Genomic DNA, 72,089 nt, shown 5'->3' with positions numbered 1-72,089 from the left:
GTTTCCGACATAGAACATTAATTTAGCACCTACACTCAGGAAAAGTTCTAAGAAAAGTCTTTAGTACTGCAAAGTATGTTTCTCTTTTACTACTATTTCCTAAATTTATGAATTCTCTTTCTCTGGGATGCTTTTATTTCTGGATAGCTTCAGACTAGAACAATTGAAAGTTTTGTCATATTATTTTTCGTTTAAGGAAGCAGCAAGAACTCCCATTTTATGTTAATAATTTTTCATGAATAGGAATACATAATTAATATATATTCATGTTCATTGATTATAAAATGGCTTGGCTGGTCCTTGATGACAGTAAATGATAGAAGGATAACATCAGTAACTTTCAGCTTTTAACTGTTGTAATGCCCAGGTGGAGCATCATATTAAAAATACCCTAGTTAACTTTTATTTTCCTTTGTGCCTTTTATTTTCCTTTGTGCCTTTTAACATGCTGTAATACATTGAGCACCCATTCCCATATGCTGATTTCTAACCAAACCATTGCCATATGCTGATTTCTAACCAAACCATGTTTTTCCATGAGGGGAAAAAACCAGGAAAAATAATATAGACAAAGGGGGAATATTTTAGCTGTCCTCTATCTATTTCCTCTATCTATTTCTTGAAGAACCATCTAGAGAATCATTGCAAATAAATGATGCTTTGGGAAAAAACTTTCTTAGCTACCCTGAAATCCCCTATGCTTCTTAGCACTTCTAATACTGAAGTATAATGAGGATCTACAGAGGTGATTTAGCACTGAGCCTAACTGCTGGACTATGTTCTTTGTTGAAATGGGAGCCAGAAAGATTTTTTGCAAAAGATCAGCAAGCCAAATGAATAGCAGTGAGAAAATAAAGGCAAACAGTACTGTCATTATTCAATTTATCATTTGTAGAAGCATTAGTGGTTATGAACATCATGCTGGATACTGCACAAGCAAAATATAAAGATGACTTGCCACAGAAGGCTCCCCATCCCAGAAAATATGCAAAGAGATTTAGTCAAAAGCACAAGGAGAGTGAGGAAGGCAGCATCCCTTCCTGCACAGCAGCTGTTGTACAACTGTCACAGCTCCTGGCACTTTGGTTTCACAGGCCACCAGCTACTGTCCTTGCTTGCTATCTTGCCTTCAGCAGGAAAGCCAATGTGCTGATTTTCCCTTGACTCTGCTGCTGACTATGTGGTGAAGCAGCCTCTCTCTGGCTACCTTTCTTCTCATGTACCAAGTTTCCTGTCTTTCCTGCTTAAGAGTTCAAATAATTCTGTCCATTCTTGCTGTTATACAGCATCTCCAAAAGAGATCAATCTGCTCAAAGGATGAATCTGCCATCAGTATTGCTGTACAATTTAAAGAATTATTATAGCATTAAACCCTAACATCAGCTTGATTCTTATTTTCCCTTAAACAGATGGTAGTGCATCGAGCTGTTAAATTTCACTGCAACTAAATTGACATTCTGTCTAAAGTTTCTATTCCTCATGTGAATCAATAAAATGTAGGAATGCTGCATTGGAGGAAAATTCTTTGCAAATGGCTATGCATTTGAAACCTATCCAAAGCAAGGGCTCTTGATAATGACCCCCGATTTTCAAGGGTTTGGATCATGAAGTATCACTAGAAAGAGAGGTTATGTGCAAATAAGTCAGGACAATTACAAGAGGAAACAAACAAGATTAATTAACAGCAAGTGCACATTAAGTGTTTCACAAAGACTTTCTGCTGATTTGCAACTTAAATATCCTTTACACTTTCCTCTTTGTGATTCACTTTCGCAATTTCTCACACAGATATTTTTTAAATAATCCTGTGCAGCATTTAGAGCACTCATAAGAGAAAGAGTGGAGAGAATTATATAAAATTCTTGCCGCCAGTCAGAGGTACATGTAGAAGTACAATTATGAAATGGGAATGGATGCAAAACATAAGTTGCTTAATAAAATCGAACTAGCAAGACTGTACCACTCAAAAGTACTGCCACGAAGGAAGGAAGTGCAGTCTGCTAGCCTGCAGTCCAGTCTCAGAGCCCCTGCACTGGATGCCACTGGGCCTGGTTCCCAGCTGCCCCTTTCTGCACATCTTTGCCATCAGGTTTGTGCCAAAAACCCATCAGGTTTGTGGGGCTCTGCCACAGGGCTGCAATGACATCCCAGGCTCTTGCACTATCTCACCACTGATGGCTAAAACAGAGCAAGGACAAGACTTGATAGTGGGGTTTTGTACAGATTTCAGTCTTTCAGAGAGGCTGAATGTCCCTGTTCTGACCTGACAATGTTTGGGAAGATGCCCTGAACAAGCTTCTGCCCACACATGCCAGAGCAGGATTTACTATGAGTAGAATGTATTATAGTCATAGCTGGCAAGTCTTTGTTTTCATCAGTTTAAATATATAATTCCTTTAAAAAATGAATAAGCTGTTACCACAATAAAATACTCAATGGGCAATAAGTGAGTCTTACTCATCTTTAGCAAATTTGGCAGCTAAGAATAAGCACACACATATTTGTGGCTTTTCTATGAGGCCTAGATTGCACTGGAATAGAGAGAAGAATATTTAAGGGGAAAAGCAAGGGTTGCTGTTTTAACCTCACATAAAATCTTAGTAGCTGAAGGACAGATCTATTTTGCCACATGAATACTGAACTCTAGCTCTGTACAAGAAAGTAAGATTTTCAGGGGCTAAGCATCTGAACTTCCCAGAGATTTTGCTTGTGTTCAGGTCCAGCCATACCTGGAATAAATTAGAGCACACAGCTAGTGTGGCAGGGTTATCATTAAAGAGACGCTCCCAATGTCTCATGAGAAGAGGTAAGACTTGTGCTAGACAAATGTGGCTTGTCAACCATGAGTCACAACCAAATCAGGGGTCAGAGCACACACTTCCTTAACTCCCAGATCTGTATTGTTCCCTGGAGATGTTGCTGCTTTTCCTACAAAGTTTTAGCTGTGCAAAGGTCCTCGCAAAGGCTTCAGCTTCTGCCACATTAAACTGTCCCCTTCTTCTCCATCCATCACACATACTCTTTGGTTGTTGAGGAGAATTGAGACTTATATTTTAGATAATTATAGTGCAATACATTGAAGAGCTACATATAGTCATTGAACAAAGCTCAGCAACCATCCCAATGTGCCTTGGAAGATGCCCCAAGCCCCAAATTCTGGTAGTGTTGCCAGTAGCCTCTATCACCCATGTTTAGGAGAAAATTCAGTGCCTGAACATTAGCACTCAGTGTGTTGCAGATCCACCAGGCAAGCTGAAGGTGACACAGTGTCATGCTCTGCTACAGCTCACAACACCAGCTCATGGGAATTTTCATGGAACAGACGTGTGGAGACAAACCTCAAGCATTTCAAGTACAGAAATCCCAAAAGTGTTAATTCCAATGGACTGTTGCTAGTGTGACTGACTAGACAGACCTACACTGAGATTTGAGGGAAAAGCTGAGAAATAGAAAGTACCTGGACATGAGTAGAGGAGACTGTTGAAGCACCATGAATACATTCTGTGTTGAAGTATGTATTAAAGTGGTTGAGGGGAAAAGGCAACAAGCTGTAGCCATGAAGTCATAGCCTGAAGTTCCCCTCCACCTACTCACATGAGAGCACACAGCCTTTTACAGACAGTGCTTCATGAAGCCAGCAAGTACAATCCCTTACCACAGTTGTAGGATGGACACCAGGGTGCCTCCTGTCATCAGCACCTGACCTGCCCCTTATGCTGCATGTGGGCAAAAGCTTTAGCAAAAAACCTTACATCTTCACCTTTTCTGTAGCCTTTAAGCTCCAGGTGGAGTAGGAACTTTTGTCTGCTGCTTTTGGAGTTCAGGCTGCTGGATGCCCTGCCACAGCTGTGCCACCTGCTGTGTTCCTGCCTGGCCCTGCTCCTACATCTCCCCACTGCCACTCTCCATAGCCCTTTTGTCTCTCCCACAGCCTAGCAGCCACCTAAGATCACAGCATGGACTCACAAGCTGCACACCTGCTGGGGAGCCTTAAAAGCATTCATTACACATTTATAACTCTGCCCTGCTGCAGCTGCTGGTGTGGCTGTACCTCTGGGATGGATGGGGATAGAGCAAACAATACTGCAGCAGGGAGAGGTGGCACGGGGCTTCGTGGAGCCTGCTGCCAACAGAGAGGCTTTTGCTGATAAGCATTACTTCTGCTCAGTTATTTTTTTTTATGACTCTCATCAGACATTTTCGAGTATTTCTTGTGGCCACTGACCCCAGCAAACCAGGCTTTTTGTCTGACTCCAAACTTTTTGAATGCAATTGATAAACAGAAGCCCTAACAAACAGCACTACATGTTATTTCACTTCTGCTGTGGTATTCAGGCCTTCAGTCCCTCCTGGGAGCCAAGCCTCTTGTAAATATGATTATGATAAATATTTCAGCTGTATGGCATGCAGTCCATTACACAGAACCTTGCGTGACCAGGGACCAGGGCTGCCAGGGCAGATAGGGCCAGCAGCTCTCCCAGGCGGCGGCTCAGACGGGGCTGAGTGCTGCTGCCGGCTGCTGCTCACACAGCGAGCAACAAAGCACTTTGGGCAGCTCAGCAAACCCAAATCCCATGTTCAATTATGGGTAGAGAATGTCTGTTTTGACTGAAACTCTCAAAATAGCTTAGTTTACTTTTCTAAGTGAGAAAGCTTTGGAAATGTGTTATTTTTGTTGCCTTACAACCTGGGATAAATGCTGCTCTCCTCCCTTCACTGCCCTTGGGAAGCTGATTTTCAGCTGAGATTCACTTTGCCAGCTAATGAAGGAGGCTGCATTAAATGGCAGTAGCAACAACAGGACACAGATGATGCATTACCACACCCCTGGAGAGCAGCCAGGAGGGATCCCACTCAGCCTCATCTGCACCCAGCGAGCAGAGAGTCCCTCTTTGCCCTGAGGGTCTTCTTTTACCAGCCTGATCCCACAGGGACACCCTGCTCACTTATATTCAGCTCTCTTCTTGACAGCAGTAACACACAGAGAAGTTGGCATGAATGTTTTACCAAAGGAGCTTTGGCATGGGTAGCCCTTGGAAATCTGATGTCCCTTGAGCACAAGTGCACACATGTATTTGTCACTGAGTTTGTGTAGAGCATCAGGAACTCCTTATTTTTCTTCATTCCTGCTTTATATTGATTTGTTGAAAATATAGGTGTTGCTGTAGTCTTACAGCAAAGAAATTTGCTGAAAACAGTAGGGAAACTAGAGACAGATCTTTTGTTACTGCACTGAAAATATTCTAGACATGTGTCCAAAATGCTGACTCCTGCACCTAACTGGCTTGCGGTGTAGTAGGTGTACTATAACTCATCTCTTGTATTCATGTGCCCTGTGTCCTTGCTAAAATGCTAGCGAGCACCAAGCCTGCTGAAAGTGCTTATCTGAGAGGGAGGGAGGGGTTGTCAGGCAGGCCCATGTGTGATTACAGCAGCAGCACTTGGGAGGTCTGGAGCTGCCTTCAGGGTGCTGCTGACAGGGCCTGGTGAAGCAGTGGGCACGCTGATGCTCAGCATCACCCCGTGAATCCCTCACACCAAGCCCCCCGTGCTCTGCCAGCTGCCTCTCCCGTGGGACCCTCACAGCCTGGCAGCAGCACAGGTAGGGGAGCTCACCCAGATGTGCCTTATGGGGCCATGGCCCTCAAATTTGGCTGGAGGACTCACATATGTAAAGGAGGAGCAGGAACTTGGGAAGGAGGGTGTCGCTAGAAAGGAAATTCAGAAAATGGGGAACCTGTGGCAGCTTCCTGACCAATATTTCAGCTGTGGGAACTGTGGAATAACAGGACCTTTTCAAGTGTATTTCCAGGTGCACTCTAACCCTGAGTTCCACTCCTCATGCTTGGGGTTTTGTGGTGCAGATCCTGATCACTCCTGACTTGCCTCTGGGATGTTGCCTGATATGGGAGAGGAGGAAATCAGAATGGACAAAACCCAGGGAGTGTGGGTGATGCCATGCTGCACACAGGGAATGACAAATGGAGGCCAACAGGAGAGGCTGCTAAGGAGTGGGATAGGCAGCATCAGTGGAAAGAGTGGAATGGCAGTCACAAGTCCTTTCTATCCACTCCCATCTGTTTTCTTTTCTCCTGGACACTTTTGCCAGCATTAGGGCTGTGTATTCGGCCGTTGTGATTAGCAACAGCCTTGTATTTCTACATAGCTTTCCCTGATGGGAAGTGATTTTTTATACATTATTACAGAAAGGCAGTGAGACTCAGATTCCCCCTGAATAAATATAATCATTATTATTACTGTTGTTATTATTATTTATTATCTATTCAGTGCACTTTCATTGTAATCCCTATATTTCAAAAAGGAATCACACAGATGGGAAAGGGACAAACAATCCATGGTAAATACCTGGCAAGTGCTGGGAAAGAAATATGGTGCAGTAACTCTTGCAGTAAGCCTTGCCAGAGGGAGTACTTGCCATGAAAATACAAAAGTTAGAAACAAATATGTAGCAACAAAGGAAGATTTAATTAAATGAAAATACAGAGCAAGTGAGAGAAAAGCTGAATTCTGGCACCTAAACAAAAGCATGAAGAAAAATTTAAGATAAAAACATTACTGTAATTAAAAGGGGACAGAAAAGGGACTAAACACTGCTAAGAAAAGGTTGGTTGGAGTTATCCACTCAAGAACAAAAAGTCTTGGGGAAAATTTGGCTTGCTTATTCTTTCTGGAGGAGCTGAAGATAATGACTCTGAATGTTTATGTCTGCTTTCCAGAAACAGTATTATTGTAAGATTATTTTGCTAATTGTATGACATTCCATAATCTGTTTTTGTTAGACATGGTACAGCAACTGTGATGCTATCAGGCAGCCATGATTTGATTGTGATGTTTAAATGTTCTCAAAAGCATGGCTCTTCAACTGTGTAACAGCAAACTCAGAGCATCTGTGCTGAAAGAGTTTTGTGGAAAATGCAGTTCAAACTGCTAAAAGCATGCTTTAAAATTCAAGCTAGTACTTGGCACTGTTAAATTAAAACATGACACCCTGGAAACTGGCACTGTCCCTTGAAAATAGATTCTCACTCACTGAAGTGTTGTTTAATAGAAATCTTTAATATCAGAAAGGTTAAAGAATTTTCAGTCAGTGGAAGTTATGCGCATCTGTGTGAAGTATTTTGTAAAACATGGCCCAAGAGACATTTTCCTGCTTTGAATTGTTTTTTTTTACTCCAGGGGATACCTTAACAAACAGGGATATCCTGTGAAGAAATGGTAAGCTTCAAGATCTTCGCTGGAGATGTGCCCTAGACCGCAGTTCTAAAATGAACTTTCATATTGAAGGGTAAGTTCTGGCTGCTTCAGTGAAGAGGCCTGAGCAGAGCCCTGTGGAAGCAAGCATCTCTGCTCTCCTTTTTCCTTCAGCTCTTCAAAGCACCTTGGAAGCTGCACACTGATCTTTTAATGTGTAATCACATCAGTCATAATTGCATCTCCTGCTGTGTGACTCCTGTGTGTATGCACACTTTGGTATGGAAGCAGGATTAGGAATGGTGCTGTGTAGGCACGGGGATGCAAACTGAGAATCTGCCCTTTTCAAGGTGCTCCTCTCCCTCCTGCCCTGTATCTTCTTGGAGATACTCAGCACAGGATGGGCAGGATGGTTTTCAGGTGGGAATTGCTAAGGCTCAGTGCACATAAGCACATTCCTTCCTGATGTTGAAGGTGTTGATTTGAGTCACGCTTTTCATTTAGAGCAGTTCAAGTAAATTTTCTGCCAGTCTCTGCCAGCATCTTCAGTCAGCTATATTAGTGTTGTTCTTGACTTTGTTATCCTCTTCCCTGCCCATCACCCTCCTGCTGAGCACAGGTACAGGCTGGTAAGGTCACTGGTCCTGATGCTTAGCATGAAATAACGGGTACCTCTTTGAATATTGCTGCACAACAACTTCTTGGTGCTTGCATTTTCTGTGTTAAAGCAGCAGGAAGTGAAATTAATGCAAGTGTCAGTTCTCAGTTCAGCACAGGTGGGTGTGATGTCACCCTGCAAGGGCACCAAGGCATGTTCCTCACACCTTCCTACTTGTTACACTGCTTGTTTGATATTAAAGGCACCAGGAGCGTGCAAGTAAAATACTAAAAGAATTTTCAATCTAGGTGAACTGGAAGTAATGCCAAGGGATGCCCCATCCCTAGAAATGTTCAAGATCAGGTTGGATGGGGCCCTGAGCAACCTGATCTAGTGGTTGGTGTACCAGGTAAGGGTCTGGGGGGTGGAACTAGATGATCTTCTTTAAGGTCCCTTCCAATGCAATTGCAAGCAGTTTTGTGATTCTGTGATTTAAAAAATGCAAGAGGGGTAATTTTGTCCATTTTCCTGATACAAAAGATATTGCTCAAGTATTTCTATACAGTGTAGCCAAATAATTGTATTCCTGCCTCAATTTAATGATTAAATGGTCCAGAACAGGAACTTTGTCCAAACATGTTTCTTCCCCTCAGTTCTCTTTTAGGGAGGCTTAGATGTAGCTGACTGACTGTCTGGAAGTTATTTATAAACCAGTAGGTTCATATTTGGGAGTTTGAGAGTAACTTGCCTTCTGTCAGCCGAAGAAGAAAAGTACTTCCTTTGTAACTCATGCTCTATTTGTTTCTAATCAGTCAGAAAAAGACAAGATTAAAGGCTGGGAGTACAGTCATTAATTTTATGGAAAGCTGTTCAAACTGCTTAGTGGAAATTATAAAGAATGTGAGTCTAGAGAAAGGAGTCAGTATATGAAAAAATTGGGAAGCTCTTTCTACAGGGCAACTTTAAATTTTTTTACCTCTGAAAATAGTATCTGTATTATTAGGATGATTTGAAGAGGAGAAGTATAAATCAGAAGCTCAGATGCTTAAAAGTATGTTTTGTTCAAATGCAAATGCCATTGTACCACAAAGCTGTCTATTTCTGCAGGGTGTTTAAGGCTACCCAGGATCTTCAGACTGATAGAAGGTTACAGTGAGCTTGTGCTTACTGCAAGGAATATTCCCTAACTCCTCTGCCTTGATGTGTCTTACTAGCGAATGTCTGAAGCTTGAGAGATTCTTGAATTCCCTTTTAAGTCAGCAGGGAATTGGGGTCTTTAAATTTATCTGCAGATTAGAGCCCATTGCTCTTAGGTTCAGGTCATTTGATATCCCTGGCACCTGCAGATAAGCACTCAGCAGTGCTGATCAGCACTGACAAGCAATCCATAGAGCAGGCAGCTTCCCAGAGCTTCCACAGGCTTTGCACATGGCACAGAATTATGGAGCTATGCAGATATTCAGGCTGCCCTCACAGTTGTTGGTGCTGTGGTTGGGAAGAGCCACAATGGCTTCTGACCTGGTTTTGGTGCTCCCATTTCAATTTTTATTCATCTTCATTGTCTCTTTTCCAAATACTTTTTTATTGTCAGGAGTTCGTATTTCACCAGTTTTGGGTTTGTTTTGTTGTTTTTTTTTTTCAGTTATCAGCCACTGAAATTCCAGGAATCTGAATGGTTAAAGCTTACATTCATGTTTATCTTAGGCTTCAGAATATATTTTTTTTTTAGCTAAGCAAGGAAAGTCTTAACTGCAGTCATTTTTCAATCTATTTGTAGGAAAGTAGAGATATAGTAAGTTATACCCTATCTACATCTATAATTCTGACTTTAGAAAGACTTGCATTTACACTGGTGTGTGTTAAGCAGGTCATAAATGTTTCCTGGGAGATGGGAAGATTTAAAACATGTTCCAAGCCAAAGAATCTTTGTCTGTGACAGCCTTTTAGAACACCACAGCTCTGAATTTGGCTGCTGAATGGACTGAAATCATTATTATTGCATCTTTTAGTTATAGAGAGAGACACGATAAGTGAGTCATGGCATTAAAATCAATGCCTACCAGTTATACAAAGGAGGCCTTTGGGCAGGCCTTGCCCTCTGTAAGGTGTCAGCTGTAGCAGAGTGTGATTTTCTCCTGCAGCCCATGCTGGGCCATGCCACCTCTCCCCCTCTGCCTTCTCTGCCTGGCAGGGAGCTTCATGTGTTCCTGGGGCTTTGCAGAGCTGTAGCAGGGAAGTGAGAGGAGAAGGAGGAGGTGGGACAGGATCTCAGGGGTTTCCCTGTGGCTCTGGTGCTGCTCCCTGGCTGTGCTGCCCTCACTGGAGCGACTGGGTGCTCTGTGCTGATGGGCCCTGACCCAGCACGGTGAGAACACAGCTCTCCTTCCTGCATGGCACACCTGCATGGAGGGGCAAGGCAAAGAGCTCCACCTCACTTCTCTCCTTCACCGGGAAACACCTCTGCCCTTGTAAATAGAACCATTCTAAATTGGCTGGAGTAAAATGCTGAAAATGAGATTCTCTTTATGTACAGGGTAATTGCGTGAATCTTCCTGAATGTCCAAAATTTAATGTGGCTTGTTTTCATTTCTCATGTTTAGGGGGAGGCACATTATGTACATTTCAATAAAATGTAGCCATACAAAAGTAATCAAATTCTGAGTGTCAGGATAGGTAAAAAATATTCACAGTCCTAGGATAATTGCACAAAATGATGTTTGGTACTAGATTAAATATGAAAGAAAATACTAGATCACAAACCCTTTAAATGAGAATTTATTCTTTCTGTGGAAAAAAAACCAGCCCATTATCAGAAAAGTAATAAAACCTGGTGCAAGTCTGAAAATTACTATGTACTGCTTTACTGTATGTAAAACTGACAGAGGAGCAATTTCTAAGCCTCTGATGAATAATCCTTTCTGACCTTCTGAAATGTTTCTCTTCTGAATAAACATTAGAAACTGTAGATAATTCATGAGAATTAGGATATATTGCCCAAGGTGCACTCATGAGTGATTAAATGATCTCGGTAAACTGATTTGCCATGCATCTGACTTGTGTGTGGGAGTAAGTAAATGGCTTGGTGCACTGATAATGGGACTACATTTTTATTACAAATTCTGCTGAAATTGAAACAGGCTGCATTCAGCCAGATACCAAAGGACTTTAAACAAATTCCAGACAGAAACCAGGTCTTACCCTAGTACGTGTCCCAACTACTAAGCATCAACATTTTTCTGTTATGCTGCCTAAAACTTTCTTTCTAGTTAATGAGTGTTTTGGCTCCTTTGGGTAGTTAAATTCTGTTCTAAAGGCAGGCAGCTCCAGAAGAACCTCACAGGTCTAAGTGAGGGAATTAAAAAAAAAGGCACACAGTCATCAATATAGATTACTCTGTTAAAGTGAAGTGCCTCTAGAGAAAAATATCTGTGCCTGTGTGTGAGAACTCAGCACATCACTCCGGATGTCCAGAGTTGCCGAGAACCCTCTTGGGGGGCTTGGAAGACCTGGAATGTTGCCAGAAGCGCCTGGTGGCTTGACTTTGATCCATCTAGAGATGTGCCACCTGTGTATGAGGACATGAGAGGCACTCGGGTTTGAATGGTGCAGGAATGATATATTTACAGAGTGAAATATGGATTTTAGGGTGTTGGTACAGGGGGGTCATGGAGACAAGATGGAGGAATCAGGGCATGTCTCGTCCTTCTTCTTTCTTCTTCATGCCATCCATTTTCTGTGATGATGTTGGCACCTGGGGATTGGTTTAAAGTAAAAGTGCACTTTCTAATATGGGTGATAGGTATTGCGACATAAAAGTAAATATGTTTTACGTAGTTTGTAGTATATAAAGATGCCACCGCCTCTGGCGCGGTCAGAGTGCCCTTGGCTGCCTTGCTGGTCAGACCTTGGCTGGGCAGAAGTAAAAGCTTTGTAGATAAGAAATAATAAACCACTTGAAGATTGAAAACTGAAGAGCCCAGTCTCATCCTTCAAAGCTCGGCTTGCTCAGAACCATCCCACACACCTCGGGGCAGAGACGGAGAACGGCCTCCTGACACCTGTGGGATGCTGAGCTCCAAACTGGCACTTGCAGCTCCAGGAGGTGATGCTGAAGTTGCTGGTTCTGTGAAGCCATGGGCAGTGAAGTGCCATCAGAGTGCTGAGTGTTGGGAATATGGTGGGAGTAGGTTAAATACTGGCCAGGTTTTCTCTCTCAGCATCCCATACTTCAGCTGTGTTTCCTTACTGTCAAACAAGCAGATACAACCTTCCAGCACTGTTGTTGAACATTAGGATACACTAGAGTGGTTGCAAGATCTGTATTTCCTATAACCTGTAGATTTCCCTGTATCCAGATGACAATTTGTTCAGCATGATGTCTGTATAAAATTCCTGGGTGAGACACCAGCTTGCCATCATGTGTTGACCTAGGCTTCCAGTACAGCTTGCAAACCCCACAGTATTAATTGTGATCCCAAACATTAGATGTTATAGTGACTGACTCCTAGGTGTCCCTATTCTTTCTTGCTATATTTCTTAATGTTGGCAACATTCACTGGTGTATACATATGCAAGATCAGTTTTGTTTTCCTCAGTCTCATGTCTTGCAGAAAGGTTTCCAGATGGAAACTTTATTGGGGTGTTTATTGTGATGGCTGGATGGTTTTACTGAGTTTTGGTAAAGGGCTGAAGTCCTGACTGTGCATGGAGACTGAACTTTTCCCATCCAGACAAATTCTCTTCTGTACTACCATAGCTGGACATGAGTTTCTAAAATTCCATGTTCACATAAAATGTAATGCTTCTGGGGTATAGATTAGAGTGAACAGGAGAAGTGGTTTAAAATATATACTCCTCTGTGTTTTCTGTAGCAATGTGAACAATCAGTTTGTCATATGCCATGTTTGGCATATTTCACAGTCACAAATATAAAAATATTGAACTATACATTAATAAAAAATCAAATTCTTTGAAGTTTTAAGATAGAAATCTGGAAAGATAACATTTATTCTCAAGAAATTAGGATTGAAAACATATGCATCATTTAAAGCTACTGTCAAGTGATTTCTTGCTTAATTGGCTGTAAAACATTAACTGAGTGTTCCACATTCAGCCTTCAGTAACAAAGCAGAACATACATGGTCTGTATTATGCATAATATGTCATAAATAGTTATTTATGATCTATATTATGCATAATTGATTATGCATAACATGCATAATCTATATTGAGGCAATCCATTATAACTGCATATCCAGATTATAGATACATCTTCTTTCATTCAATAGAAAACAGTTTTGTATACTTAACCACATCTTCTTATTTCAGCAGCATAGCAACACATTCCCTAGGTTTACAGAAGGATAGAAAAATATCAGCATGTCTAATCTGTGTATATTTCATATCAGTTCCAAGAAACATCTATCCTCATTTATTCAGATACATAGAGATCTGCAGAACATTAGGTACTTAGGCAACACTCCCATTCTGGTTAGAGCTTTATCTGATGAATCATAAAATTATGGAATATCCTGAGTCAGAAAGGGACCCACAAGGATCATCAGGTCCACCTTTTGGCCTCGCACAGGACAGCCTCAATAATCACCCTGTGTGCTGAATTTGACCAATGGCTGTGCTGTCTTCCAGGTGTTTTTCAATACCTCCCAATCTTCTCCCTGGTTTTACAAGACACTGAAATGAGACTGACAGGCTGCAGTTAGCAGGCTCAACTTTCTCGCCATTCTTGAAAATTGTGACAATATTTACCAGCTTCCAGTCAACAGGGACCTTTCCAGATTCCCAAAACTGTTAAAAAATCATTGAGAGAGGACTTGCAATGACTCAGCCAGGACTTTGAGTAACCTGGGATGAAACCAGTCAGGCCCCATAAACCCACAGAGATCCAGCTGGAGCAGCAAATCCCACAAGTTCAGGGCTGACTGTGTGTTTATCATTCTTGCAGTCGTAGTCCTGCTGCTGAGGTCCCCCTGAGCCTATCATCAATGTCGACAGCTGAGGCAGAGAAAGAATTTGATATCTCTGCTCTGTGTCCCTGTTTGTGAGATGCCCATCTTCATCCAGTAAAAGGCCAATGGTTTTTCTGGTCTTCCCTTTGCCATTAAAATATTTTGAAAACACTAAGTTAGATTCTGACCTCTCAAACTCTTCTTTTTCCTTGCCTTCTTTTTGTTCACCACCTAGCCTGAATTCTCATAATTTAAGCACCTGTGATTTTAATTCCTAAATCAGAAACAGTGATTTAAAAGGCCTTAGGAAATACACTATTTGACATATGTAAACATAACCCCGTTCTTTTGAGATGGAAAACAGAACTTTCTTATGCCTTGATATCTAATAGTTTATAAACACATTATTACCTTAATGTAAGGAAAATAATCTCCTTCAGATGGTTCAGCTGGCACTCAACCATCAATCCATTTTTTGCTTACACTAATTCTTTATACTTGCCTGACACCTTTGTTTCATTTAAATACAAATCTAGCACCACACTTCCTAAATGCAGAAAGGATGATGCAGGGGAGGCATCACTAGCTGTTGGTAAGCATATGTTCTGTGACAAGAATGCAGTTGTATTATGTGGTTGCTCGGATCTGTTCTGAGGGATAATCCTAAACAAAGGATCTTTCATGGTACATTGAGTCTAAGGACCTGTACTGCACTTGCCCTGGTGGCTAGTACCTGGTGTGACACAGAAAGATGAAAGGGGACAGATTATGGCAGCTAAATGAAGTGTACCTTCCAAATTATTTGCTTGATTTGTAATAGCAATCAGGTTTATTGCAGCCTGAAGCATGATCTGAAAAAAGTTCTAGAGGGGTCTTACTAGAGAGGAATTTTAGGATTAAATAGAACACAAATCTATTGTCAGATGTAGCTTTTTCACCTTTTAAAAAAAAGTTAATCAGAACTGTTTAGAAGACTGCAAATTTCATTTTTGTCATGTGTGCTCTTTCTCTGACACTACGCAGAGCTGCGCTCTGTGTTGCTGTAACATCCAACATATGTAGGAAGTTGAATCATTAACATTTATTACTGCTGAGTTCTAACATGGTGGAGTGTTTTCATTGCTTGAGAAGTTATTTTAGTGGTATCATATCACACAGCTGTGTGATCATAGGAGGTATTAAATTAAATAGGATGTATTCCTTAATTTATCCAACAGAGCTTTTAAAGCTTTGATGGAGCAGATGACATAATGTTATCTTTTGATGTCTGGAATAACATTTAAAATTCCAATTTTACATTAATTTCTAGAGACATACATTGACTGTTGCTCCATCAAATGGATATTCAGCATAACTGTCAGATGTTTGGAACAGTCCAGATTTGTTTTTTGACACTCAACCACAGTTAGGAAAGTAAGTCAGAGATTATATATATTTCTGCCTCATTCCTATATTACACAACACACTAATAAAAATGCAAATAGCATGACAAGATCTCTGCAGCCTATAAGTAAGGTTGAACTTGGTGTGAAGTAAGGTATTTTGTTGGTTTTGAGACCAGTTGCTTCAAGCAGGAGGGTAACAAGAAGATTTTTTTAGTAAATAATAAAGTGAAGTTGATTCCATCTTTGCAGACTTGGAAAGACTGCAGGGTGTTATGCAATTTGATTTGGAGTTTCAAAAGACTTGCTAAAGAAATAAAAAATTTGGAAGAGTCAGTGAAAGATGAAGTTTGTTATCTGTCAAGTTTGTCTGTGCATCTGTGATAGAATCTTCTGCTGCAGCATCTTTCTAAGCTAAATTCTTACGTTTTTCATTTGCAGGCAAAATGTAGTTAAATCAGTTGTTGGCAACATTAATAAATATGAATCGGGTAAATGTGGCTTCTAGGAAAGCAATAGTAAATCTGTCTGTCTAAGAGGATGTTTGTGGTTACCTGCATACTAATTACTTTCTTACCACAGAAGTTTATGTGCCTCAGAGAAAGGTGAAATAGAGAATTGATTATTTTCTTCAGATCTACTCCTTAATCACTCCTTAATTGTTGTATTCTATAAGTCTTATAGAATTGCTGAATTCTATAAGTCTGAGAACCTTTCTGCTGGCTTTCACAAAGGGGGATGAAATGTGACAAGCTCTGCCCTCAAGACCAGGATCAGCATCCATCAGGATCGCTGGTTTGGAGGTGAGCTTTGCCAGAGCTGGGCTGTGCCTCGCCGTGTCCAGTCCCTGGTTCCTTCCCCTCCCCTCTGCCAAGAGGCTCTCTCCTCAGCCCCGTTTTGGAGGCAGAATTCCCTCACACGCCAGCCTGCCCTGTGACAATCCTCACTGCCACGTGGGTCTGTGGTGACTCAGGGAGTCCAGGGCAGTCGTGGCCAGCACTGCTGTGGTGGCACCTCTGCTGCGACAGCAAAAAATATCAGCCACAGAATTCAGCAGATGTCATTGCAACTTAGAGCCTGAAAAAGGGACCAGAATATACTCAAAAAAAGCAATTTATAGGCACCTAGAAAATGATAAGGAGATGAGTAAGAACCAGCATGGATGTACAAGGAACAAGTCATGTCAAACTGATTTAATTTTTTTCTCTGACAGAGTGAATGAGGGAGAAGCAATAGAAGTCAAATAATTTGACTTTTACAGATTTTTATGCTCCTTGACTGTATCTAAGAACTAGGAAAATATGTAGTGGGTGAGACTATCAGGAAGTGCAGAACTGGTAAGAAAAATCTACTCTAGAATAGAAAATTAGTGCTTTAATATCAAATCAAAAGGCAAAAAAATATATATCAAACATTATTCAAAGACCTTTCTTGAGTCTAGCACTATTCATTACTTTCATCATTGATTTCAATGCAGGAATAATGTTCTACCTACACAGAACATATTTATTCAAAAGGCTGTAAACATGATCAGACATGATCAGGTTATCAGACTCTTGAGGAATTATATAACAGTTCATTTGAAATGAATGCCAACTTTAGAGGGGCAAGACTGCCTGAACAGCAGAATTGCAGGAAAGGATTTAAGCATTATAGAGGATTGCAAGCTAAATATGACTCAATATGTCATGCTGCTGGAGTGACACACACCAGAGTGGATGCATCATCAAAAACAGAGTCTTGAAATAGGAGTATCCAACCCTATTTAGCACAGAATTCTGCAGACCAGGAGGGATGTACATCAAATGTCAGGACCAGAATGGTGAGTAGCAACTTCAAATTTAGTGATGAGAATACTGAGGAGGTCAAAGTCTTTACTTACATCAAACAGTGTCATAAACAGAATTAAATTCCCTGCCACGTGCTGCAGTTAGGGCAAGTAGTAATGGACTTAAATGATAGCAAGCAGACTTCACTAGGAAAAATAAGAAAAGCACTCTAACCCTGATATTGGATGGGTAATGGTGAGATTAGAGCATTTCAGTCTGGGAAGTTTGTTTAAAAACAGACTCAAGGAATAGGCACAGAGTGTGATTCTTGGGGCTCCCCTGTGCAGGGCCAAGAGCTGGGCTTTGATGATGCTAATGGATCCCTTCCAACTCAGAATATTTTGTGAGTCTATGAGTAATTTTAGGGATGACAATTCTCCCTCTGGGCCAGAAGATAGGTTAACTAATATTGTGGTGTCCATTTCTGCCATTACAATTTCTGTGAAGCCTTTTCCATAGTAAAAGATGCAAAAATGCTATTGAATTATGCGGGCAAGTTGTGTGCTAGGTCCACTAATTTTTTCCCTAGGGAAATGGAACAAACCTGAAGCAAATTGAAAACAATGGACCTAAATATAGGTAAAACACTTTAAGAACCAGTACAAAAAGGGAGTTAGTGCTGGAAAGGGATATAATTGTGGCACAATATTTCTGACAGTGTCTGATTGAAAGCTTAAATTCCAACAGTTATACATGAATCACTTTAAATATTTAAGCAAATTTTTTCTCCTTTCAAAATATACATGTATTGTATCAAGATCAAACACTTTGCTTAAGGTGATTGTGTTGCTCAGTCCTCACTAATACTAAATCTGTATGCTCTACTTTTGTGGAAAAACTGGGTCATTATAAAAACTTGAAGAAATCTCTGTAGATGTCTAAATACTTTCTCATCCAGAGGTGCCACATTCCTGCATCCTAACCTGTGTCCAATGACTAATGCAGTGAAATAATAACTCACTCTTTAGGTAATAAATACTTTTTCAAAGCATAGAATCTGCTGTTTTGGAGATAGAGGGTCAGGGAGCTGGTGACTTACTAACATTTTTTCTGCAGTTATCATTGTCTGTATCTAATACTGATCCTTTTATTTTGGGAGAACTGAAAAAAATTTCCAAGGGATGAAGGAAGGCCTGAAAAAGGCAGCCCAAAGTGGTAGGAAGACTTCTACTTAGTGAGGAGTGGCACCAGTTATATAATGTCATACATTCAAGTTCTATAGCATCAATAACTACTCAGGTCAAAGAGGGTTAATAAAGTAGCTTATTCAGTAGGAAATTAGGAATATTATCTCTAAACCATATCAATATCACAAGCTGCTTAAATTGCTCTTTCCCTTAACATAATGTGAGGAATGGAAAGAAACGTACTCTTGCTCAGATTTATCTGATAAAGTCTTTTGGAGGTATATATTTGTTAAGTGTACTATTTTTTACTTATGAACACAGACAAGCAGTAGCCATAAAGACCAAGACAAAGCAATCATCCTAGCCTGAGATTTCCATAGGTGAGTGAATAGAACAAAATTGTGAGGAATGTCTTTTGCAGCAATCTGCAGTGTACTTGTTCTCAGGTAGTCTGAGAGTAACCACCAGTTTAAGGGGCATGCACAGAAAAGTATGTGCAGCTATTTTAGCCTTTTGGCTTGTTGATCACTCTCTTTGTATTCTCACTGTGTTTATGTGGGTGCTAAGAATCAGTGGTCTGTCTGATCCTGCTCTTTGAATGCTGGGCTTTGGCTACCCAGTGCCATTTGTCATCCTTTGCCATCTATTTGCACTCAATTCCTCCTGTGGAAGAGCAGAAAGCAAACCTTCGTTTTGTCATAAACAAGTTTAGCTAGAAATGAGGCTTCCATAGACAATGCTGATGAAAATATTTTCAGCAATGTACCACAATGGTAGACAGACTGGGAAAACTATTTCTGAGGAATTTGTTTTCTTGATGAAATCATCAGCAGTGAGTGATAGCAGAACTCTTATTGCAAAGCCAGCACTGGCTCATCAGATTCCTTTCCTTTTTAAGACTAGCACACACCAAATCTTGACCTTTAACGAAGGCCCAATCACTATGGCATAACAATTCTAACTAGAAGTGTAGGTATTGACTAAAGCTGGTTAGATTCCCAGCTCATGTAACCAAGTGCAACACTTTGCTGGACTTCATCTGAACAGGTGATTCAAACATTTTTAATGCTACCACAGCTGGAAAATTTGGCCACAGACTGCTTTTAGGAAACGTTATAGAATTACAGAATAAAAATGCACAGGCATTGAGCTATTGGCGATGTGGCAGGTGAGCAGTTGTTTAAATAACTGTGGGATCACTGTGCTATCTTCCAGAGCCACTAAGGGTGTGTAAGTAGCTGCTCTGAATTTAAATATCTTCATGGATTGCATTACAGTTGACAGGTTCATTGACTGTGCTTTGAAAATTAACAGAAGAATTTTTTTGCTTTCCAGTAGAGGTGCCTCTATAAAAACACCTAGATATCTGGTGGTACTAATGAGTTACCCTAATATTAGGGTAATATTTCTAATATTAGTAAAATACATAATCACAAACACTATTGTAACCTCTGAAGCTTTCAAAGGGGAAAGTTACATGGCTATCTCCTGTCCTCTTCTACAATGTTTAACAAGAACAATTAGAAGTTCCAAAAGTGAACTATTTTTTTTCTAGCGGGATAATGAATATTTCTAGTTGTTTTTTGGGGGCTTTATTAACAATGTTTTTCTTAAATGTTCTCTGGGAAATGTCTAAGTGATTATGAAGCAACTGAGTAAGTGTTCTATCATAATCACATTATTTCTCCATGATTCATTTCTAAGTTCCTGTGGGGTAAAGTATTTCACTGAGAGAAGTTTCTTGCTTGCAAGTAGCGACTTCTGTGATTTTCATTATTCCTTCTATAGTCAGGATTTATGTTTGAGAAGAGAAACCAGGGTCACCTGCTATTAGGTATTGCAGTAATTAATTACTTGAAGCTAATATAAATCTTGTCTTTTTGAAGAGAGTAACTGGTCAAAACTTGGGATTAATGACTCAAGAAAGTGAACTGTGCTTTTTCTCTCTTGAGAGAATATAATGTTTAATGTTGCAAGTATGGACATAAATTGGTGGATAAGGTGCATGAATACAACAGTAGCAGAGTAGTAAAATATGTTTCTTAAAATGGATGTAAGACAGCCCTTTTTACCATTGGAACACATTTTCATAAAAGAGTAGTGACATTAGTGAATTCACATATAATAATTTAATTTTATTTTTCTTAAAAAACAGGCTGAAGGCTGGGAGGTTCAAAACAGCAAATTCTCGTGGGTCTTATCCTCCAAGATGTCATGCTATAGAAATACCTCTAGTATTTTTTAGGTTTTAGTTAAAAACTCAAGAACTGGTTCTCCTTGCCCCTTCATTTTAAAAGTAATTATTTGAATTCTGTATTTTTCCTTCCTTTTGTTCTAAGTATTAATATTTTGATTTAAATGGAAAATATTAAAACCCTTTATTGCAGATAAATCTGCACAGACCTATCGATAATTTATCTGTCAGAGCTGACAGTTAGTGAGATTTTTATTAGATGAGCAAGTGTGGGTTGCTGTGTTACTGAGGAAAAGCTTGTGGTTTCCAACAACAGCTACTTGGCTGCCTTTACTCCCACAGGTACTGGGCATCTTTCCTGGTATATTGCCAAGGAACAAAGTGGCATAATACAGATTTCAAGGGAAATTAATATGAAATGGGAACAAGTTTTCGCCTAAATTATTTGTGAGCTGAATTTAGGCTGGATTGGTGCACCAACAGTTCATTGCTACCAGAAAGCTACTTTTTAAACCCATGAGCAAGTCAAAGTGGGTCAGCAAGGTGTGAGTGGAGCAAGAGAGCTCTGGGTCTGAAGCCAGAGCAAGCTGCTTTGTGACATGCAGGGAGGGGAGCTAGAAATGCAGGCAGTGGCAGAGCACAGAGGGGTTTCTGGCCACCCAGAGGGGAGTGAGCAGCCTGTGAAAAGCCATTGTTCTGACTGGTCGCATCAAGACAACCCCCAAAATCAGGAGAACTCCCAAAATGAGAGCAATGTGTTCTGCCTGGAGACACGTTGGTTTCTGTGGTAAGTGCTACTGGGGTCATTTGTGTGACGAGGTGAAGTTGGGCTTTTTTCTTGAGGGTTTTCTGGTTCTCCAAAGGCTCTTACAGGCAAGCTTTTGACTTGAGGAGCCCTATTCATCCATGAATTTAAAGTGGAGTGAAGTTCCTTAATGGACATCACACAGCTGTCATGTTTTTAACATCTGTCATGTTTTAACCTCACCCCTATAGCAAATTTGCATGAATTCCACCAGTTCAGCATTCAGGACTAGAGCATGACCAAATTAATGTGACTGCAGGCTACTTGGTATCATGTCCTTAAATGGGGTTGGAGGCAAATAAAAAGAGAGCAGGAGTTATACACAGAGCCTAAGCTGTGTTGGCTGAAACTTTATCATAATGATTGTGCATCTGTACAAGCTCATCTTTTCCAGCGTGAAGAATCTGACTGTACAGAAAGTATTGTCAAACATACTGAGTAAATAAGCTGAAAAAAGAAATACTCTCTCTGATCACTTTCCCTCTCAGTCATCTTGGATTTAATTTATAACAATAGCAGATAAAGCTCTTACAGTTTTATATCTTAGGGTCTGATATCATGCTTTAAATAATACAGAACCTGCGTCAACTCTATTAACATCACAGGCTGGGTCAAAGCATGTTTGGCACCCTGTTTATAGTATTTGAATTTGTGTCTATTTATTTGTATCATCTGGTCAAATGTTTAGCAGTGGTAATATTTCAGAAGCATGTAATCTTTACTGAGCTATTATAGTTTTTGTTCTAATAGGCAAGAGAGCAGGAAACTATTTGTGTGGGAATGACAGAGGATAACAGAGGGTGGTTCTTGATCTTCAGTGAGATGCTTTTAGTCTTTCCAAAAAACGTCCTGTATTGAGACTAAAATCAGACACCGCAGCAGTGTTGAGACAGTGTTTTCCGCTCAGTACATGTGCATAGCTGAACTGCTGTGTGCTCTGCTTCTGTCTAGACAGACACACACCTTGCACAAGAGTAGGTCCGATGCTGCTGCCGGAGCTCTGTCAGTGCAATCTGCTTTGTACTTTCAGGCAAAGCCAGTGGCACAATGGTCTCAGGCACAAATTTGTAACTAGAATGACAAGGTACTTATTGTGAGCTAACCCATCTGGAGCTGTTTGAGAATAAGTTCACTAAGTTTTAGTGGCTTGTGAACACCCATGCACATCTTTTGAGGAATGTGAACTTCTACTTAATGTTAACAGCTGACTCTGATATCTTTTTCTGCCCAAGACTACTGATGGGCTGTAGATCATAATGAATTTTACTTTGGCCTTTATCAAGGCAAGTCAAAGAAATAATCCCAAAGATGTCAAAGTCAAGGAAGGTGAGATCAATCATTGAAGTAATTCTAGAAAATAAAAATTAAATGCATCATTTCAGTTACTCACAGATACTCAATAGCACCAACAGACTCACTGGAGTGTTTACAGCTCACATGTGTTCTGTGGAAGAAATGTGCTACAATGACTGTCAAGAAAACATGAAGATAAAGGTCTTGCTACATAGCAAGACACCTACAATCTATATAAGTGCAGCCAAGTTTCAGTCAGAGCTACAGTTTTCATACTGCTCTCTCTCACTTGTGTTTCCATTCTTAAAGTATAAAGGAAACAAACATTTCAGGGTCTTGACAATAAATTGCAGTGGAAAAAAGCCCACATATTCCTCCATTTCAGCAGTTTAAAATACAGACATGGTATGTGATGTCTGTATTTTACATCATATGTAAAATAAAAATGCTCATTTGTGCCTACAGATTCAAAAGGGACACAGGAAGAAGTCTGAAGTAATCTGTGGTCCTGTGGATATAAAGTAATTCCTTCAGCACAAACTGGTGTGGAATTGGTGAGGCTGTTGGCACCCTCAGGGATGCATCCTGTGCATCATGGTCACGTGTGGAATGGTCAGTGCCAGGCTCTAGTGACAATAGGGAGCAGGCAGATGGGAATGTGCCAATGTGGGCATTTATTCCCTGAGCACACAGGCACTCTGCACATCAGTGATCTGTTTTTCACATCTGAAGATGTATTCCTTTGTAACTGAAAAATAAATGTTTTCTTCTGCCCAGTAAGTACTGAAGATATAATCAGCTCAGTGCTTAGAGACAGCCAGACTGCAAGTATCTTTAAATGGGATTTAACTGGAGCTGCATATACAAGACCATTTTTTTGTTATACAGACATTCTGGTCTCTTCTATGGCTTGACATTTTGTCTAGTGAGAAGAAGTTTTTCCAGCTTGTTACCTCCAGCTAGATTTGGTTTTATGAAATACTTATTGTCTGGAAGAGTTTTCCTGTATGTCTCTACATGGCTTATAAAACCAGGCTCATTCTATTCTTTATTTTTCCAGGAGAAATGTAGCCAAGAAATTTGCAGAGTTTTGAGTGATGAGAAGATATGTAGGTCACTGAAGGCGAGATGAAAATGAGATGGTTCTGATTTTTAAAATAGAGCATGAAACTGAAAAATTTGCATTCCTCTGTAGACACTTCAGAGGTGTCTAAACTTTTACTGAATAGCACTTAATCTGTGTTTTTTCAGAGCAGGGAGGCACTCCACTACTCTCAGCATGCCAGCTAACCTCGTGCTAGGGAACACAGTGTCATGGGAGAGAGTGGGAGCTTCAGACAAAGTTTATTAGAGAAGCCTTCCCTCTGAGTCCCAAGGTGCAGGAAGGACCCCCTTGCTTTCTAAATTCCTTCTCAGAGAGGAGCCTAGGAGGGGCTGGATCCAGTCTTAACTTCAGACTCTCAACAGTTCAAGTCTAAGAAATTATAGATTGTGATTGAACCTTTGTACAGCTTCTGGATTAATGATGGCAAATCAGATATATTCAAATAAAAAATAATGATTTATCATGGTCAATGATTAGACAAAAAGATCTTAATCAGAGTTATTTACTAGACAGTACAGAAAAGTAAAGTATGACAGGAAGTGCACATTATCAAAGTAATTATATTAAAGCAATTGTAACAGAGCTAGCAAAAACCCACTTACTACAGTAGGGATTGATGTAACTCATCCATGCCAACATCTAGGGCTACCAAAAGACATTTATTTTGCTCAGCCTTGAGGAGAAATTTTGAGGGGCATCCCCACCCAAAGGAGGAATCTTCATACACACTCCAAGAAAGGATGTGTTAGAAGAACCTGACCATATGAAAGTGGACTGGACTTCTACAGTCATACGCCAGTCATATGTTTCCAGATCAGCTTAGCAGTTTATCTGCCAAATCCTTGCCCAAATGTTAATTTGGGGTTGATGTGCCAGACTGCCTTTAGCATAATTCAACACCAGAACCAGCATGATGCCCCTGTCAGTCCACCTCTGACAGCCTTGTAAATAGAGCCTTGTCCAACCTGCTTGCCCACAACCCAGGGCAGAGCATCCTGCTACACATACCTGAAAATAAGGATCCTCTAATAAATTAGGATTATTGCTGAAATGTTCCTAATACTGGCCTTCATCTAAATTCATTTGAACACAGAAGCTAGAAGCCTCAAAAAATGTATGAATTATGAAAACCAATTGGTTCTTCATGTTTGGAAATCCAACCTGTTTATAGCATTTTCACAGATATGAGCACAGTACCGTGAAAATCAAAATCTGAGTGTCCTTTTTCAGGGTTTTTAATTCAATATAAAACCCTAGCACTACACACTTATTTTTAATAGCCTGCTCTTTGTCATGGCCTTCCAAGTTAAAGATGAGAACAGTGTGTGGAATTTCAAATGTCTTCCTGTGCAATGAAATGCTGTGTTTCTGTTTCATGTTCTTTGTTGTTACTTGGTCAGTCTGTTCTGAACTATTTTCTGACTAGGGAGTGAATGTCAATTGACTTTTCATTTGGTGCAGCAGAATGCTCTGTAATATCATAACCCCCTATTGTGTACAACAGTCCTAGAGTTTTGGAAGTAGACCTCCTTACCTTCTGACCCTGCCTCAGAAAGTGAAAGAATCTTTCTGGACTGTTTCAAGCAAGTGGCTGCAAGGTTTTCTGCTAGCATTTATGTGAAGCTTAAAAACATAGTTTTACATTCACTGCTTCTCTAGGGGGTATTCTGCATTTCATATAGTAATCCATTTTTCTCAATTCTAAGTTTAATTCACCTCCAGATTCACCAAATTACTTTTCTTTCAAACTGCTCTTACAACTGCTCAAGAGCAAAAAGGGAATACAGAAACAATGAACAATTGTAGGTATTTATTTTATATTACTATCTTTCAAAACATACTACAGGTAAATTGCACATTCTTTGTGCAATTTCTTCACATGAGTGTGTCCTTGAAAATTCCTGATCCAGTCTCAGCCATGAGCTCAGGGCTCTGGATTTTTTTGAACAAAATTCTGTACTTAGAAAAGTAACTATTTCCTTATTAAAAGCAGCTGATACTGCTTATGAATAGGAACAAAAAAAAAAAAAAGAAAAAAAGAAAAATGTAGCTATGTTCACCAATGTAGAACGGAAAATTCAGTGGGGCTGAGAGGGTAGTTTAGATGAAGTCCTGCAGCCTAAATATCTGACCAGAACTGAGTCTGTGTATGTGGAATTGTTGGAGCAGCAGGGAAGGGCAGAAATAGAAACACACAGGTCACCCATGCCAGCTGTGACATGGTAGCACAGACCAGCTGAAATGGAGAGCAACTTTGAGGGACTGTTCAAGCAAGTGAGCAAGTCTTTTTTTGACCCATTAATCCTCTATAAAAGTTCTCAACATACAATCTGAAATGATATTAACAAAAAATACCCTGTGCTAGCCATTAATTTTAAGTACTCAGTGTTGATCAGTCCTGCAAAAAAAGTGTCTTTTTCTTTTAGAATAAATGTCAGTCACTACTCTTAAACTTTAGATATTCTGCTAAAGTGTTTTCTTTCTTTGCTGTTGCCCATCTTCTCTTTATCTGCCCTGGATTGGTATAAATAAACATGCCTACAGTAATGAGTAGATATTGAAACTTTTCCCATGGAGATCTTATGGAGAGAGACAACATTTCTCTAGATATAGTACAACAAAAATGCTTCTTTCCCCTGGCAGACCTTAACAAAAAATATTTCATGATTTGAGATTCACTAAAGGGTTTTGTTATTGATCAAAAGAGCTGCAGTGGTATCTTCACTTAATGCTTCATCACATTCACAGGCAGCTTCACAATGTGGCAAGGTTTTGGACACATTTTATATCATTATCACTAGAAAAAGTTGGTGAAACTTAGTCTGTGCTTATGTACCACAGTTGTCCTCATTCAAAAAGGAGAAAAGAAATTAAAAACATAAAATAGTTGCAACTGCCTGATACTGGAAGTTAGGATGAATAAGTTCTCTACACTTCACTAAGGAGTTGGCTTATAAAAGTCATCCTCATGCCAGCATTTGCAGGTATAGAAGGAATTGCTATTCCCGCAGTTGTTCCAATTTATTTACAGATAAAACCCACAAATGTTGTCACATGGGGAGACGTAGCCTCCATTATTAGAAAAGCTGCTGTTTGGAGCCTAGACACCGAAAAAAATCCTTGTCCTAATTTGAGATGGTCCTAATTTGTGCTCCTCTCTGATGCCTCAGGCAATGCTTGTCATTGGCAGCTAAACTACCTGGACTGCCTGTATAAGCATCTAACAAATCAGGGAAGAAGCAGCCCATAAAGCTTTTTTCTCACTCCCTAAGGTCTGCTATGCAGTCCTCTTGACAGACCCTATGATTAAGCCAGTAACCCAGTCTGGCATCTGGTGATAAGAGGAGAGAGTTTCATTTTGTATACTGCAGTAATAATTACAGTTAATATAACTTTCCCAAAGCTCCTCAGCTGATGTCAGTTCTTCCCACACTGCTGCAAGTGACTGGAAGCTGATATATGATCAAGACGACCAAGACAGCTGAAAGGTCATAGCAGCATTGCAAATATGCTCCTTTTCATGCTGCTGCTGTCAAATGTGGCCAAGCTTAAAGATTCGGGGGTGTGATTTGCATTTTTAGTACATGTGCAGTACTTGTTCTTAATGCCCCACTTCACATAAATAACGTTTTTTTCCCTCCAAGATTCAGGGGCTCACCTATGGGGAATGAATGAGACTTGCCAGTAGCAACCCTCAGGGAACTATTTTACACCTCATGCTAATCATTCATAGGTGCAGAACAGAGTGCAGAACAAGAGGGTGGATAAAAGACAAGATTTATTGATCTGTTTTCCCAGTCTTCTTGAAGTGAATTATAAAGTCACTCAGTTATTAATCCCTCTAAATTAACTAGTGGGGAACCTGTTTGTAGTTGGATTTTGAGACAGAGGTGGAAGCATAAGAGCAGGTTTAGTCTTTAAGGAGATACTTGTATTTGGTTGCCTGGATTAATTTACGGATTAATCTCCTGTTCAGCTTCCTTTTTCAGTGGTGCCTAGGAAGGCAACTCACAGCTCAGGAACGCTGACAAGTGTCAGTGATGTAGAGCATTGGACTGCAGTGCTAGTAATTGTTTAGAGCTCTGTGGAATGAATACAGTAAATATATCCATATGAAACAAATCTAGTCCTAAATTGTTCAGGAATTGTCCGATGTATGTTATGGGTCCCCTAATTCAAGCACCGTTGGTTTTTCAGTTTGAAGAGACTCTTTGGTGTGAAGTGTGAATTGTCCCTTCAGCAAGAGACAAAAACCTTGAGAAGATAACTTCAGAAGGCATAAAAATCACATATGAATTACAATGCCAGCAGACTTCAGAGTTATTTCAGTTTGTCAAAGGCAAATTTATTTAACGGCGGTATAAAGGCAGAGTTCAAGCAATGCATTTCCCTTAAGGGTTAGAGACCTGCTAATTTAAGATAAGGCTTTAGTGGTGTGTGTATAATGCAAAAAAGTTATAAGGTAAAATTTCATATCTATAATTTTCAGTCCATGCAAATCATAAGAGTTTGAGCAGATACCAAACATATACGCACAAGCTAAGTCTGCTTTGACTAGTAACTAATTGACATTGATAGACTGATCCATAATGGCATGAACTCTCCTGAACTTATGCTGTCTAATGCATGAATCAAACACAACAACCCCAGAATATTCCCTTTTTCTGTTCCAGTCACCTTAATGGTGTCTTTTACAGGCACATTTTGATGAGGTTCTTATAAACATTTGTAAAGAGTGTGCAGTGGGTGCACTTGCACTCTACTTGTCCTTTCTGTTTCTGCTGTCAGAAATCTAAGGAAAAAAGGAAAGCAGATGAGCATACTACCTAACACTTTCATCTTGTTCACATCATCACTGATGGGGTTGTTGAGATCATTTGTTCCCATACTGTTTGTTGCTGACTGAGCAGCACTGTCACTTGGGCCGTCAGTGATGCCATCTCGTACCCACAGTGGACCAGCACTTCTCCAGAAAAATGGCTTATACCTTGGGGAACAGATGGAGAGGAAGTAGTCATGGCCAAAATGAAAGAAATCAGGGTTTCTCTCTACAGCTTCTGTAAGTGCAGACACTGTCTCTTTATGAAATGGGCACTAATCCCAAGCATTCATTTTTCTGGTGGCTGTGGCATCCAGCAAGGTGAGTTTGAATGGACATGCCATTTAGTGCTGCCTCCCACACCCCCCAAGGGCCAGCTCTGTTTTCCTGCAGGCAGCTCTGGTCTGCTGCCCTTGGCTGGCTGTGTCCCATGCAGAGCTGTTGCTGCTGACAGGCCCAGGGAAGCTGCTGCCATGATAGCCTGTTCTGGGATGACATTTCTTCTTCATCTGGAGCCTGCACATTGATGAGCCTGCTGCTGATTGTTTGTTACTGCTTATCACAGCCCCAACATTTCCAGTGGGATTCTCCTCCTTCAGTGACACTGGAGCTTCCTTCTGAAGTGGCTTTGTAGTGTAGAGATACCCAGCTGCGTTGCAGTGGTCCCTCAACTGACCTCTGCCAAAACAAGACAAATGCATGAGGAATGTAATTAGTTTTCTGCCCAGAAAAGTGAGTCTCAAAGCCAGAATCACCTCTGCAGGCTCACAAGAAATGCTGCCTTGTTAGCAGTCTTCCACCTTCCCCACGCACACATTTGCCACCTTGCTTTGCTCACATCCTTCACTTTGTCCTCTCAAATTTTTTCTCAACTTAGTCAAAAATTCACTCAAACTTTACTCAAAAATTTTATATTCAGTAATTATGACTAATGTTGTCTTCCTTCACTCACCTTCCTTTTTTTCTCATGGACTAAAGGGGATTTTTTCCCTATGCTCTGCAGTCTCCTCTAACATCATTCCCTGAGCAGTGCTGTGTATAGATACAGGGGCAATCTCAATATCTGTTTGTCACGAAAACAATAAACACCAATCTCTTTTGGTGGTGGCATTATGTTTTGAGAATGTAAATTTGTCAACCTTATTTTTCCATCATAGACAGGATGTTTTTACCTTGCGCTCTATTTGCTGCATACTTCACTGCACCGAATTTTTCCAAAGCTAATTAGATGTTGGAATGGAAAAGCCTTCATAACTTTTCTGTGAAAATGATTTAGTGGCTCCCTCCTGTTTCTGGCCAGTAAGACACTGAAGGAAGTTTTGCCAGGAGAAAATGTAGTAGCCCTTCTGTGCATCACAGCATCTTGTACTAAAAGACATAGGATTGTAGCATTTTTTCGGGTTAGACTATATTTGTTTTTCTGAGGGAAAGAAAATAAATACATTCCTAGACCCTAATTCTAGACATGGGTTTTCCAAAGCTGTGTAGAAGTGCTGAGTGCTCTGAGTGCTTTCTCCCATCAGACACTGAGTTCCTGTCAAAGCTACCTCGAAAATACTGTGTGTTCAGCTTGTCTGCACTGAACAGATTAGCCCAAAATGCCTCCCTTTGCCCCGGAGGTTAGAAGAGACCAAAAAGAGTTTGGTCTCAAAAACAAGTTGATTTCAATAATTACTACAATAGTACTCTGGAGCAGATAAAAACAAGGTACTTCTGAAAGAGTTGCTTTTTATTTTGGAAAAAAAAATTGAGGCAGATAAGTTTATCCCAACTTGGAGTGCTTTTTGATATATTTGACTTCAGGCATTTGATTTATTTACAATGAGCACTGAAATATGTTGTGGAGCCATGGTATTCAAAAGAATTCCTTTCCTGAGGAGCAGTGCCTTCCTTATTTCTTATGTAGAAAAATGAAATGTACCTTTACTATGGGAGACCATTGATTTTTCAGTGAGGAAACTCAAACTGACTGTAGTTCATCTAAGGTCACTTTTTGAAAAGTACTGATAATGACCAAGAAGAAAAATCTTTGAACAAGGATCATTGGCTAATGGTTTCACAGTGTGCTTAAAAGAAGTGTTGCTTCTGTACCTTCTGACAGGAGGTTTCCCACTCTCAAGTGTGAGGCACAACTCTGGGTATGGCAATCACCCTGTGGCTGCCTAAGAACCTGCTTTTTATCTCACTTGTAACCTCCCAGTTAATAAAATAGGCATTGAAAAAGGAGGAAAAATAGCATGCCAAAGCTAAGTTTTGTGCACATTTGTTGAGTGTTAATGTAGCTGGGACCACCACAATTGTCCTGCAAGTACATTATTTATTTGCATTTGAGCTGGCACTCTGGCTTTCTTGCCTCCCAGAATCTGCAGGCTGGTTTGACAAGTGTGCAGAGCTGTGAACGCAGCTTGTTGAAATCCCATTTTTCTTGCATTTCTTACTTAAGTAAGGAAATAAAATGATATTTTGTTTTGCCCAGCAATGGAGGAACTTCTCTGCCTTGAAGGAGATTTCCTAGGCTGTTACTTGCATGGAGTGATTAGATAAATGACTGTAGCCTCCTGCTTTGACGCTTGTTTGGTTCCAGGGTAAAACTACTCTCTCTTTGGGCAGAACCTACCAGCAAGGTTATGGTAGGGACTGAGCCCCATTTTGCTCTTCATTGAAGTGTGCAGTGACCCGTGCATACCCAGACATGCCCAAGAGTCCAAAGTGGTAGGACAGCAACTCGGGGACCAGTTGTTGGCTTGTGGGATGTCTTGTTTCTGCAGGATCAAGCACTATGAAGGTAGGGCAAGGTAATTTAAGGGTGCCTTTTGTAAGTAGCAGTGAGAATAATGCAATGTGCTTACTTTAATGACACTAATTTTGCAAAGCTTTTGAGAAACATTATGAAATGAAATTGTTTTAAAAGATAGACTGGTTTGATCAGAGCATGGAAGCAGAACAATGGCTGGGCATCCAGCATATTAGCTGAGAATAAACATATTCATCAAGATAAGATTTTATTACTGTTCAAAGGTACTTGCCATTTGAAAAAGACCAAAATAAAGCAACCAAAACTGTGTCTTTGTTGAATCAAGGTTGAACTTGATACTGTTCTTGTCTCCCCCTGGAAAGGAAAAATCTGTGAAATTATTTTCATCAATTCACAGTAGAGACTAGAGGTATTCTTTAGAACAGTCTGATACTATTGAGATAATCTTCTGTACAATAGCTGATGTGGGAAATCATTATTCTGGATGTTGTGGTCACATCTCTCAGCACTCATGGATTTCTTCTGTTCAGGAAACTTCAATGATAGCTAAACACAGCTTCTCACTTTCTGTCCCTGACCTCTGCCACCCAACAACCAAACTCTAGTGAGAAGGCCCAATGGAAATTGATATTAAGTTGTTTGACTAAATCTTTTGAGCTACTTTAATTCAACTGTGGAGTTTGTGTTTTTTATAAAACGAATAGCTTTTCTGTTGAAAACAAATTTTCACTTGCAACTCTTTCTTTCAAGTATAAAAAGTCAAATCTAGATGTGATCTTCTGAGTAACAGTACTTGAAAAGCTACTGAGGCCTCTTTTTTTTCCATTGTTCTTCTCTGTGCTTAGAGACCAAAGTAAATCGACATAAATTTCGTTACTGATTTTTTTTGTTCCAAGACCATTTGCAACTGAATACTATTCTTTCATTTTTGTACAATTATAGATGTTTTCAAGCACTAGAAAAGTCTGTAAAACTTTCTTCTTACCAATTTTTGTTTTTATTTATTATTACTTACTTATTTTTCCCCAAGACCTTGGCATATGCACACACATATATGGTCCAAATTCTGAAGGACTTAACACTAAATTGTGCTTTCAGATCATTTTAGTGAAGTGAAAATTTTCAAAAACACACTTTGACATTGACCTGGCTCTAATCCAGATGCTAACACATAGTTAACATTAACATGCCATAAGAAAAATGGTCATTTCAGAATATTTATGCATTAATGCCATAAAATATATTAATAGGCTTGGAGGCATTTTTATATTCTGTACAGAAAAAGTCAAGTCTTCACTATGTTCTTAGACCACTTAATTTTAAGTTTTATATTTAAGAGTTATCAATCTCAGCAAATTATGTTAACCACTTGGAAGTTGAGAATTATTCTATATTTTTTCCCCTTTTCAAGAATAGCAATTTTCAATAACTACTGAGACACAGCTTAAGGAGTGAAGGAAGCATAGTAATTTCCTTAGACATATCATAAAATTTGTGATGAGTCCTATTTATTCTTCAAATTTGCTTTAAATTAGGAAGCGATGCTCTTAATATATGGTATGGGGCGTGTAAGAAAAATAGATTTATTTCTTCAGTGGGTGGCCCACACAGAAATCTGCTTCTAGTACCATTTTATTTTACTTACTGTGTCAGTTTAAGGGTCCTTTGGGGATAGTTCCTCTTGCATTAGCACCTGACTCAGAAATAATCTGGCTGCCCATTTCCACAGGGAGCCAGAGCTGTGGGCTTCAAGAGCAGGAGACCGTTTCTTTCTCTGCCATTTGACTCTGAGAAGATGCATTTTTCAGCAGACTTAGAGTTCACAGTTCTGCCTGATAAAATATAGCTCTCAAGCCCAGCACTTCCAACCTTTCAAAATTCAAAGGATGCCTTAGCATTGCTGAAACAATCAACAGACTGTATATGAAACGCTGCTGCAGCAGCTTCCTTTAATCAACTCCTGCAACCTTTGGCTACATTCAGGTGCTTTTCTGAATCACAGAATGTGGCAAAAACCACCATTTTGAAGCTATTAGGAACACAGAACCTGTTGTTTTTGTCATTCCTTCATACATTAGTATATCTCTTTTAATATTTTTGGAAAAGCACATTGTTTCTGCACTTCAAGATCCAGCTGTTCCTGGACTTTTTACTAAAGTCTCTAAATAAGAATTTACTATTAATATTGCTAGGAGCACTGCAAAACTGGGCTGTTGTGCTCCTTCAGCACCACTGCGAACTTTTAATGTGTACTAATCTATTTATCTAGAACATGTTGTCTTCAGTGAGGAAAATTAATGGTGAGGTTTTAATTTGGCTGCATTTCCATATTATGAAGTTGAAATGGGAATTAAAGAATATTACAGGAAGCTACAGAATAAAAGCACTGCTGGAATAAATAGCCCCCATTATAAGCACAACAAAGCCTACATAAATTTGAACCCTTACTTGGAGCTTCCCTAACATGATACCCATCACCTGGCTGTCTTGCAACCCTTCTGAAGAACAGAGGACATGCATAAGGAACGGCATTGCCAGCAGATAAGGGAGGTGATGCTGCCCCTCCACTCAGCCCTACAGCTCTTACTTTGAGACATGCCACTATAGTAAGCATAAAGCTAGTTCTGCTTTGTCTTTTGCATATAAAATAACTCAAGAAGGACAGGTCAAGTAAGGTTTTTATATTATTTCTAATTTTATGGAACAGCTTTTGGCAAGACTCAAAAAGAATCGCTTCGGATGAGCATATTTCTCATGATAAAAACAAGGCAATAAAGTGACTGGGCTAAATACGTGATTGTCTCTCATCAATAAATAAAATGAAAGTGGAGAGAACATCTGTGACCACAGAAGAATTCAGATAATAGAAAATTTAGCACATTTTACTTTTGAAGTCTTGTACTGCATCTAAAGAGATGGATCTTACTCTTCCAGTCGTCCTTTCTGCACTCATTTTACTATGAAAAATACATTGGATATTGCTTTTCTGTAGATAAAATGGTTATTATTCTGCTGAATGTTAGAATAATTTAGACTCTAAACCAGCTAGATTATGCATCTTGCCACAAAGATTTTATTTGGAAACAGGCAATAGAAAAGCATCAGTTATTAAATATCTCACAACTGCTTCAGGTTTTAACTTTAGATCCAAAAAAAAGCTTACTTAGCAAAACAAGACATAAGTAGACTCTACTATTAAAATCTAGTTTAGCACAGCTTTGTCATCCCAGCTTTGAGAAGGACATTTTCATGGTAACCTAATAGCTGGAAAGAAAAGGTGAGGTTGGTGCTTAAGTATATTTTGGTCATCATAAATATCATGAGGGGATTTTGAAAATCTGCTTTTGATATGAGGGTACAGTGTTGTGCTCATCCTATAATAATTTTTGTTAGGAACATTCCTATTACTTACGAGCATTTCAAGTCATAGATCTAATAGCAGATCCCCAGACACCAGATGCAAATGTGAAGTGAAAGACTGGATTTTATAGCTTTACACATAGTCCCGCTGTGTTCTGTGTTCCTTTATTCTCAGAGTAGTGCTGTGACCTTTCTGTCGGGAACCTCCACCAGATAATTTTAAAATTTATTTTAGCTGCCTAACTGCTTTTTTAGATAGTGTTTGTCCTATTGAAACTGTAGCTAGAGTGGAGAAATTTTGCTTCATTTTAAGTCAGATTGCTTCACTGTTCCATTTCCTATTACTGATAAACCAAGCTAAGATGAATGTGAAACGAATATAATAACTTTATAACAGACTTCACAACGACTAGAAAATTAGGTAAAACCATAAAATTCTATCCATTTAAGCACATGAATTAAAGTGTTGATTAATTACATTGATAGAGTTAACTGGTAAACAGCTGAAGCTAACTTGGTTTATCTTTGCATTGCATTAGTAGCATAAATTAACTGTTGTCTAAATCTGAAAGAAAATTGTGATCCACCTAATCATTTAAAAATATAATGTACTTTAAAAAAAATTCCCAGTCTGTTTCTGAAGAGAGCTTCTGAGTTTCTGCAGGATCAACAAACAAGATAATCTTTAGGGGAGAGGATATTTGAGTTACGCTACCGGTTTAATTTTGTTACGGAGATAAGGATATTTTTAATATATGTATATACTCTGCAAGGATGATGGTGTACAGTGTGCCATCTGCTCATTTCTGCTCTTTCCATATTTATCACCAGGAGACACTGAAGTTTTTCATTTTCATCAGTGCTCTGAGCTTCTTATATGTTTAATTTTTTTCCCCCAAGACTTAGGAAAAACCCCTACAGACAGAACAGAGTGGTCAGCAAATCCACATACTCAAGGGAACAAAATAGACCAAGTATAACTTTGGTTACTGCTTTCACACACCTGAAAAATGTGTCCAGAGGCAATGTCTGAGGGGCCATATACACTTATGTAAATGAAAGTGCTTCTTTGTATTGAGATAAGCCTTGTAAACCTATTTCCTGGAGAGTATTTGTAGCACAGTTGCATCCTTAACTTCTACAACTCAATACCATTTTTGATTCATTATTTTTCCAACTAAGAAATCTTCTTATGAACAGTGTTTGGGGTTTTAAGCATAAAATAAATTTTAAAACAACACTGTTATTTTTTTCATTTGCCTTTATTTTTTGAGTGTCCCAGAGATCTCTGATACAATTTTTCTTATGTGAATCCCTTGAGTGCTCCTGCTCAAGCAGCACAAGGCATTTGTCACCAGTTACATTTTTTCAACAATGTCCTCATTTTACTGTGCTCCTGTGTCAATACCCAAACCAGCCCCCTAAGTGTGTCCAGCCATGTGTTTCTTATGCTGTTTTTAAGTGTTCTTATGGTGTTTCCTGGTTAAATTCTACCTCTTATTCCAGAGGTCTGCTACTGGACTAACCTGATCCAAAGAAGAAAAGCAGGTTTGGAGATTTTGGTGTGGAGGTGGCTTTGGTTGGTGGGGGTTTTTGGGTTTGTTTGCTTGTTTTTTCAAAATTGTGGACTGATTCACATTCTCCTTGGCACTACTGCTTCTGAGGACTTCAGTAATTAAGGATGGGCCATTTATTCACTTTTCTGTAGTCTATGAAAAGCCTTTCCTTGGGTCTGTGGCCATTCTCAGGCTGCATGAATCCATTAACTTTCTCAGCAGTCAGGTTCTTAGTTCCCATTCAAGTTACAGTGAATCATCTCTGGGGATGCACTGTTGCCTGCATTTAAAGCTTGTCCTTTACAAATTCTTCACCTTGAATTAATAACTTCTTTTTATAGAAAAATAACAATTGGCATAATCAAGAAAAAATTTTTAAAAATCACTAGAGTTAAAGAAAAAATAATCTTGTTTTCTTGTTTGCAGTTAGAGATGAAATCCTAGTAACACTGAGTGACTGTATGACCAAGAGATTGAGCTAGAAGAGATTCTTCTAGAAATATGCGTAGCTGAGAAAGGTAGAGAGTAGCAAGCTGTGAGGGAATAATGTGCTGATAATTTGTATTAGCATTAAATGTGCCTCTAAATCTCACATGCTCATATAAAGCTGTGAACCTTTCAAGGCTTATGTATCATGATTGGCGTAAATTATTAATCATCCCTGGAGAGAAAACAAACACCCAGAGGTGACAAAATCAACGTGTTAAAGCACAATAATAAAGGGAATTGAAACACATAAGTTAACAATTAGAGCTTAAGTATTATCAATTTGAATGTTTATGGCTAACAAACCACCCTCTCAACTAATGTACTTCTAATTTGTATCATTTTCTTGTGATTTAGTATATGGTATTTGAGATAATTGTACCTTGCTAATTTTAAAAAGTAGCAACTGGAGACCATGGCAATAGTTTCTGAATCAACCATAAAATGCATTGTTAACCAATCTGAGGTTTTTTTCACTGTTAAAAAGTAATGTCACCTCAGAACTAGTAGTTAGTATGTCTCTGCACAAAGCAATTTGGGGCTGTGGCACCACAGTATTCTGACCACAGCTGACTGCAGTGCAGGCAGAAAATACCACAGCTGAAGAAATAATCTGTAATGAAGGACTTGTTCCACAAACGAGTCATTTTCTCATTAGGGAACATGACAATCAAGATTCTTAGTAGCTTAGTCATCCAGGTTTACTGATGACAAATTCTTCCCTGCAATTTTTCATCCTTTAAAGTACTTGGATTAGTTATTGCTGTAGATCAGTTCTGTAAATTTAAACTCTTCAGTTACAAATGTTCACTTCTGGAGAAAGCTTGCTTTGAAAGTACTGGTACATAAACTATGCACTTTCATTTTTCATGAACAGGGCACAATAAAAATTTAATTATTTTTATGTTAGTTGAAAGTTAACAGAAATTAAAAAGCTGCTAGTTTGGATTTTAATGTAAACTGGAAAATAAATTTAGCCAACATTGCATGTTTATATTGCTATAACTCAGGCTATTCAATATTATCATAGTTAATTATCATTAACCATGATAATATTGAATATTTTACAAGATTTCTTGTTTCTAGAAGTCACTGGTAAAGATCCAGGGCATATGCTGAACACAGCATGATCTTCCTGGACAGCAAAAATGTTATGTGCCATGCTCCAGGAACAAGACTGGGGAAATGACCAATGCTGAATAAAGATGTCAGCTCTGTTGGGGGGATCCCTCACCCCAGGTGGTTTCCTCCTGTTGGCAGCCCCAGAGCATGGAACTGGGGACAAGCACCCAGGCATGGGGTCCCGGCTGGAGCCACAATGAGCACCTGCTGCTCATCGTGCGGAATCGTGGCTGGAGGTACCAGGGAAAGAGGGAGGAGGCTAAAGGATGAGCATCCTGCGATTGGCTATGGAAGGAGAAAGGAAAACAGTCAACTGGTAAAGGTCTCCGGTGAATTATCTTTGTCCTTCCGGAAACCGATACTTTGGCATAATACTGCACAAGGTTTTATGTGTGTGCCAGCTCTCATCAGCCCCTGCTGGAGTCTGAATACACTACAGAGCTGCTGACCTTTCTTTTCTCTTCTTGGTGCACAAGCCTGATATAGAGATGTCCTTTTGCTTTGCTTTGTCCTATACAAATCTCATTGTTCTCTCCCCAAATACCATGGATAATGTAGAATTAACTCCATGCCACAAGATGCAAAATAGTGATAATGCAACACAGTGGCTAAAAATCACTTGAAGACAGACAATCAGCTACTATCACCAAATTGTCCTGGATTGCAGTTTATATTTAGTCTGAATGTCAGAAAAGATGGATTCTTTAAAGACTGAGGGGAAGCTACAGCTTTGCCACTTGTTTCAGTCTGAGTATTACCCTGGAACAAGTTGGGAAACAGGCTGTAATTGGAGCCACTGTTCTTTCATTGATAACTTTCTGTAAGCACATACTGCAGAGGGGAAGGCAAGAAGAATAAATTAAATACATTGGTCTTTTACAAAAACTGGATTGGTCTATCCTGGTTGCACACCTCACATGTTGGATGGTCCCACTCCTCTTGGTCTGGCTCTCTGGTTGGATGCACCTCAGCAGCAATGACTTCTTCCCTTTGCTTCTTGAGGAATGAGTGGGGAGTTAGAAAAATAGTTCACAAAGACGAGGGAAGGGAATTGCTGCTACTCCCAGGCTGGTATATAGATAATTTAGATTGGAAAAGACCTTTAAAGTCATGAAGTCCAATAATCTGTACTATGTCTGAAGTTAGACCTCTGTGCCGTTTCACATGGACTTGGCACAAGTTTACTCCCTACCAGCATCACTATCTGTACCCTGGCCAAAAACCCCAAGGGGATTCAGGCCAGCAGACACTTTTGTTTCCTCCTCATCTGCTTAGACACCACAGGATATATCTGATCTACCTGTGATGAAAGGGAAAAAGAGCCTTGCATACCTTTTTTCCACTGAGCAATTAAGAGCTGAGCAGCAAGTTAGCTTCAGACAAATAAAGGAAAGAAATAATCTCCTGCTTGTGTCCAGAGTGACCGTCTGGCCGACCGACTGCTAGCAGTGTGTCACTCCCCAGGAAGCCTGCTGACAGCCCAGCACACATCAGCCTCATTTTCTGAGAGGTTCTTTTTTGTTAGAAAAAGGGAAACAGCTTTTGAAGGCTCCTTGTTGAGCTCACAGCTGGATTTGGGAATCAGACAAGAAGTTACCTGGGGCTGACATGGAAGTCTTTGACATAGCCTCACTTAATAGAACAGTTCACATCCCAGACAGCAGCAAGAGGAAAAAACAGCAGTATTCCCATGGTGCTGTACTTCTGGCCATTCTTGAGATATGTGCCCTCAGTCTGACACAGGGTAGGAATAAACCATGAACCCTGTGATTCACGCTGGAGCTGGGCACCATGGGCTCTCCTTACCCTGACCCATGCCTTCACTGGGAAATGTTCTTGAAGAAAATAAAGAAAATAAATGTTCTTGGTCAAAATAAAGAAGCATGAATTAGCAATGACTATATGGACTATATAATGAGTAATTCCATGTTTGTATTCCCAGGGATTAATCCACAGGCAGCAGTTACAAGAATGTAATTATTTGATGTAAATGATGACTATTCTTATTAATAATGTTTATATTCTCTCTCTATGCTATTTGAGTTCCCTTTCTTATCATTCCTTTTTCCCCCTAGTTTGCCTCCATAAGAGAAGTAAAAACCTTCCTGAAATCTGATGGCTCTGCTGCTCTGGACCAGAGCAGACAGCCAGTTCCATTTCCTTGCCAGTTAGTGATTTTCTCATGCTGACAGATGTGCGAGACAGCGATAGATCAGATTAATTCTAATTTCTGAAGTGAGCCGACATTTGAACCCAGCTAATTTAAAATGTTCTTTCTGTGTTTAGTCTGCTCAGGCAATTTAACTGCAAATCTTTCTCTCAGTGCTGTCCTTTCAGCTCCTGCCGTTGGGTACATGGACCCAGCGCTCACCGCTCGCTTATTACGGCAAACAGATGCGAGCAAATGGGCAGCTCACATGCATGCAATGCCCTGCATTAGTTGCCTCTTCTGCCTCAGCACAGCTTTGGAGGACAGCTCAGCTTGCCCCTCGCTAGGGGATGGCTCCTTCTCACCTTGTCACCCAGAAGCTGAGGGACATCACTTTGGGAAGGGTGGTGGAGGGTACGAGCTTCAGCCATCTCGCAAGGCAGCCCTCTGTTTCATCCTATTATTTTCTTGCTTTTCATGACTCACCAGCCTCACAATGTGATTTGAATCAGCCTAGCATAAATATTTTTTTAAAACACTCATTTTTCTTTGTTTCCACAGATGTCCTTTCCAAGGCTGCTTTCATTTCTCTCAATTCCTGTCTTTGCTATTTCATCATGAATACACTTGCAGGCCTCTTTCTAGGATATCCAAAGGTATCTGCATCAGAATATGTCTCTTTTTCTGAAGAGGCTCTATAATTTTCATTGTAAATAATGAAAGCCCAAGATTGTTTTCAGTGAAAATTTGATTTTTTTCTTTTAATAGAAAATGGCCTCAGCCTATAAAAATTGCTTTAATCAAAATCTCAGTTTTTCACTGAAAATGTCTTGATGTAACCTATTTGAAAAGTAAACATAGGCAGGAAGACAATGTTTTGTCTTTTAAGAGCACTGGTTTACCATTTATAGCCTCTTGAAATTCTTTACACTCCAAATTTACACAATGTGAAATTAGTGTCAATTATGCTAATCTTTTTAATCCACATTCTTAATATTGACAATACTCTAATCTTTCAGACACTCAATTGTTTTCACATTTTATCTTCCTCCCAGCTTGATAAGCAGTGAATCTCTTTCCACACTTTCTTTACTTTTGGTCTTTCCCCTATAAAGCATATACACTTAACACAATTTTATTCTAGTCCTCCTTCTGTCTAATAAATGTATTTCTACTGTAGCCAGCTCTTGTTATCCCTTTGCTTTACTCTCATCTGACTCTCAGAGGAAAATGGAAAGTCTTCCTACAGGTTTTCAAAACAAAACCAGACAACTTTCCCAGTAATTCCATATTCTGGTAGAATTCCATATTTCTGATACCAAAATAAGGTTAGGAATCTACCATAACATATTACTGGAACAAGGAAAAACCAAAATGCCACAGAAAGATAGTTCATAATTTTTAATTTTAAAAAGTAATTTTAGATGTTTTAGAAAGTTTTGCCATTTGCTTTTGAGAACTTGGAAAGGTTTCAGAAGTCTTAGTAAAAAAAGCTGGTTTTCACTTCCTCAGAAGTTTTCTCTTGTCAGTGGCACTTTCTGCTCAGCCCCAGCCCCTGGCTGTTTGCATTTTTACCTCCCCTGATGCTTCTGTGTGCCTGTCACAGGCTGTATCCGTGTCCTTTAGTCCTTCTGCAGCTGCAGTCACAGATCTGTGCAAGAAATTCGTCTTTCAATGGATTTACAATCTGCTATTTTAATCAGTTCTTCCTAGACATTATATGCCTTTAATCCAGTTTCATTCATAGCTACTGGTAACTTTGATATTTTAATCAAATGTTTTTGTCCATTGTATTTTGCTTTTATTATCTGAGACTGAAGAATGCTGTTCTCTCTGTTAATAGTGGACTTCTTCAACACCTCTTTGGGCAACCTTAGCAGATCCTGGGACAGCATTTTGAAACTGTGGTCTCATATAATCAATGATAAAAAATTAAGATTAAATCTTGCAAAAAATTCTAATTAAAAATAAGTGTAAATGAATAAACTTTGTTTTTGGAGATGCACCATTTAAATAAGTGTTTTTCCTATCAGAAATAGCATATAGCATATTGTTTACTGCTTTGGAGAAATGGTACCAGTATGTGGCAGATAATAACCATTTACCTTAATGGTAAAACATTTATCTTAATGGCAAAATCTCTTTTGCATAAGTTCCATACATTTATTTTTCTCTTTTGCCAGGACACGCTGACAAAATTTAACCTTTGTCAAGCTTTGAAGAGAATGTGTCTAATTTCTGTCTCACAATACTTCCTAGCTCACTATAAATACAATGTCATTCTTGAGCAGCATTGTATACTGAGTCTGTAATGTCTTGCAAGATAATTATTTCAGCTCATTGAATAAATGAAAATTACATGGGATCCATTCCAAACCTGTTTTTTTATTTTTTCATCATTTAACTTGCTCAGTGTCTTGATTTTTTGCCCTTTTCCATGCACAGATATTTAATTATTTACTCCATTTACTCCATAAAACCTTAAAAATAAAGGAAGGAAAGCTCCCCATCACGCCAGATCAAACATTTGTAAATATTGAATAAGTGGATAACAAAGCATGCTAGACAAGACCATGATCATATAATGTGACAGTACTGTTTAATAAATCCTTTCAAGAAGTGTTTGCTTCATTGTCTTTGATTGTTGCTGACTGGTTACTTCAAGTTTCTTACTGTTTCTGAGAACAGAAAGTCCATGGGGAGCCACACTGCCTTCTGTATCATTGGAATTGATTTGTCCTTTTGTGCTGCTGCAGAAGATGGTGACTGTTTTCATTTTTCTACAGAAATATTTTGCTAAGCATCTCTAACAGAAGGAAAGCATCTCTAATGCACTTCATGGGGTTTTTTTACTCCTTACAGGCAGGACTGCAGGTAGGTAGGGAGCCCTGTGTGACTTCCAACCTAGCAGTGCTGGAGTCTTTATCACAGGTAACAGACCTTCCAGACACTGGGCAGAGAAATCAGAAATTCATTATGAACTATGCCCATAACACCAAGCCAGACCATCCCCACACTGATTAAGGTGTGTGTCAGTACACTTTATCCAGTGCTTAGGAAAGGGCAGCTCTCTCCTCCCTCACTGTTGTCTTTTTCTGCTCCTTTTTTACTCAAATATATGTGGCACTGGAATATTTCAGATCATTTTCCCAGTCTGGTTCAATACACACTGTCAAAGAAGAATTGGAGGGCCTGAGGTGCAAACTGTGCTTCTGTGTGCTTTTGAAACAGTTTGGCTGTGCTCTGCTCTTGAATCATGATAAACTGTAAAATGTCAGGTCAGTCCTTAAAGAATTAGTAAATGAGAGAACAAGTGCTACATGCAGGAGGAGTGAAAGAGGCTCCTGATGAAATATGAGGACAGAGATTGCACATCTGTACTGCATATTGTGCTACTTGATAGTATATTTATATACCTTTTAAAAAAACAACCCAGATTTCTGACAATAGTCAGTTTTAGAAAAACTGATGACTGAAGCAGAGAAAGCATTAGCTTTCTCATTAAATGCTAGTTACTGATAACACTAGACTAACCTATATACCTCCTAAACAAGAAAAAGGCATTTCTAGAGCACCTGGGGAAATTAGCCATGGCTAACTTTTCTTTAGATTTTAGAAATTATGTTAATCATTTTATGCCTACAAGTTTCATAATGTGGTTTGAGCTAAGCAGCTGTTGCTTACGCTGCTTGTCTCATGCAATGCAGCAGAGTTGCATGAGAATGAGAAAGAGAATGAGAATGAGAGCTTCAGGATCCAGCCACAGCACAGCAGAATATTAATGAGCTAGCTAGCATCCTGTTTGGTGCACACGGGAAGTGAATAAACCCCCAAAAAGATCTGAAATGTTGAAGGAGCCCATAGTGCGGTACAGAGCCCTGCACTGAGGAGCCTTAATCTGTCCGGCCTTCCCACTGCTGCTGCACTCCAAACTCCCATGTGCACTCCCTAGGGAGACTCCAGAAGGGATGGATGGATGGATGGATGGATGGATGGATGGATGGATGGATGGATGGATGGATGGATGGATGGATGGATGCAGGGCTTCTGTGCTCACCAGAAGCTCTTTTGGCACCTTCCCTCCTGTTCTTAGAGCCCACTCTGGCCAGGAGTACCTGCTGCTTTCCTTCCCACAGCATGGACTCAGAGCCAGGCAGGGGAGTGCAGGGCAATGGGGCACAGCTCTGGTCCCCATTGTGGGAAGGAGGGTAAAGCCTGCAAGAAGAAGGCGGAAAGGAATTTTACCAGATCACATCTGAAACCGGAATTTTACCTGTACTGCAAAGAAACCCCGAGTCAGTTCTGGCTGCACACCTGACAACAGCATCTTGAAGTCTTCTGTAACCTACAGTAAGGGTTCTGTGCATTTGTGTCTATACCTCAAGTGCTGGAATAGACATGTTTATGCAATTCAATAGTCCAAAATATTTTTTAACAACCACCAGGGAATTTGGACAGGCAGCAACTTTAAATACTTGCCTTTTGCCTTGTCACGGAATCACAGAATATTCTGAGATGGAAGAGACCCATAAGGATCATTGATTCCAACTCCTGGTCCTGCACAGGACACCCCAAGAGTCACACCCTGTGCCCGAGAGCATTGTCCAAAAGCTTCTTGAACTCTGCCAGGCTTGGTGCTGCGACCACTGCCCTGGGGAGCTGTTGCAGTGCCCAACAACCCTATGGGAGAATAACCTTTCCCTATATCCAACCTAACCAGCTTATGCTGTTCTTTGGGTTAAACATGGTTAGATGCCACAAAGTAGGTGGCATGCCTTAACTGTATGCATTTTGCACAGGCCACAACGGCCTCTTCCATCCTTTTCAAGGGGAGTGCTGATCTTCTTTCCTTTCATACAACACTCAAAAAAGGTCATAATTCAGAATTAACAAACATCCATAATTCATAAGACCAGACATCCAAGTGAATAAACCTTGTCCTGCTTCTACCACCTACTTCAAACCTGCCATATGTCTCCTTGAGGTTTGAGGGGATGAGCACACATCCTATACCTTCACTTCTGCAATCAAAAGTCCTACTGAAAGGCACAGAGAAACCTGGATTATGAAAAATGGCATATAATCAGTAGCATGTAGCATCAGTCTGACTGACATGTGCCTACTGTCACTGCTCTTCCTGATCTTCCTTGTCTTCTGGGGGTGCAGATGACAAGTTCTGTTTTCAGCCATCTCTTGATGTCAGCCCAACACCCTTCAAAAGCACCACAAGCATATTCACAGCAACACTACTAAATACAGACAGCAGAGGAATGATTTGGAAGCAGCAGTATTTCCCTGTTAGATTCTTGTGTCTCAGATAATGAGATGCATGATGCCTGCCTCATGCTGATAGCTGGGCTATTGCTTGCTTTTTATAAGAAATGATTTGCTGGTGAAAAGCCAATCAGCAAAATGCTGAATGTATTACTATGTAATTTCATGTGAAAATAGATAGAAACAGCCTGTATCCTTGGATAATAACTAAATATTGATTTTCTAGTAGTTGTTTTATCTTCCCCCAAATCATCATTTATTAATGGAGACAGTTCAGCCTCTGGTTTAAATAGGATTTGCTGAAGTTTAAGTCCCTATTTCTCTTACACTGCAGCTCTAAGTAAGCAAATGGTTAGTAGATCTTTTCATCAGTGGGCACAAGGCAAAGGTATTCCAGACTCTTATGGTGAAGGTCATGAGCTCCATTTTTTGAGAGAGACAGCAAAAAATAATTACAAGATTCAGATGCAAAGAAACCAAGAAACACTAGTCCTTCATGCAACGTACATTTAAACCTTGAAATCTTTGCCCATGGAGTATTAAGTGCTTGAATAAGCATAAAAAGCAAGAGAGGTTTGCTTGGACAAGTTGGCATTGAAATACAAGAATTTTGTAGCATTCAAGGATTTATTTAATATAAATTACCAATGTGCAGTGTGTGTAGCTCTGTAGAAAACAGGATATACTGGGGTGAGTTGTCATGATATGCCTGCTCTGTCACTATTCTCTCCCCATCAATTATTCACTTCTTCTGGCCCTCTGGGGTTAGACAGACCTTTGATTCAATCTTGTGTACTCATTTTGATGTTCTAAAAAATAAACTCCTACATTCTGTAAGTAATTTTCAGTTTGACCTTCTATACACAAAAGGTACAACCTCTGATACAGGAAAGACAATTGATGAAGAAAGAGCTTGTCTTATTACCTTGCTTGTGTCCCAGCTGGTGAATAAAAATAAGTTACATTGAGTCCACATTCAGAGTTCACATTTCTGAGTCAGCTATGAGGGAAAGTGAATGAATTTGAGCATAGGGCACCAAGAAGAAAAGAATAGTAAAGCAGAGAATCTAGGTTCATCTGTCTCCTACAAATCAATCAATCAATAAGTAAATTTCATTTTTTTAACTCTCTTGACTGTTTCAAACTGAAATTAGAGATTTTTGTCTCCTAGATTTTAAGGAGAGGCAGGATGCACTATTATTTGACTTCTTAGAACATGTAAAATTGCTGCCTTCCATGGCAAAGAAGAAAATCATGAAAGAAAATTAAGTGCTCTTGTTAGTACAATACACTTAAATTAAAATCCTAAAATGTTCCTTACTAATGAAAAACATCAAGAAATCTCTCCTAGCTGCATTAAAATGAAAAAAATTTATTGGAAATAGGTATTTCTCATAAGAACAGAGAAAGGCTGTTCCAAGAGGCTTTGGTTTTCTGTATCCATTTTATTACCTTGACAATCTTAACATTAACCCTGCTCAGCTTACTCTCTCATCTCATGCAGTAGAAGAACCTCAGAGCTGCCAAGGCTTGAAGACTACAGAAATTAGCATCTGCATATATAAGATTATAAGTTATCATGAAAACTCAACAAAAATATTGTGAAATCATGTCACAATATGGAAACTAGCTCCCAGAATGATGCTTTTCATTGTGGTAACTTTTGCAATGGACACCTCTCCAGCTTGTTCCCAAATCTGTCTGTAGAATGGCTTTAAGTGGATGTCCAGCAGGAGTTTTGCCTTGTTCCAGTTATATGTTATGGTAGTCTCCTAACTCCTGACTCTCTCTTAGTGCCTCACTAAGAGAACCAAAAAATGTTAACCTTTGGGCATGATGGATGTTTGTGATGATTCTGTGACTAGTCTGAATCAGACAGATGGAGCACTGTCATTCCTATGTGATTTGTCTCTCTGGAAGATCACGGGGTCACAGAATGGGTAAGGTTGGAAGGGGCCACAGTGGGCAGGGCCATCCCAGAGCACAAGGCACAGGATTGTGTCCAGAGGGTTCCTGTGTATCTCCAGTCAGGGAGACTCCACAACCTCTCTGGGCAACCTGTCACAGAGCACGATCACCTGCACAGTAAAGAACTTCTTCCTCATGTTCTGGTAGAACTTCCTGTGCATCAGGTTCTGCCCAGTGTGCCTTGTCCTGTTGTTCAGCACCACTGAGCAGAGCCTGGATCTCTGATATTCTCCCTTAAGATACTGATAGACAAGGATGAGGTCCTCTCTCAGTCTTCTTGACACTGAACAGGCCCAGCTCCCTCAGCCCTTCCTCACAAAAGAGGAGGGTGATGCTCCAGTCCCTTCATCATCTTTGTTCCCCTCTAATGGACCCACTCCAGGGCTTTATTGTCTCCCTGGAACTAGACATCACTCCAGATATGCCTCACCAGGGCTGAGCAGAGGGGCAGGATCACCTCCTTTGCCATGCTGGCAATGACTTTCCAAATTCCTTTTCAGGATACCACTGGCCTTCTTGCCCACAAGGGCACATTGCTGCTCTATTGTCCCCAGAGCTGATGTCCAGAGGCTGGCCCCCAGCCTGTACTGATGCAGGGGATTACCCTTGCCCAGGTGCAGGACCTTGCCCAGGTGAAGGACCCTGCATGTGTCCTGGTTGAACTTCAGATGTTTCTTCTCTTCCCATCCCTCCACACTGTCAAGGTCCTTCTGAAGGGCCACATGGCACTTACAGTAGTGATAAACCCCACAAATGTTGAGGCAGAAGGGATGCCATCCTGGAAGAGATGCTTTCTTCTCCTTTTTGGCACAATTAAATGCCAAGTCTTATTTTTATTTGTCTTATTTTTACAGGAATGTGTAGTGTAAAACACACTCATTGGGCCAACTGCTGCTCCTCTGCACCATTACAGAGCCAGAATAATCTCAGGAGAATTGAATGAAAGCACTATATTTCCCAAAAGAAGCGTGTGCACAAGCACTCACAAATCAACCAGGCTGTAGTTTTACAGAAAATGGTTACAACAAAAGGAAGAATTCAATTTCAGCAAATGTTTTGATCATGTCTGCACATGGAATAATGAAAGAAACCCAAACAATACAGTCTGCTTCTTACTAGAGTCAATAATGCTATTAAATTACAAAGAGAAGAATTCACCTACAGGTGTTTTTTCATGCTTTTTTGTTTACTTTTTCATCTGGTAAACTCTTACTGATCTTGTACTGCTGTTGACTCATAGTCAATACGCTTGTCTGAAAAAATATCTCCATGTCTCTATTTCACTTGAGCCTGTACCTCTTGTAATTTCCACAGGATCCTATGGTTCTGAAGCTGGCTGCTTACTTTCTGCCAGTTCCACTGATAAAGAGCCCCAGGTCATGGAAAACAAGCAGCACTTCATGAACATCTTTGCTGCTGTTCTTTCTTTCAGAGAAAGAAGGAAAAAAAATCCAAGAAAAAAAGCTTTACCTGCGTTTGACTATTTTCTCTCTGTTTCTATGGGAACAAGAACAGATGAAGGAACAACTGCCAGCCATCAGCTGGATTGCTGAAACTCAAGCCAAAGGAAACTGGCTGCTGATGAGGAGCTTCAGGCTACATTTGGACTGTCCACTGGGTTGCTAAATTTGCAATTTTGCAGTGTGGAGAAACAGGGAACTGCATCAGGTTTAAAACCAGTGAAAATAGTTTTTCCCTGGGATCTCTTCAAATCTTGTGACTTCTAGGACAAACTCAGAATAAAATATTTATTTTTACTAAAAGAAAGAACACAAAGACTAGTAAACCTTCTTGCTCAATTAAATGCCCTTTAATTAAATGGTCAAATGCCCTTGAATGTTTTTTTAAATTTTCATAACACTACTTAAAAAGGATGGAGATCAATAGATATCATCATTATCACAGATTGTCAACTCAAACACTTAACTGAGTGAAAAGGGTACTAACAGATATGGGGTTAACAGGCCTGAGAAAAGGCTCTTTTTATTACCCATCCCTGACCACAGCTCTAATCCCTGACTCTGTTACCATTTCACACAGCTGTTCTTTTATAAAATCTGATCTCCTGGCTCTAAGACCTCAACTTCTCTTTTCTATCCCCATACCGTGCCATTTCAATCTCACTTGCAATAAAATCCCCCATCTTCCTGTTATCCCATTTTCAGGCATCTCTGTTTCAATCTCCTACCCAAGAGCTCCCAGCCACGGGTTACTCACCAGCCTCTCTTCCCCTGTGCCCATTGCTGCTGGCAACAGCTGTGGCCACAGCCCTGGCTGCTCTCACTTGCAGAGCCCCTTTCTCCTGTGCCCTCCCTCCTGCCTCAGGAGGGGTTTCAGATGGAGGACACAAGTTCCATTTACCAATAATCCACCCAAACAAAGCTCCAAAGAGATATAAGTAGGGCATATGAAAAAATTCGTCAATAGTGCTAACGTAGTGTTTTCCCTTTTATTGCCTCTGTCAGAAATTGAGCATGTGGAAGGGAGAGTTCTTCAGGCTGGTGCCACGATGGGATATAAATGGTCTGAGTATTGCTATGTGCAGTGGAGCTACACTGACCTAATTTATGGCAGCTGAGAATCTGGTCACCAGCTTACATGCCTACTGTTCTGTTTATGCTTTGCTTTGGAAAACACCGGATGGAAGCATTTAGCTACATTTTATGGTGGCAAAAAAAAGTGCGTAATACAAATTTCTGCATGAAAAAGACTTTTCCTTCTTTTCCAGGGGCTCACTCCATCATTTTCAGTTATATTTGCCAACATCTGGCTTTTTCCTCTCCTTTTAAAATATTGTTCTACTCCAATCAAGCATTGCTCAGGGGCGGAAAAAAGGAGAAGAAAAAGGATGGACAAGTCTCAGTGTTAGGCAGCTAATAACTTTGTATTAAACATAGCAAGTAACTGAGGGTAAAATAAGACATCAGGCTCGTATTTAGTTTTTTTCCCCATGAAAAAGAATATTTTGGTCTGGTATAATTTTACAGAGTTCAGTAGAGCTCCTAAGTATGGATTTACAAAGCAACCGTGACCTCAAGTGGCACACTGTTTGTCTGAATAAAATGCCTGCCAGTGTACACTAGGACTGAAGCACTCCTGAGTTGCTAGGTGCCACAGTGTTCAGATCCTGCAGGGTCTGCATTAAGTGCTTCCAAGATTATAAACAATGAGAACACATCTGTGCCTTAATAGCCTACATCTCCCTTTAGCCATTCTGCAGCCACATTATAAAAAGTATACTAGGAACACTGCCTAGGACCATACTTTGGTAATGAACTGTTTCAAAAATCAATTAAGCTGTGTGTGTTAATGGAAAATGTAAATCCAATGAATTGTTGAACTCTAATAGGCAATTCTCCCTGTGTAGATTTTGTCCTTCTCTAAAGCTGGATGCAGAAACTAGGCTGCTTTTTTGTGTTCAGGGTTGGCTTTCACCTCTTTCCATCTGAAAAGTGCCTAGTGAGAAACTGAAATCTGCATCAGGCAAAGGTTCTCAGGAGCCTCTGAGAGGATAAGACTCTAAATATGGGTGTATATTACTTTCAGACATAAAAAACTCATAAACTTCAATTTCAAATGCTGAGGTAGGTAGGTAGGTAGGTAGGTAGGTAGGTAGGTAGGTAGGTAGGTAGGTAGGTAGGTAGGCAGGCAGGTAGGTAGGATGAGAGTGGTCCTGGTTACACACTCGAGCCACCAAAATTATTGCTGAATGTTAAAACCTGACCTCCTGATGGCCAGGAGGGAAGTATCCAGTAGTGATCAGTGAAGTGCCCCAGGAAATGGAGCAGACCAAAAATCCTGGCTACGTGAGGGGCCCTCCCGCCTTTTCAGGAGGCTTATTGTGGTGACATTCCAAATAGGGACTATAGACAAACACGTGGTTTCTAAAATCCCCATGGAGATAGAGAAAGTAGCACCCATTTTTTTCCAAGTAAAACTGGTAAAAGCCACTCTACACTGACATCCTAAGGTGTAGGCTGCAATGTAAGGAAAGAAGTGTGGCAAGATGTGCAAAGTACATCCTTTCCCCTGGCTTTGCTAGGTGTTAGTCTTAGGGAGACCTGCAGATGGACAAAGCTGTGGGTGAGCCAGGACTTCACCAAGGACAGTAGAGTGTCTGCAAGCTTTCCACCCTGAGAGTGTCCCAGCCTGTGTCTGAGAGAATGTATGCTTAATTAGGACTGCAAATTACCCAGGTCAAATGAAGGCCTCCTACTTGGCCACCTCCAGTCAGAGTGGTAGGACAGGTCCAATGAAATTTCAGTCAGGTGCTGCCAAGCATTCTGGGCAGGTTCTGTGATTTAAGGGCATGTACATCTAAAGGCATGACATGGTTTATTGGGAGATTTTCGAAGGAATAAAATGGAGTTGGAAGAATAAATTCAAAAGCAACTGTCACCAAAATTTGCCTTTCTCTGTCTTTCAGCTCTTTTTGTAACACAAAGTTGAACAGTAAGCACATCGGCTGGCAGGAGTTCAGCTATAGACACCAACACCAAGAATCACAACAGTACAAAGATTAGAAGTGCACTTCAGTCTAGTAAAAGCAGTCTTAATAGTTAACCTCTTTCATCTGTTTTTCATCTCAGCAGCTGTGATCCTGGTCAGGTGTAACTTCTGTAGAAAATCAATCATGCAGTTTCTAATCTGAAATCACGAGCGCAGGAACAAAAAATGTCATCAGTGCTCTGACATTCCTCATTTTACTTATTCTTCTTTGATGAGTCAGCATTTCCTTTGTTTCAAACAGGAAGGCTTGCTGTGATAGAGCTGTAGTTCTATTTGCACTATTGGCTCTTTCCCACTGTTTGAATGTCACTTGTTTAGGATTCCTGAAGACATAAGGCTGTAAACAGACCATGAAGGATTGTCACTTTTAGATCCCAAGAGGAAAATCTCTTCTGTAGCAAACTGGGTGGGAAGATGGGCAAGCAAATGTGAAAGGGGAGATATTCAGGGATGCTTTACAGTTCTGCCAGAATCACACAATGGCCTGTGTATTTTGTTTACCAGGATCCTCCCCTTTCAGCAGCAAAGCCTGCACTATGAGCACCTGTTTCCAGCAGAAGGGACAAGGACAAAATGAGTAAGTAAAATGTCTTCTTGAGCCAAAGTTCAGTATTTTTCAAGTCACATGACTGCCTCATCCTGCCATCTTGTCCTGTCAAGCAGCCATGCAGGATTTACTGCTGCTTTACTAATGCTAAATTACTGGGCTTTGCATAGTTATTTGACGAATCATTAGTTTGGGGCTTTATTCAGAAATCAAGATTTAAGCATTATGCGGCCACATACTCTAATTTCCTTCATAATAGTTCCAAGCTTTCCATATATATACAATCTCACAGAGAGAGAGAGAGAGAAATTTTCTGGTATCACCCATATTATGTCTCAGAGAAGTAGCAAACTGAGCAACAAAAATGATGAATTGGATTTTTTTTAGGGACTGGAACAGCTATATTCTACCACAGGAAAGTCAGAGAAGCTAGAAATTAGCTGTATCATACATATGCAACAGATGCTTATGACATTATGAAGTGTTCCCTGACTTTGTCAGGAACAGATAAATAATAAGCACAAAGTAGAAGTTGCTACATGCTCTTATAGCCCAAGATGGAAGAAGAGATCAGGAGAGATACTACATAGTAGTTTACCATGAGTAAGGCAAAATACCATTGGGGTTTACAGCTAACTTAAGAGTCAGAAAGGCAGCTTCTTCTGAGGTTTAAAATCAGAATTCATGGCACAGGCACAAGTACTAAGGGGGGAAGCATGATGAATGGCATAGATAAATCAGAAAGCATACTTTCAGGGAATATTGCAAGCTTAGGCTTTTGAATAGCAATTATGGAGAGCATGATTTTTCATTTCAATTTATGTCCTGGTAATCAATTATACACTGAGCTGGATATAAGCCCTTTTGCTGCCCCATTAGAAGAAAATAAGCAAATAAAATAAGGATTCTGAATGCAATGAGTCCTCTTCCTCTCTTTTCTCTACCTTTGATTCCAGTTATCTGAGATAACCATGGAATTTTAACTTGGAAGAAAGCAAACTTGCTATGCACAGTGAGAATGACTTTATTATAGCTTCACCCTTGCATAATTTTTAGTTCTACTTGTCCTTGCAATCATTCCTCTGGCTTAATATGCCTCGTGAGAGATCTCAACACTGAAAACCATGGTGTATCCCTAATGCTGAATTTTCACCTGTCACCTACAGAAGCAGCAATTAAACTGGAAGAGGTGTCTTGATTCCTGCACATCATACTGGCCTGAACAAGTTCTGTGTGGTTCTGTGCATCTTCCTCATGCAGTGGTGACAGAGGAGAGGTTTGCTGCTGCACACCCCCATCCCACCACGGCTGCCCCCAGCTCTGTCTCAAAGTATTTATATTTTGCAAAACCACCCATCAGCCAGTGTTAGTGTCAGTACAAGAACATTAACACTTCTTATCTGTAAAACATTTTTCCCCATGGATTTCCCTGCCAGTTCAGTTCTGGAATGAGTAGTACAGCCGATGGAGGCACAGAGAAGAAATGCACTGCCAAAGTGCCAGTCTACCACCACTAACTCCACATATTAATGTGAAGCGGCCATCAGCCTTTGGTGCCTCAGGCCACATCATGTCCCAGAGAGTGGGAGGTACAAGAGCAAGTTTCAATCAGGGCTAAGGATGAGCTCCCTGAGGGGAATTGCCACAGCAACCCTGTCATCACTCACTGCCCTCAGTCTCCCTGTGACAGGGAGAGTTCCCTGTGCTCAGTCCAAGGGCACCTGTGAAACACTTTCTGTCAGCTCTGTTTGAGAGCTTCTCTGGAAGCTGGGCTATGCTGAACTGGAGAGGCAGCAGACATGTGGCACTTGCACACTTACAACTTGTGGAGCTGTCTACAGTGCAACCAGGATGAAGGATGCTGCCAAATGCAACGTGCTGCTTTGTCCTCACAGCAGCATAAACCGAGATTCAAAGCACTGAAAAACTGAAAAATATTTTCCCAGCTCAGCTCAGGATTCTGGGAGCAATCCTCAGAATCCCCTGAGAAAGGGTGTCTCAGCTGCAGCTCCAGCCCTCAGGTTTGATTTGGTGAGCAGCTGTAGCCGTGCTCTGCTGAGATGGGCTTGCTCCAAGCCAGAGTGCAACAAGAGCAAGGCTGGCTGTTTCACCAGCTTGGCTACCTTAAATAAATTTCTAAGTCACAGTACTGCCAACAAACTTTAAAATCCAGCTGGCTACAAATAGCTGATTTTGAAGGATGCTAAAAATAGGAAAATTGTCTTAAATTTCTCTTTTTCTATGCAAACTTGAAGGGATAGAAATTTTTTGACCTAATAAATGTTTAAGCATGGATTCTGCTGTTGAAGATATCATCCATAGCAGAGTTAGTAGATTATGAGGGTTGTGAAACGTGCAAATAAAAGTCTGTTTCATATAAACTCCAGTTTATATGTGCAATTCAGCTGCAGGTCCAAGAGGCAAACTACAGCCTTTTTTCCTATGCAGATCAGCAAAACAAAAATTATAATCATGTTTTAGAGCTACACTGTGCCTCCATCCATCCATCAGATACCTAATTCCACCGTCTTCAAGTTTTAGAGTTTGAAGCTCTCTTCCTTCCACAGGAGCTCAGTGAAGTCTGAGAGGGAAAGATTTTAATACAAGCACCAATTTTTTCATATATCCCATCTGAAATGAGCTTATGAGGAGCTTGTATGCATTATTCATCCCATATCCTGGCTAGAATTAATAAAACATCCATTGCTCCTGATACCTTATCAGTACAGAGCTGTTCAGCTGTATGGCATTTAGGTGGAGTAATGTACACATCCGGGTTTACTGGCTCAAGAACATGATGTGAGTTCTAAGGCTCAAACAATCACAGGAATTTCTTCTGAAAGTTCCTCAGTTTCCCTGGGCAACGCTGTCCCTCGTACATATGTCTTCATTTGGCCTGGTTTCATTTCTACACGTTTCTCTCACTGCCCTGACTAAAGGAAGAACAAAAGTCTATAAATCAATGACATCTTCACCAGCCTCGTTTTTGCTCTCTCTTTCTTTCTTCTTGAAGCAGCAGCTCATCCTGTGAATTTCTTACCATCCTGTGACTTTCTTACTTCTCCAGCTTTACCAGCTTCAAAGTTCTTCACTACACTTGTACTAATGTCCTTTAAAATGACAGCCAATTGGAAATATGAAAATCACTACTGATTGCATAAATAAGCATTTGTAGTGCAGTATACCGGTCTTTAGCAAAACCAATCTTGCATGGATTTACATACATCTCGTAGCTTTTCAGGGCAAAGAACGTGTAATTAGGCACAAAGTAGTTTCCCCTATTGTGGAGTGGCATTTATAATGACAGTATTAGGTAAATAATTCAGGCATCCAAAGACAAAATTCGTCCCTTAAGGTCATGATCTGGATTAAAGTAAGAAAATCCTGGAGAGAGTTTAGAAACTATGAAGCAAGGAAATGGATTATACTAATCAGTGAATTCAGTGAATTTTTTTGTGGTCTGACTGATGAAATGCAGGTAGTATTTTCCATTCTGTTATTTCTCTTAGTGTCATCTAACTTATTGGTATGTTGACAAGGTGTGTATATCCACTGCACATTGGATAGAAGCAGGGTTATACAGACAGACAACTACTTTCTACAGAACAACTTTTGCACAGCTCTCATGTACAATTTATATATAAATAGATATGCATATAAAACCCATTTTCTGTCAGGACTTAGTCCTGCTTATGGCCTCAAATCTATTTTTTTCTCAGATTAACAATCTGAGAAAATCTTTCTGTTCAGTCATAGGCAGCAGCCGTGAGCGGAGATCACAATTCTCAGTGAAGGCTACTTACTCACAGAGCCCAGTGAGAGGGTTCAGCACTGTCCCCACTTACCAAAACCTCATCTTCACTGGCTTCCCACAAAACCCGAGCAAGCTCACTCGGGATTGCTTCTCCACTTGCAGCATTGCCCTGTGCAGGCAATGCGACTTTAGCACCTGTCCAGAAGCAGCAGAGCGCCGTGCTCTCCTCCGAGGCAAACGCACGACAGCCTCAGCAAAGTGCACGAGTGCAGCTCTTCTGCCTCCAGGCTTGGGCTGCCTGGTGCCCAGCCGGAGCTGGGAGAGCACAGAGCTGCAGCTGCACCTATGGAATAACGTGATGCTGTTGAGTCAGGGAGGGAAAGAAAGACTCCGGTCTTCAGGTGGATCAGAAGGGAAAGGCATTTAATGAAAGCAGCGGGTCTTTTATAATGTGACTCGCTAAGGTGATACTGGATTGGTCTCAAAGTAGAAACATCTCACTTTGTTGGTTAGCTGTGAATAGCAGACTCTGGAGAACCATATCTATAACAGCCACAGAGAGAGAGATAATGATTGTTTTAATTCTTCCTCTAAGATTCCCAGACTCAGCCTGGGAGAAATTATCTCTGTTCTTTCTTCAACTGAACTGAGAATATCCACAATAAGGGACCATTCAGGACTGCGCTGCTACCAGAGACTAGAGACACATTTCTGCCAGTAAAACTTGCAAGGCATCAAAACATCTTCTTCCACGGAGGCCAAGAGAAAATTGATGACCAGCTAGGATCCTACATCACATCTGATGGCATCTACGTGGTGGATAGGTCTCATTTCTGTAATATCAAAGATCAGCATGGCACTAGTCCCAGTGAGCTCATGCTGCCTCTGCTGCAGTATTTTATAGTAGATTTACTCATGGAGAATAAGGGAGGAGGCCTAGCCTAAATTGTCTGTACCTGTTCTGATATCCTTGTCCCTGAACCTGAGTGCCATGCAAAGGTCATAAGTTCCTGCCCATAAAACCATGATATTCAATGTTTAATTGAACAATAGAACAGCTCTAAAAAGAAATACTTTGCTGCAGTGTGCTGGCTAGGTCACACTGATGAGAACTGAGTTACGTTTGTTCAAATTCTTGCTCTGAACCAATGGTTACATTTCCTTTTGGATGGGATGCCCTGCTGCCCACTAGCAAATTATGCAATGGGTGAACGCCGCTGTTATTCTTTGGCTTTGTATGAAACCTGTACCTAAGCAACAGGAAAAGAATATAATGCCTTAAAAATATCATTAAAGCACTAATAGGTGAATGGAGAGACCTGGATCCTGGTTCCTATTTCAGGCAAAACAGAGTGTCCCCTGCAGACTTTACAGTCCAGTGGTCAGATATTGCTTACAGGTTCACTTTCCCTTACAGGGAAATGGAGATGAACCCTGAATTTCCAGATCCTTCTGACAGCCGGGATTTGGGGCAACCCCGAGGGATATTGCTACATCATTGCTTTTGATGATAAAATGCTGTGTTTTCCTAGGGACATCCCTAGTGATGGGTACTAAAGTGTGCAGCTGTGCTCGTGCAGGAGCCATGTCCCAGGGGTGACTAAGCCATGCAAGAGGCACAAGTCAGTGCTGGCTCTTCCACATCCCCTCTTCAAGTGCCAGTGGGAAAATCCACACCTTGAATGGGACACTGAGCATGGATTTGTTGCCCTAAAGCAGGCACTGACCAAGGCAGAGAGGAAAGCCATGCAGTAAATTAGTGCACCAGTTCTGGCTCAGCACGATGGCTGCAGAGAAAGCTCAGGAAGCCATAAAATAAAGATGCCATGAAATAAATGGAAAGATTATTTGTAATTAATTGCTCTTATATAGGATGATGTAAAGCAGACTTAAAATTACAGAGAATTAGTCTGGCAATTGTAGATTTTGCACACACTGTCATGGTTACTTCAAAACTGTCTATACACCACACTCTAACAGGCTTAAAGGAGTTGAAAACAGAACTTTTAAATCATTTGCGTTTTAAATAAAGGAGGCTATTTGTAGTAATAATACTTTTGATGAAGGGTTCAGAGTCAAGTGATACATGTGATTGATGTCCATAATAATTGCACACTTCTATAATCCTTCCTCACCCATAAGAGTTTTACATTTTGGATATTATTAATATTCAGATAAAAATAACTTGTAGGCAATATCATGTCCTGAACATGGTGGAGAATTAATCTATTTTTGTACAACTGTTTAAGAATGATGGATATTTTTTTCTGCTCGAGTAAACACTAGCTAATTCTCTAGACCTCTCTTTTCTGCTCATGAAAATCCAAGTCCAAATGATTTCATGGGTATTTAAAGGATGGTGCCAAATACTGAATACATAAAGATGAATTTCTCCACTTGATAACGACCTGATACCATTCATTACATTGCAAAATTTCAGCACTCAAGTTTTATTGGGTTTTAATTTGTAAGAGTGAACATAATGAATTTAGGAACAACAAAAAATGCAAGGAAAAAATGAGGCTGCTGAAGTGTAGCCATCAAACTAGACTTCAAGTGAAAATCTCACACTTGTTTTTATTCTAGATAAGCAAGAGGGCAGCTGGGAATAAACATGGATTGAAATTTTCTTCATCTCTTTAATGAGTTCAAAGAGGCTTAACAAAGACACAGAAGAGTTGAACATTGCTGTGTACAACACAGTAAACAGATTAAAATTTTATACCTGAGCAAAAAAGGAATTTAACTATTAACTACAGCATGCAGAATAACTGATAAGTTATCACATAAACATAGCATACTGTTATTAGGTTACAGTCATTCAGATGTTCTTAATTTTCACAAAGGCTAAAGATGGAAAAAGCTCCGAGACGAGATGAGTATGTGACATAAAACCACAATAAGGAAAAGCACTTTACCATCTAGCAGCCTTTCCAGAGGATCAGAATTATCTGCTGTTTTATTATCCAGGCAGAAGCAGCCACAATTCAAAGCCTGTGGAGTTAATAACACATTAGACATTTAAGCAGGTCCTGAAAATGAAAATATTAGCAGTTTATGAAGAGCTCACAGAAGACCTGAGCCTGCATTCCCTGCCCTCAAATGCCACTTTGAAGCACTGTATTTGTGAGCTGTTCCCAGAGCAGAATGAAAGGCAGGAATCTGCAGGGAATGACTGATCAAGTCACAGGCTCGTGATTTTCTCACCAGCATACACTCCAATTCTTAAGGGACAAATTTTTACCCCATTCGATTGGCCAAAACCCACATTCCATTTTATGTAGAAACTTGACCTTTCCTCTCACTGAATCCAGTACTTGGGTGAGTTTTGTTTCTCTTTTCTCTTCTGTTTTCACCACCTAATCTATTTCAAATGCTATGGCTTGAAATAGCCTAGCACAAGTCAAAAAGAACTTGCAACATACTTCTCTTCTTAATTCCCTTGTCTTTGCAAAACATGCCTGTAGGACAGAAAGCGCCTGAAAAGTTTGAGGTTTAACCAACACAGATTCTCCCACCAGACATGTTTCTTTCTCCTGGCTGACTTCTGCATTCCTTGACTTTCACATCAAACATAAAAACTACCCACTCCCACCACCAATGTTCCTATGCTACAAATCAGCCATTTGCCTTCCTCCAGCAAAACCAGCAAACCCTGCACTTGTCATTTAGACTTGAAAAGAAGATATGGGAGGGATGGAAGAGTTTTATATTTACCCTGTTAGAGACAGCCATAAACTAAGCCTCTCCCTTTTACTTCCTTGCAATTGTATATTTACATACTCTTGGCATCAATCAACTCCCCTCAAATCATAATACCTGCCTTGACTTTCATGCTACTGTTCTTTCACCATTTATGAATAAAACTACGCATTGAAAATGCATGTACCAAAATGGGTTCATCCCTTTGTCCACAACATACTCATTTCTTCTTTACAGTCAGACATCTTAGACATCGGTAGGTTGCGTGAAAGAGTCCCCAGGGAACTGAATCCTCTTGGCTTCTAGCTTCTTCCTGGCTTTGAAAGCTGCCGATACTTCGGGGTGGATGGAGTCCAGCCGCTGCTCACACTGGAAGGCCGTGAGGAAGGCCGTCCTGTAGTTGTTGTTCATCCAGCCATAGAGGAGGGGGTTAGCAAACGTGGAGCACATGGCAATGACATGGAACACCGTGTAGATCAGTTTGTACTCTTTCAGGTCTAACACCTGACTGTCAATGTCACTGACCAGCTGGAAGGTGTGAAAGGGCAGCCAGCTGACAGCGAACACCACAACCACACACACCAGCATCTTGGTGGTTTTCCGGCGCCGGTGGTGATAGTGGTCATTCCCTGCCCCGGGGCTAACGTGGTTCTTGAGCTTGGTCCAAATACGGATGTAGGCATAGGAGATGACTGCCAGAGGCAGAACATACTGGATCAGGAGCATGGAGATGCTGTAGACGGTGCCATAGTTGAGCTGCCCCTCCCCTGGCCACTTCTCAGAGCAGACCACAATCTTGAAGTCAGGAATGATCTCAATCAACGAGTACTCACGGAAGATGGCCAGAGGACTTGCCAGCAGGGCACTGACTGCCCAGGCAACTCCTATAATCAGGAAGCTGATCTGCTTAGAGATTCTGCTTTCCAAGTGGTAGACGATGCAGCGGTGACGATCCAGAGCGATCACGGTCAAAGTGACAGTGGACACGTGGACAGCAAGGGCCTGGGCATAGGGCACCAGGTGGCACAACACTGGGCCCAGCTTCCATTCGCCCAGGAGCGTATAAACCAAAGTGAAGGGCAGGCACAGCGTGTTCACCAGCAGGTCAGCCACTGCCAGGTTGGCAATGAAGAAGTTAGTCACTGTGCGCATGCTCTTGAACTTGATGATCACGTGGATCACGAGGGAGTTTCCGATCACTCCCAGCAGGATGATGGAGCAGTAGGCAAAGATGAGAATTATCTGTACTTCAACAAGTGTTGTGCTGTCCTTCAGTTCTGGTTTAGGGTCCAGAGCCAATTCGTTGAGTGGTGTGGTGTATCTTGTCAAGTACAGCTTACTGAACAGCTCCATTTTCATTTCATCTGTCTGGTTGTCCTCACCTACTGCTTCCAGGGGCCCCATCCTCGCAGCAGCCTGGTCTGAGCCACAGAGCTGCCCCTGAAAACAAAACAGTACAAGAGCAAGTGGAGAAATTGGTCCACGTGGGCTAAGACAAGAAGCAGAGAGCTAAAGCTACATCTCTTTCCTAACCCACAAGCTACATTGCAGGATTAAGAGATCTGTCTTAATACATTTGAATTCTCTTGCCCTTACATTTTGAAGGCTGATCCAGTAATATTATTTAGGCATGACTCCTGCTGAAAATTGGAACAGATTTCAAAAGCATTCCAAAGACAAAGTTTGCCTAAGTAAATGCAGAAGGATTAAGATCCTGCTGGGCAGCATATAATTTTTTTTACAATCCACTACATAAAACTAGTGCTTATTTAGCACAAATCTTCCAGTAAAATCTATGGGAATTCTACATGGAACAGCACCATCCAGACTGTTATTAGCATAATAATCTTCCAGCTTTTCCTTAATGGAAAGTGTTTCCTTTAAATAGTTACTAAATTCTTACAGGTTTATGCCCTTCCTTAACATCAGTGAACTAAATGCTGGGATCTTTCTTTAAGAAACTTTGTTTTACAATAGTTTGTACCATGAGGCAAATAAAAAATACCACGGAAACAGAACGGAAATAATAGCATTTCTTTGAAATGACTGCATAACTTATTCATGCTGAAATCAATTCAAGAAACAATTCAAACACATTTATACATGATATTTCTTTTCTGTGTGATGTTTCAGAAAACAGAGCTCCTTGGAGGCTGCCAATCAGGCATTCATTTCTGACTGCAGTCATAGCGAAGAGCAAATCATTCCCCTGCTGAACTCAGTAAGAATTTCACCACTGGCATAAAAATCACTATTTTTTCCCCTTCCTTACACAGGCTGAGCCAAATTCTGTGCTACCCTAAGACTTTGGTAGGCACAATATATGAATGGTTTATAATCAGTTGCTGACTTGAACTTCAGTCCAATGTGAAAAAGTACATGTCCCCATGAAAACTGCCCAGAGCATGGGGGGCATGCTAACCAAGAACCGAGAACCTGGCCCTTCCTCGGCCTGGGAAAATAATAAGAAATTACCAGTGCCAAGCAAACTCACCAATAAAACACCACTGTTTGCCACCAAGGGGAAAGGCAGTCCTGAGTTACTCACTCGACTTCCCTGTTCATTACCTTCCCTAAGGAAAGCAAGCATAGAGAAGAAATGTCACTTTCTTGCCATCGAGTGTTACACATTGCTTAGCCCTTCCCAAATTCAAGTCTGTCTAAAGAAACAGGTATTGATGTGTTTGGGTGAACATGGCTCTTAAAAAATTATTGTCTTTTTTGATCAGCTCCATTCAATTCCTTCCATCTTCAGAGAAACATTTCACAGAGGAAATGAGGTCCCTTCAGAGGAACAGAGGTCCATTTTCATCCCTACCTCTGTTCCCATCAGTGAGTGACTTCCTTCAGTATGGTTTCCAAACTGAGAAAGGAGTGTTGGCTACCAGCAGGAGACTGAACCCTTTTTGCTCGCTTCTATCCCACACAACATTCCAAAGAATTTCTCAGGGCAAGCTATTTTGCAAAAGGAGCAGATCGACGGCATGAGTGGAAAGGCATTTTCCTCCCAGCTAAACAGGTCAGAACTATGCCATACTGTTTAGTCTACATTTATTCAACAATTAACAGTGTAAGCCTGAGAGGTGAAGCACCACAAGACACGTAGCTGAGATGTGCCAGCTGCTCATACTAGTGTACATCACTGATTTTAGCAGCATAATCAGTGCTCAGCTACTAGCCTAAGCCTAAGGGATTCCTTATCAATACACCTTTAGTCCACCAGGTTAGAGATGTGAGAGACCCACCACAATTTGCACAGTCAAGGCTTTGCAGAAGTTGAGAACTGTGATGAGCACTTTCCTTTGACCCATTCCTACACCTAGGTATTACTCTTCCATACATTTATTACAGTAGCGATTTGGTGAGTTCCCAGGACCGTCAGATGCTTCAAAATCTCATAATTTTTTCAGTGCAGATAATGTCTACACGTCAGTAGAAAGGTGAGAGGGCTGACAAATATAAATTCTTTCCCTTCTTTGTCCTAATTCCAGGCTCGGCCAAAAACCATAGCTTCCCTTTCTTCCCAAAAGTAGTTTCACACATTTCTCTAGTCCCTGACTTTCTGTTGATTCCTTCTTGCAACTCCTTCTTTTTAGCAAAGCGTTCTCTTGCTCTGACACTTTTATTTTATTTGTTACTGCCCTATTCAGGCTGATGAAAGATGCTTTGGTCGTGTCAATAAGACAAAGCTGAGGGAGAAAGAAAGGACAACCACGGTTTGAAACAGAAATGAGCTTGTGTGTCATCAAGTGATGAAATAAACTGGACAAGTTTGACGTGGTTGGTGGGACAGTTATGTGGGCAAAATATCAATTGCTTTCAAAAAATGGGGATAAAACTGAGGTGACATTTCAGGTAGTGTTTGACAGGACCCTTTCTGCTCTTTTTTGGGATAAACTCTCCAGGTGGTAGCATTAAGTGGCACACCTAGCATACTGCACCACACCGGGGCTTTTTTCCCATTTCCTCCCCCCCGCCAGCAGTCAGATCCTCATGGTCAGGCACCAAATTGCGTCTAACTTTCGGCCGAGAAAGGCCCAAAGAGGATTTACACGGCTTCTGAGAGCAAGTAAGCAAAAAGGGCAGAATACGTGATTACATTAGCAAGCAGCATTCCCATCAGGACCGCAGTGCCTGCGCTGGGGAAGGGGCTGGGGTTGCCGGAGGCGCAGCTGGCAGCAAACGCGCCTCTGGGATGCGGTGCCGCTTCCCTCCCGCCCCGCGGTGCGCTGTTCCCGGCGGGAGACACCCGTGCCAGGGGGGAGACACCCATCCCGGGCGGGGAGACACCCATCCCGGGGGCAGACACCCATCCCGGGCGGAGAGACACCCATCCCGGGGGCAGACCCCCGTGCCCGGGCGCTGCGGGGATCCCGCCGCCGCGCCGAGCCGGAGCGCCGCTCCGTCCCCCTTCCCGCTCTTACCTTCCTCTCGCCCCGAGCCGGCGAGCGCGGCACGGCCGCTGCTGCCCCGGGAGCCGCGGTGCCAGGGCAGGGCAGGGCAGGGCAGGGCGGAGAGCGGAGAGCGGAGCCCTCGCTCCGCGGCGGGGCGGCTGCCCCGGTTCCGCCGCCCGGCTCGGCTCCCGCCGCTCTCCCCTCCCGGGCGGCGGGGCCGCAGCGCCGCTCGCCCCGTACAAAGTTTGGAGGCGGCGGCGGCGGCCCCCGCACGCCGGGAGGGCGGCACGGGCGGGGCGGCCCCGCCGCCGGGGAAGGGCTCGGGCGGGGCGCGGCGCCGGCTCCGCCCGCCGGGCTCCGGGAGCGGGAGCGGGGAAGGCGCGGGCAGCGCTCGGGATGCGCCGCGTTCGGGATGTGCCGGCTGCTCCGCACCCGGGATGTGCCGGCCGGCCCGCACCCGGGATGTGCCGCGTTCGGGATGTGCCGGCTGCCCCACTCTCCGGAACCAGGGGCAGGGCTGCCGGCCTCAAGCAGGGATTTGGAGAAAGAGGGAGTCGTGCCAGACCCGAGCCGGTGTACGTGCCGCACACCCGAGCCTGCTCCCTAGCTTTCCCAGTGCCCGAGATGCCTTCTGGGGCAGCGTAAAGAGGATGCCTTTGCTCCGAGCAAATGCTGAAATCCTTGCTGACAAGCACCGCAGCTCGCACAGATTTTCTGATCCTCGGAAGTGGTTGTTGCCAGAACAGGTGTAAGGATGAATAAAGCATTTACATATTCTGTCAAGAACAAAATAAAATATTTCATATTTATTTACAAGGCTGGAAAGGTAAAGACAATAGCTGCTGCTTTTATTTGGTTCTATACCAATAACCTTTCAAAACAGCTCTTCTGCCAGCCAGCTTGACAGAGAACTAGTGCCAGTCAGCGTTGCTGCGCCTCGTAGGGTCCAGCTGACATTCCACGGGCTGTCTCCTCAGTGCCCTAAGTCTGGGAGACCCGAATTACCAAAACGTGCTTCAGCCCTGGTCGTAGTTCCCTAGAATAGGAACTAGGAGACTTTGCTTTCTCTATGGTTGCTAGCACTGATACTCAAACAATTTTCTTCCCAAACCTTGCAGAAGCTGTTCTCCCGAATAGGAATAAGCCTTTACTTCCTGTCACTTCAGTATATTTGCACTCATACTCAAGGTAGTTTTAGGGATCAGCAACATTTTCTTCCCTTTTCTGCCCTCTTTTTCTTCGAAAGGAGACTCGGTACAAAAGCACTTCCCTTGTGAAAGGTAACGCTCAATAAATAATATGCCCTTATCTACAGCAGAGAATGTTAAGGGAGCATCAAGGAGTAACTCCAGTGATTTAGAGTTGTTTTTGAAATTCAAAACATGTCCTGTGAACCCCCTTGGATCTTTACTAATTCAGGCTATCTCTCCAGGAAGGGCCTTGCTCTTAGTCCTTCAGCACTTCTGAGGCTGTTAATGGAATGCCCCTAGCTTATTGCAAAATAGATTTCTTTGATGACTAAATAAAGAGCCAGGAGTTTCAATTCTCCTGCCCCTGTTTATTCATTTCCCAAGTCAATCCAATTGTAGGATTTATTTTTTGATCTCTCAACAGACATAAATGCATGCCATGAGTTTTAGTAATTACAGCGCTTGTATAATACATGTCTGTGACAGCCTGAAATCCTTTCCTTTCCTTCTCTGACAAGTAGTCAGCAGTGGCTTTCCACTGATCTCAGGGTATTGCTGTTTTGCCCTACTCTGCACATTCCTTCTAACTTAACATTTCTAACTTTGACTACTTCTAATGTCTTGGAGGGTATAGTGAAATGCTACAAATTTTTATAATCTGCTCACCTCAGAATTCCATAGCTAAGGGAAGGCTGTTCCTTACTTACACTTCCAGATTCCTGGAAGAAGCCAAGAAGTGCAATTTCCTAGAGGTTGTTTTGCTGGTAAAGGCTGGCTTCCCATGCCGGAGAAAGAAGGTGTTATTCCCTGTTACAAGGCAATTCTGTGCTCAGCCACAACTGAAATGTTTAATGGATATGCATTTCTAATAAAAACCAGCATTTTTTATTGCTTGTAGAAGAGTGGGATTTAATGGCCCCATAAACACCGCCTTGAACAAAAAGCCATGAAAGCACTAACATCAAGGGCAGAAAGAGTCAAGTAGCAAATAGGCTGTTCAATATGAAATGAGCTGCTGGGTGATCACCTCCAAAGCAACTGTGGACACTTCGTGTGCACTCAAATTTCCATACCAAAAAACCATGATAAGCCATGAGTCATTGAATCACAGAACGACGTGTTGGATGGAACTTCCAAAAATCTTCACATCCAGCCTTATCAAATCAAGTCTAAATGCAGCAGGTTGTGCCAGGCTGTGCCTCCTCTCCAGGAAAGTTTTGAGTATCTCTGAGTGAGATATACTGCCCTCAGTGTGGAGGCCATCCTACCAACAATTCTCTAAGTAAGACAATTTTTTTTTTTTTTAATCAAATCAAAGACTTTCCCATGTTTCAGCTTGTTCTAAGTGCATCTTGTCCTAGCCCTGTGCTCCTCCTGGTAGCTGTGAACAGTAGTTAGATTTCCATTCAGTCTTGGCTTCTTTGAGGATGAACAAAACTCAGTTCCCTCAACACCGCTTTGATTGTTATGTAACTCAGCCTCAATCATCTTGGTGTCTCTTTGCTGCACCTAATCCAGCCTACCAATGTCTTTCCAGCACTAGGAGACCCAAACTGAACCCAGCTGTGACCACAGATGTGGTCTCACAACTGATAAATGGAGGGGAATAGTCACTTTCCAACCTGTTGGCTACGCTCTTGTGATGCCTTGATATGGACTGTAAAGTGAGACTGTGCAAACTAACTTGCATTAAATAAATGAGCCACATGAACTTTAAATCTCAGCTTCCTATTTAAGGCAAGTCTATAAATGAGCTTTTGCTGTGAATATGTATATGTACTAAGATGAAATTAGATAACATATCTTAACAGCTTGGGAAAAAAGGCTGTTGGGTTTATGTTGTTTCTGCTGTAAATCCCACTTAGGGAGGTATGGCAGGGTTTAAGAGATCCGATTTACGTAGTTTGCCTCTGGCAGTCTCTGTTCAACTCTCTTTACTGTTAGACAATTGTCTTGTCAAATTCTGTCCAACATGCAGGTTTTTTTCCGATGGAACAATGAACATTTATGTCAGCTCCTCCTAAGTTTACCAGCTCTCAGGAGCAAAATAAAGGTCTGCATGTAGTGGCCAGGCTTGAAGCAGTAATGACTTTTGTTTGAATCACAGAACTAGGAAAGAATTGCCAGTCCTTGTCCAATTAAGTTGTCCAACATCAGATTTGCTGAAATGGCAAATAAGGCAAATATTCTTCCTGTTGATGAATATCAACAAGGAAAGGCAGCAGCTGTCCCATCTCATGTCCCCAGAGAGAATTTCCCTTATATTATTTACTGTGAGGGTTGAATTTAAAAAACCCGCTGCCCCTTGATCACTGACCTTTAAAAGCAGCACTGTGCTGCATGCCACTCAATCAACCCAAATTCTGCCAGTCCTCACTCACACAGATTTTCCTGGAGTGAGTCAGATTTCAGGGATTTAAGTGTTCTACATAGCATGGAAAATCCCTTAAAAATAAAATATGAAAAAAACCCTGGAAAATGACCTTGAGAAAAAATATCTGTGATGAATCTGTTATGTGGTACCCACACAGAGATCATATGGCATAAAATTATATAGAAAAAAGACTTTTCTTACTCAAAAGGTCAGAACAAAAGTGTTTCAATAACTAAGGAGTGAATTTTCTACTTATAGAGATCCGCAAACGTTTTGCCATACAGTTATAAACTGTTGTTCCCTTTTCTCACTGGTTCAATTCTACTCATTTCTCTTTTTCAAACGCAGTAATGTAACTGTATGCACAAAACCACACCATCAATCTGCTTTAGGGGTAAATACAAGTCAGCAGGTAATGAGAGGTATTGGTGGGTATGTATAAATACAACTTGGAGCTGCTAACAGCAGTGCTTCCCAGCCAGGGCTGGTTAAACAAACAGTTGGGTGCATCTCGTGCAAAAACGAGTGCACCAGAGGCTCAGTTCAACTGGCTGTTTGCTCACAGGCTGTGACTGGGCTCAGCACAGCCACACAAGGCAAGACTGCACATCTGAGCACTGCATTTCAAACCCAGCTTCCCAAATCACCGAGTGCATGGCATGCACTTGTTTCATTCAAAGTCAGCACTGTAAAATCAAGTAGTTCATCCAAGAAGTGACAGGTTTAAAGTCGACCATTTAACACCAGCACATATCTATTTGTATTTACATACCTGTGACACAGTCTGTGACTAACTAGACACGCTATTTTTCTCTAAGGTTCACAGCTTCATTCCCTGTTGCCAGCTAGCAAAACTTACACAATGAGCATTGTGTAAGTCCTTGATATTTCTTTATATTCTCAGTATGTATTTTACCACCTTATTCTTTCTTTACTGACATGCTATCCTTTCTCTGAAGAGAATATAGAAATTGTCTTTTCTTCACAGGGTTTCCTGTGCTGTTTTAGTTACTAGATCTCAATCTGAATACTCAGCCTTTATTATGATCTATTTTCTGTCATTTGAATTCAAAGAGGCTGGCCAAAATTTAATAGGATTTTAAAATACCATGAATAAACAATTTAACTTTTTCTTTTGTTGCTCACATTTTAGACATTTTTTGCTTGATATTTTTCCTTAATTCAGCTTCTTTTTAAGTACAAAAATTTCTGAAAACTCAAAAATGTAATGTGGAAAATGACACTTCATTATCTTATTGAAATCTTGGTGGACAACTAGTTTGTTGCCATTTCTAAAGTGGTTTTTAGATGTTCTTGAGGCAAGCATACTCTGTTTATTTTAGAGTACTCATCACAGAGAATAGATTCTCACTTACAGCTTACAGCTCGAATATCACACACACTTCAGTCCTCTACCAGTTTCTGGTAGCTGGGAAAGCAATGAATCTCTAGATGCTTTCCAAAAGTGAGTCAACTCTATCTGCTTGTTGTATGCTTGTTTGCATGCCAGTTGCTTCTAATTCTAGAGATCCTTGGCTGTTGCAAACCACAATACCACTCATCCTTTGCTTTGTCTAAAAATTAGCCTTGTAGCAATTTTTAAAGGTTGTGTATGTTCTTAAAACTGAATCAGATGCTTTTCAGGCTCAGTTTTTGCCTTGCTGATTATATCTGCACAGTGTTGAATGTGTTGTCATGTTGTCTTTGGGACAAACAGAACTAAGTTTGAAAGATGAAAAACTTTCAAATATATGTTCCCTCCTCTCCAAGTTACAGATCTCAGAATGCAGAAAACTGGTCACAAAGTTTGCATACCTTCTTTCCTCCTCATAGAAAGTGCCTAGAGTATACAGCTGACTACACATTACTCTGAAATATATTTTAGTGAGCTTATTTCTCAAAAATATCCATATGTTTTGGAGAGGGCTTTTTGTTACCATATGCTACTCTTTTCATGACAAACCCTTTTCATCTTGCTCTTAAGCTCAAGGAAATAGGTCATCTTTTGACCTTGCTCAGCCAGCCTTCATTAAGATGAAGAAGATTGCTGGTGTGGTTGGCATCTATGTCCTGAAGAGATGCTCCAAAGAATCAATATGGATAGAGTAACCTATCAGAAATTTAATTATTTTGATGAATAATGGCATCCATGAATGAAGACAGCCTTTTTGATCAAGCTGTCTGATATATAATGCCATGTAAAACACATCATGTTTGTTGTGAGCATAAATAGAAGATGCAATTAAAAACAGTTTCCAGTGAAATTTTATTAAAATGTCATCTTATATAAATAAATGGTTTTTTTCACTCATTAAGACACAAAGTGAATATCTTTCTCCCATGTTGCTGAAAGTAAATTAATTCTTATAAGTTTCTGCGCACTATTTCAGTAAACTTTCCTACATTTACACAGAATTTGCAGGCTGTTCTGAACCCCTCACTGGCTTCATCCAGGTTCATTCTGTACCTTTGTGTGGCATTTTATGCAGTAATATCTTTTGGGAAAAATACATAGCATTAAATTAATGGATTTCCTTTGTAAGTATTTCTTATCCTTGAGAAATTACTTTAATTGCTAAAGAAGTGGAAAAAGAGTACTGTCCATACCTTTTATGACTCATTTTAAAAAGTGAAGTAGTTACTGTCTGATTTTTCCACCTTGTCACAATTTTGGAACTTCTGAAGGACTAAATTCTAGGCTCAATGCAGCAAACCTGTACAGCCCCTTTCTCGAACTGCAATTCTATGACTCAAATGCTAACACACAGAAATGCTGGGAAGTTTCAGCTGTTTCCTCTTCTTCCTTGCTGATACTTTCTGTTACAGGTGTCACACCTTCTAGTGTAGTGAAACTTCAGTGCCTCATTTTTGACTGACAGCATTGTTTGTGAACAAGTTACGCTTGTCAGCCTATCTTCTTCATAAGGTTGAAAAGTGCTCTGATCCAAAAAGTCTGCCTCCCACTCAGAACTGAACCGGCACTTTTCTACATGAACTCCATTTGCCTTTGTTAACTGCCTGTGATTCCCACCCACATTTTCCAGAGAGTGATGGCATCTGAATTGCTAGGGGTATTTCAGGATGGAGGAGAGGGAATGGGAAGAGGCTTGGTAAAAAAAGTGGGTAGGGGTTTGGCATGTTTGTACGGCTGTGTTCTGTGATTGCACACAGCCAGGAGACCAGCAGCAGCCAGAGCCCCCTCTGTGCACACAGCTTATCCATCCTGCCCAGCTTCAGCACAAAGCAATGTGCCAGCTCCTGCTTTTGCAGAGCAGCTGAAAGCCTCCTTCATGCTCCACTGAAATTTTGCTGTCATTCCCTGAAGATCTATTCCCTTCACACTGCACCTCTGGCTGGCACAGCCTTCCTTCAGCAAGAAGCTCTTTCTTCAGTGCTGGTTTTGCAGGTTGGAGTGGGAAAGATTCAACTGCTCTTCAGCATCACCTCCCTGTCCTGCAAGCTGAAGCATGATCATCTCAGGGTCCTGGGGAATGGTAAGATACATATATCCCCCCTGAAATGCAAAAACATCTCAAGAGGCTGCGTGTGGCTGGCTGTGGTGGAGGTGTTTGCATCTGAGATTGTTATCTTAGACTTCTTTTAATGTCAAGAGAGACCTACTTATTCTAACCAGTGGAGTTTAAAACTTTATTATGTTGGGTTGGATGCATTGCACCCTGAACACCATCAGCTGTTTACAACACCTTCTTCAACCCTAGTGGAAACCTCAGCTAGCTCTCTACACTGTGGGTACCCTAAACTCAGTGAAAGGAATTCCACCTGTCACTAGTGATTCCACAAGAATGTGCAAGTTTATTTTCTCCCCATCAGTATCTGGATTGAAATCTAGTATATGGGTAGTTGTTCCTCAGATCCTCAGGGAAGTTTAAACATGGTGTCCATTGATTTCAGGTACAAGAACTATTTAGTGTTGGAGCATTAATGCTTTGCAGATTGTGTCAAATTTGTCCTTATAGACAGTCTGTATGATATTCTCTATCTTGTTCATAAATACTTGGGGGGCTTCCCTGAATGCAGAAACTATCCAAAATACTTCTGCCAAACAAGTTCCACATATGGATCCCCTTTTTTGTAAATATCCTTCACTGTGTTACAGGCAAATTTCCTATATGGCAAGTCCTAGACTGCCAAAAATAGAAAGGGAAAAAAAACCCAAAAAACCAAAACAGCAATTGTTTTAATCTGTAAACCCATTCTGATGCCCATAAAAGTTTTTGTCATATTGGCAATCTTACACATTTTCACAGTGCACTAATTCTTCACCTAGCAGGTGAATATGATGGCAGGTTTAGATGGATCTGCCATTACAGGAAATTAATACCACACCTTCCAATCAGTGCCTTCCAGTGAAGACCAGAAAAATTAAATTTCTCTACAGATTCTGTAGTAAATTTTTGTTGAATGACTAGAGACCACCCTGTTCTGTGTATCTGCACACAATCTATCTTATCCTGGCTTCTCTATTATGTACAAAAAATCCAGTTTGCGGCTCTCACCAACTCACCCTCCCACTCTATTCTGAAATCTTCCCTGTGATTCTGGCTTTCCTCCAGCATTGATTCCTGCCAGTCATACGGGACACTCCCATACATTTCTGT

General features: G+C 40.8%; 1 protein-coding gene and 1 non-coding gene across 2 annotated transcripts; both read right to left on the bottom strand.

Moving 5' to 3' along the window:
- Positions 1 to 44,496: 44,496 nt before the first annotated feature.
- LOC132072916 (U6atac minor spliceosomal RNA) lies at positions 44,497 to 44,621 on the bottom strand. The gene has a single exon (XR_009418436.1). It is a non-coding gene; the product is annotated as a U6atac minor spliceosomal RNA (small nuclear RNA).
- A 13,740-nt stretch (positions 44,622 to 58,361) lies between these two features.
- On the bottom strand, positions 58,362 to 64,140 carry NPY2R (neuropeptide Y receptor Y2). The gene is made up of 3 exons (XM_059471300.1): positions 63,937 to 64,140; positions 62,007 to 62,085; positions 58,362 to 60,952 (listed from the first exon to the last, which is right to left on the bottom strand). The coding sequence occupies exon 3, from the start codon at positions 60,914 to 60,916 to the stop codon at positions 59,759 to 59,761; it is 1,158 nt and encodes a 385-aa protein (XP_059327283.1). The 5' UTR covers positions 60,917 to 60,952; positions 62,007 to 62,085; positions 63,937 to 64,140; the 3' UTR covers positions 58,362 to 59,758.
- Between the last annotated feature and the right edge of the window lie 7,949 nt (positions 64,141 to 72,089).

This window comes from Ammospiza nelsoni, chromosome 4 (genome assembly GCF_027579445.1).
Source record: "Ammospiza nelsoni isolate bAmmNel1 chromosome 4, bAmmNel1.pri, whole genome shotgun sequence".
NCBI lineage: Eukaryota > Metazoa > Chordata > Aves > Passeriformes > Passerellidae > Ammospiza > Ammospiza nelsoni.
Note: the sequence above shows the minus strand (reverse complement) of the source record. Positions and strands in the feature narration are given on the sequence as shown.

Coding starts and splice junctions, on each gene's coding strand:
- NPY2R (XM_059471300.1), bottom strand. CDS start 60,916: ATGGGGCCCCTGGAAGCAGTAGGTGAGGACAACCAGACAGATGAAATG.